The following is a 60948-nucleotide window of genomic DNA, read 5'->3' as shown; positions in this document are numbered from 1 at the left end:
CACATTTGTAGCCATTGTTAACCTTACACTCCTTCATTTAACAAAGATTGCGTGCCTAATATGAGCAAGAACTTTCCCAAGCCCTGGAGAGAGAACACCAAACAAGCCAGATCTCTTCCTGTGCTGTTGCAGCTTACAGACTAATGGTTTGAGGCTCAAGAATCCATGAAGCATTATTTTCTACAGCTACACATCAAAAAGCTAATATTTAGGAAGAATAAAAAGATCAAAAATTAATGTTTCTACAAATCTCTTTTGAAACAGTTCTATCAGCTATGCCCTAACTTTTAGCTTCAAAGTATCAATTCTGATTGAGGTTTATTCCTAAAGGGAGTAACAAAACTATGAGACAGCTCCAGCTCTAAGTTCAAAACTTTTAGTTCAGACAAACTAGTAGAGCTGGTAGAAAGCAGAACATTGGTTAATTAATTTTTGAATTGGATATTTCTGGTGATGTGCTTTACATATGTGTCATTACTGACTTAAATGTTAAAAAAGCTAATAAACATGTTTGGAAAAGGAACTTATAAACCCATACTCATGTCTGTGTGTGTGTGAGAAAGAGAGAGGGAGAGACAGAGAGATCATTTTATTACTGTTAATATATTTGGCTTAAAATGGATAATGTGGCTTCTGAGAATAATTATTTTAAGTAAATAACATCAATATAATTTAAATTGTTGGTTTCTTTTTTTAAAAAAAAAGTGGAAAAGTAAAGCTTCTGTAAAAGCTATTGATATAAAATGATTTTAAGTCAACCAAGTAATTTCTGTTTTTGTTGAGGAAGAGAAAGGAATGAAACGGAAAAAAAAAGGCTATTATACAATAGAAAAATCTTATCTGCACTCAAGATGTTCCTTAGAAATAGAAAATAAACTCTGATTCAGACTTGTTTTCACCCGTTTTTCTCTCTGCCTCCGGTTGCAAAACCAAACTCTTACTACTTCTTTCTCTAGATTCAGTTCTTCAGCCATCCGCATGATCTCTTGAGAAGAAGGTTTATTCTGTTCTCCAAAGTGTCTCTCCAGAGCATCTTTAGCAGCAATGCTGGGGTTGGGTGGACATAGGGGGTGAAATTATGTTGTTTTTAGTGAAGTTTTTTTTGGCAGATCAAAATTAAGGTAGGTTGAATTTCCTAAATATTAACATGAAAAGGAAACTTAAAAACTCTGAACACACTTGCAAGACACTTTAACAAGGACAAATGTATAATGTGTTAAATATGTAGATGTTTTGTCTTATGTAAGGTAGAGTTACACGAGTCACAGAAAGAATTAGGTAGGGGACCCAGGCTTTCTATGCTTATCCCACTTTGTGCCACCAGAGGGCACTGAGTTCTTGAAAAGAAAATGAACATTTTCCTAGACATTTCTAAATATCTCCCCAAAATCATTTAGGGCTGTTTACGATAAAGGAAATCTCTAGTAAACAACTGACCAACCAAAACAAAACCTGTCTTTTAGTATTTCCTAAGCATGTCTCACAGAAACTACAAAAAGATCAATGAACAATCTTTCTGGGTTAAAATGCAAGAGGTCATGTTGAACTTTAAGAGACCAGAACACTGATTACTAGTGTCACATTTTTAAATACTATAGACACCATGGAAACTACATTGCCAGAGCAATAAGCTATAGCTAAAAGGTGAGAAGATATGGCCACTCTCTTAGAAGTGATTGTTTTCTTTCTGTTTGTATTCAAAATTTTGGGACAAAAGTGTTCTTGAATCAAACAACACACAATTTTCCATCAAATGTTAAAAATTATTAGCTCTCCATTTCTCACAATTAAGTTATTACATTATTATTTATTATTATTATTATTATTATTATTATTATTATTGAGACGGAGTCTCGCTCTGTCGCCCAGGCTGGAGTGCAGGGGCGCAATCTCGGATCACTGCAACCCCCACCTCCCGGGTTCAAGCCATTCTCCTGCCTCAGCCTCCAGAGTAGCTAGGATTATAGGCACCCACCACCATGCCCGGCTAAATTTTATATTTTCAGTAAAGACAGAGTTTCACCATGTTGGCCAGACTGGTCTTGAACTCCTGACCTCAGGCCCGCCTTGGCCTCCCAATTCACTTACATTTATATGTTATGTTACACCTGCATTACACTCAAATGCTCATTCCATTTATAAAACACAAGTTTTGTCCTCTAGTAACTTTTAATATAAAGAATACCTTATAGTTGTTCTTCGTTTTCTTTTCCTTTCATTTGCTCCCACTTTTTCATTGTACAAAGCTATAATGTGGAAAAGAGAGATAATTACAAACACAAAGCAGACTTTTTATAAAAAACTATCTGATTTGGATTTCAAATTTTCTTCATAAAACAATGCAAAATAAAAATGCCAGACATTTTTGTCTTAAATTTTTGCAGTCTAAGTCATTTTCTATTACAGACCATAGGGAAAAATCTCAACACAGAAATAAATATTAACTTTGCAAAGACACTTTCTAAAAATAATATCTTCACTTTACTTTTGTTGGAATGCTTGCTGTAAATACTCTCAAACCTCACTCTTTATCAAGCCCTGACATTTGTATGGGTAGATAATTTTATCTCATTAAGTTGCATATCTAGCAATTGCTTGTATTATTTACTTGGAAGACTGGTGTGTGCAAATGTTTGTGTACACTAATATTAGGATACAAATGTGATTCATATATAATTTCTCTACTATAAAAGAGAGGAAAAAAATGGATGTGTAAAAAAATATTTTACCCCTTCTTGCTGATGCCAACCTACCTTGTAAGCTTTCCTTATGTAGGTTATTCTCTCCTCAATAAATTTATTTCCACACTTACATTGCCCTTCCTTTTTTGTTGTTGGTTTTAGTGTGACATAATAAAATGTTTATTTTTCATCTCAAAGAGAAAAGGAGGGAAAAAAACCCTCAAACCTCCTGCTTTAGCATTAATCCTACCTATTGAAGCCATTATTTTTAGGTTAAAACACAGCACAGCCTTCAGAGACACAGTTTAGTACCTCCTACTTGCTCAGCTTCCTCCAGCCATTTGGATAATATTGCTTTCAGTTTGCATGCATTTTTAAAGCTGAGCTGCAGATTTTCAAATCGGCAGATTGTTGTTTGACTGAATTCAGAGCCATGCACAGCTGCCAGGGCCTCCCCAACATTTGTCTGGGTGTATCCTGTGAAGGGACAATAAAGATCATCAGCTCCAACTTTCCAGGAAATGTTAATTTTGGTTCATTGTCACACAAATCTGTGTTATCTTTGTCAACTATTACATACTGTTTTTTAACTACATATTCTTGGCAAATCAGAATTTTTTAGTAAGATTCATTATACTTTGAAGTACTTGTCCGATACCTCAAAACATATTTCTTCTAGTTAATAAATTACTTTTATCTAGTCACCGAAAGAATTCAGATAGAAACATCTGCCATTCATAATATTTAGCCAGTGTTTAGGTGTATCCTAAATACTTTATAAGGCACTTGAAAATTGTGGCTTTTTTTAATCATTATTGTTAAGTATCAAATAATATATGCTCAAAAAATTTTAATATATTACCATAATGCATAAAATATATGGTTATATGTCATAAAATTTTTATTTCAACTCTAAAAGATTCAATGATATTGTTGAAGGGTACTAAATAAAACTAAGAATTATGCTACTTTCCCTAAAACCATATTTATTAAGAGGCTATGATTACACATTTCACGTATACCTCTGAGCCCATTTTATAGTTTTTGGTAATGCCTGTGTCTTCAGACTAATGATCCTTATTGTTTGTTGCAAACATTTTTAGAGTACAGCTGAAATAACATATAATTTGAAACATTCACAGTAATATAAATAGAAAACTGAAAATGAATTTCACAAAGATTCCTACTACTGTGCTTATTACATGTAATAGCTGCATATTATTTCAGGACCTAAGGCTATATACCTATATGTATAAAACGGTTGCATATGATGCCCATCAATAAATATTCTTATTACATTATCTATGGTTCATTCTGCAAGTGCAGAGGCTTGAACTATTATTTCAATCCATTAAAAAATATACACAATTGTATGCAATTTAACCAAAGTCAGTTGTTATAGTAGTTTTATTTTAAAAACACTTCAGTAGAAAGTGAGCAAAGCCTCTGAACAGATAGTTCACACAAAAGGAAATATAAATGATTGTCAAGCATATTAAATAATACACTTTACACTCATAATAAAAGAAATTTTAAATGAAATAACAGTGAGATGTCACTTTGACCTGTCTGATTTGCAAAGATCTAAAAGATTAACAGCATATTTTTCCTTCAACCACCATTTATTTATTTTGTGTTCTAGTTAGACTCTTCTAGATGCTGGAGATATCATTAAGGAGAAAATAAAAAGAAATAGATTTTGAAAACTTATGCCATTTTGGAGTTTATATAGCCTGAGGATGGTGAAAAAGATTCTCACGGTGGTAGTAAAATTTGGTACAACGTCTCTAGAGACCAGTTTGATAACATCTATCAAAATTACCAGTACACATACTTTTGATCAAGCAATTGTGCTTCTAACATTTTTCCTGCACATGTATTTATATGAGTGCAAAATAACATTTATAGGGTTAATCATCATGGTATTTTTTTTATCAGCCAAAGATCAGAAACCACCTGAATTTCATCAGTAGAGGACTGGTCAAATAAATTGCGGTATATTCATAAAGTGGAACTTGACAGCCCCACAAAGGAAAAGAAGCTCAAGAAAAATTACTACTGAAAACTTCAAATAATACATATGTTTGGCACAATATATATATTTCCATATATATTTACTTATATATCCATGAGATATCATTGGAGAGATACACAAGGAACTAACAACAATGATATACAGAAAGAGCAAGCAGAAGGGATACATGTCACTTATACTCTTTTGCACTTGGGAATCATATGAATGTGTGGCCTATTCAAAAATTCAAATAAAATATAGATAAAAACGGGCACTTCAAAACTAATGTTGAGGTAAGATTTGAAAGAGTATTATTTACTCTTTATTTAAATTTACAAATTTAAAAATTATGTATTTAGGCTCTTAAGAAATTATAAGAAAACAAATGTTTTTGGAGGATTTCCATAACAACTAACTACGTCCACAGTAGAGATGAAGAATGAGAATCATCTTGTACTTTTTAGCAACATATAAGAGATTTAACAGCAATAAAGATTTGCAGACCAAGTTCTTTTTCCTGTTGCCTTTAACAAGCACATACCTAACTTAATTCTTCTCACTTTAAATTCATTGGCAAACTTTTCAAGTTCTCTGATTTCTGGAGAATCCATGTCTATTGGCTCTTCCACCAGTTTACTTTTCCGCCTGAGTTCCTGCTTGAAATCAGCAGCTGTGGGGTCCTCTGCCAGGAGGGGCTGGTGTATAGGAGGAAATCCATGACTCAAGGTGTGGTCAGGAAATTTATAAAGACAAGGGGTTAAACTACCTGTGAGTAAACACAGAAATAAAATGAAAAAGACCATTTGTCATTCTCCTTATTTCTATATAAGAAAGGGTTTTGCCTGATTTAGCCCCTTATTCTGCTCTAGCCTGTCTCAGTACTTAAAAGGTTACCTCACGTTCAGTCTTCCGAAGAAGGAGTCAAAGTAGCCTAGTAGAATTGAGATTATTTGTCTTCTACCTTCTCCAGAGCAGCAAAACCAAAGATAGGGTTAAAGGGAAGAAGCAGAGGACTGCGAATAACTAAAATAGAAACAAACAACTTCTCTCAGAAGTATACATTTTCTATCATGTTTTTCTCTTAAATGACACCTATTCCTGGGAATCTGAGGTTGAACTCTAACCAGAATCTATGCATTGAACTCTGTTTTCTTAATTCATTGAATAAATAATGGGTGATGTTTGTTGTAATCACGGCACTAAACGCTTCGGCTAAGTGCTATGCTGAGAAGTTTTCTTGTGATTGGGAAATTGATTTCACAATATAAAAATGCCCCACTAGTTAATCAGTAAAAACTTGATTTTATTAAGAAATAATCACATCTTTTTTAATTAAATGAAGGCAGGCAGAAAGAGAATGATGAGAAGATAAAATACATTAATATGGCTAAATAGGCTTGAGGAGTGATTAAATAATAACAAAAGGTAACCTTAAAAGTTCTATTAAAATGTCACTAACAAGATTTCTTGAAAAGTATACAATACAGTAGAACAATTTCTTGATTATTATTTAAGGAAAAGCAAAGATAAGAAGCAAGAAAGGTTGCAACTTTATATATGATAAGTAATTACCGATAAATGATAAAGCATTGACTCTATTGAGTGGATATGTTAAATCACAAAAAATGTAAAAAGGTCTGAAATTATTACACAATTGCTTCCAGATTTCCTTTTTCATTGGAAGGGTCTATCTCAGTTGGGAAGTATAGGTGAGAGGACAGTATATAAGCCAAATTCCAACACATTTTGTTTCTTGTTTTCTTTATCAATACATTACAATTTTTATCGACAAAGATTCTACTTCAATTTATATTAAATGACATGTCTAGTGTGCCTTCCATATCCATGGGTTCTGCATTCATGGATTGATGCAACGGTGAATTAAATACACTTAAAAAATAAAGTAAAAAATAACAACACAAGAATAAAAATGATACAAATAAAAAACCCAATACAGTATAAAAATTATTTACATAGCATTTACATTGATTTAGAAATTATAAGTAATCTGGAGATGATTTAAGGTAGAGGATGTGCCTAAGTTATATGCAAATACTACACCATTTTATACCAGGGACTTGAGCATCCGAAGATTTTGGTATCCTTGGGGGTCCTGGAACCAATGTGCCACATAGAAGCATGATTGTATAAGCAAGACATTTTTATATAAAAATATTGAGTAATTAATCATTTTCTTATAAATATAAATATTTTAAAATACATTACTATGGAATACATGCAATAATTATTCCTAGAAACTTACTGGAAAAAAATGCATCAAGAGTTCATGCTACCTATAATTTCTCCACACATACATTTTCAAATCAAAGACATGAGTAATAATATATTTTCCAGAATACATAAATCTTACATTAATATATCAATATATAACGAGCAAAGAATACCATAACTCAGCAAATTGTTGGTTTATATTTTTTATATAAAAATATGTAATTATAAAGTGCACCCCATCTAATAGGGTATATATTTTTTTAAAACAAAGTAAACATACAAATGAGAGATTAAACAAATTAGCATAAAATAAATTTGTCTGCTCTAAAGCTGGGAAAAAGATGTGAAAGAAACTATTTTTGTCTTTAAAAAATTCCTACTACTTTTACAAACCAAAACTGTCCAGGTTTACTTTAGTAAAAGTCAGTTAACTATCCATTATATGCTTTATTGTGTGGCATCTTGATCAGACCAGAGAACATTTTTAAAAGTAATTTTACCAACTTTTCTTTTATTATATAGCTTTTCTTCAAAACGTTTATTGCCGTGGGGTTCATTTTTAGCTTTTTATTAATTTTAATTTTCTGCTAAATTAAAAGAAGGACTAATAGATGTAAAAGAAAACTGATGACATTTATGTTAGCATTTATTTAATCTGATATTTATCTGAAGACTTGTTTTGTGCTTATGCTTTCAGAATTGATTCTCACATATATTTATAAAACCTTCCCTTCTTTTATTATTTAGGTCCATCAGGTATCACTTCCTACATTTAACCATAAAATACCCTGAGAAAGAGTACAAAGAAAAGCCAGGCTACTGTTGGATTTTGTACATTTAACATATTTTAAGACACTTTAGATAACTCATTTAACCTATGTCAAATTATGTTTATTTTATATAAACAATTTGTGTGTTTTTTACATACACATATTATAAGGTCTAAATTTGTTATCAGATTTTATTATTATTTTCAATTTCTCTTGCTGATTATAATCATGTACTGCTACAAATCTTCTATGCAACACTTTGTGTTGTGTTAATTTCACATGTGTCATCATCTTTATCCTTATACAAAAAATGAGTCAGGAAAGATATATGTTTGCCCCATAATTTACAATGTAGGAAATTTAAGTAGAAAGAAATTAAATAACTTTCCTCCAGTGCCCAACGAATTATCTTTGCTGTTTAAATTAGAACTGAAGTCTAATAAGCATCGCAGTAAGCCACATCAAAAGAATTGCCCGGTTCATTTTCCAGGCAGTCTATAATCAGGTAAATTAAATAACTTCTCTTTAAAAGGTTTTCTCTGCATTTAAACGCCTTTGGCTATATTAAACAAACACTTTTCCACAAAAAATATTACAATAAAATATATATAAAGTGTGTCATCCCTGTTTCCATAAAATTGTTTATTTGTTTGTTTGCTTATTTATTCTTTATTTTTGGAGATGGGGTTTCACTCTGTCTCCTAGACTGGAGTGCAGTGGTAAAGTCACTCAAATTCCTGCCCCAAGCCATACTCCCACTTCAGCATCCTAAGCAGAATCTACAGGCATGCCCCGCCATCCTCATCTAATTTTTTAAATTTTTTGCACAGACGGGATCTCACTATGTTGCCCAGGCTGGTCTCAAAACTCCTGGCTTCAAGCAATCCTCCTGCCACAGCTTCCTAAAGTGCTAGGATTATAGGTATAAGCCACAGAACCCAGCCACAAAAATTGAAAGGTAGTTTATACATTGTAAGTACTCTGGGAAAGTGGACACATAGAAAACAAATTTGAATGGAATCCATGAAAAGTACACAGAAAATACCATGCTCCAAGGTTTGGCATCCAGAACAAGAAGGAAAATGTGATGTGATACATTTTTTTTTTTTTTCCCTTTCCCTTTTTTTTTTTTTTTTTTTTTTTTGAGACAGCGTCTTGCTCTTGTTCCCTAGGCCGGAGTGCAGTGGCACCATCTCGGCTCACTGAAACCTATGCCTCCTAGCTTCAAGCGATTCTCCTGCCTCAGCCTCCCGAGTAGCTGGGACTATAGGCGCCTGCCACCACACCCGGCTAATTTTTGTATTTTTTAATTTATTTTTTATTTATAATTTTTTATTTAGAGACAAGGTTTCACCATATTGGCCAGGCTAGTCTCAAACTCTTGACCTCAGGTAAGCTGCCTGCCTCAGTCTCCCAAAGTGCTGGGATTACAGTTGTGAGCCACTGCACCAGGCTTACTTTTATTTTCCATTATACGAAAGTATCTACAATCATCTGCAAGGTCACAGATTTCCTGGAACTAACTTCACACAGAATTTCATCACAACAATTTAAAAGAACAGCCAAACGAACTTCTGTTTCTAGCATCTGAGCCTGCATTTGGGGGAGTGTTGAGAGTGATTGGGATGATATGTATAGCAATATGTTTTTCAAATCTTTTTAAAACCTAGATTACTGCAAAAAGTAGGAATAAGATAAAAGATGTTGTGACTCATGTGCAACAGAGGTCTCATCAACATTTTCTGAAACATGGATAAAGAAAAATTTTCTTGAGGCCTGGACAGCACACACACACATAGCTCAGAAGTGTTTGCACACAGTAGTTCCAAATACATTTTCACATTGAAGATTAATTCACCAGAGCCTTTCTAAATTGCTATGTATGCATTTCTGTGTGACAGAGGAGGGAGAAAAACAGAGGTAAATCTTTTAAAGCAGGCAATGGGGGTCAGAGATAGGGCTGCCTTACTAGGCGCTGACTCAATGTACCATAGCATGGGGCAAACTGATCTTTGCAGCATGTGGTTAGCTGACAACATCATCTCAGGTTACTGGCTTGATGCCTTAAAAAAACAAACAGAGGAAGCAGAGGGACATAGTAAAATACGCCACCCTGCTGTGCTTGTAACGTGCACAGGAACATGTATCTGAATATTTCCGTATATTCCCCTGTGTTGCTTAGGCATAAAAATCCAAAGGAAATTATAAACTTCCACTGTGATCTTTTCACTTTTGTGTATTGGTAAATCCTATCTGTGTACAACAGGGGCCCATTGCCTGTGTTTGTAAATTAAGTTTAATTTGAAATGCCTATTTCTTTACACACGGCCTGTGACTGCTTTCCTGCTACAATGACAGATTTGAATAGTTGCAACAAAAACTAGAAAGGTGGAGATATTTACTGTCTCGTTCTTTACAGAAAAGGGTTGCCAACCCCTCGTCTGGAAGTGAAAATACATCATGTTACTGCTACCAAAAGACCTTTCATGATGCGGAAGCAAAAGATTTTCAGAATTGTTTCCTTAGAGTTGTTACAACCAGAACAACTTAGGGCCGAATAAAACAAAGAACCAAACAAAAGAAGTAAATTAAGAAAAAAAAATTTCAAATTTCAAAAAATGAAAAGCTGGGCTCCAAAATAGACTATTTCCCCCTGTAAATTGCCAGGCTGATTTCCGTTTTCTTCTGTGTTAGCCCAGGCAGCGAGAATATTTTCAGCCATAACAATCTTTTCTTTTAATATCCACTTCTCATCAAAAAGAATTGGATGCTCATCATCTTGTTTAAGTCCCAAACTCTTGGGACTTAAACAAGTTTGTTTGTTTTGTTTTGTTTTCCCCTTGAATTGAACTTTTAAAGCAAGGACATTCACACTACTTTTTGGTTTGGCCACTACATCATGTAAGGATGGTGGGTTTAACATTCGTTACGGTGAGGTTGATTTGCTGTTTCCACAGAACAGCAGAAAGGGTGAACCCCCATTGAGCTTGTTTCCTGAATTCTACTCTGCTTCAGATACTGGAGAACAGAAACAATCTCAGAAACCCAAGAGTCAGAGTTTTGAGAACTTTTTTTTTGATATTTTGTTTTGTTTTGTGTTTATCTAGGAGAGACTTTGAACAGCATCTGTAATTCTCGGTTTTCTATTATTTGTACTGTAAGGTGTTGATTTGAATTCTCTAAGTTCTCAGGAGTGAAAGGACAGAAGGAATTCAGCTGCAAGAATACGTGAAGAGAAGGTCAAAAGAGAAATCATTTTGAGCTGACACAAATTTGCTACTACTCAACCCCAACAGAGTTGTAGTACCCACCGCAACTTGGATATGAAGACATTGGAACTCAGAGGTGTTAATCACTTGAACAATGTTAGTAATTAGTTAATGGCATGGATAATTCATTACTCCCAATTAGTCATTCTCTTTCTTTTGCCCGCATCTGGACTATTAGGTACAGTGGATTCATCTGATCATTAAAATTCTACCTACCAACCTGACAAAATATTAGTTATAGCTCTTCTTTTCCTGTGAGTTATTAATTTAATGAAATGCTCAAACTAAATGTAAGCATCAGAGTATGGGTGATGAAATAACCATATGAAAATAAAGTAATTTCACGTATTTTAGAAATATAGTTCTTTCTGTAGCTTCACTTTTATATAGAGTATGTGACACCATGTCATTGTTGTTGTTAAGACACTTCTGTGGATTGTGTGCAAGTGGCTGATTTGATTAATGCCTTAAGACTTCTCAGAAAATTCAAATGACATAATCAGGTTTCTACTGTGTACTTTATACATTTGTCTCTTATTTACCTTTTCTCTCTTATTTCTGAAATGCTGTATTTTGTAACTCAATTTATGCAGCTTTACTGGGGATAAAGTCAGGAGAACTCAGATTCTCTAAGATCTAATCTCTCATGAAGCAAATGCTAATACTGAATTATGTCCCAATATAGACATTCTGACATTTAAAGCATATCACATTTTAACAAAATTTTTGAAAGGGATTTAATAATCCCTCTAAAAAATATTCAAATATCTTTGTGCTTGTGATGGTGAGTTTTTCTTTCAGTCACAGAATATATTTAATTTTAAGACCACAGTGATAGCGCCAAACCTTGGTGTAAGTCTTCTGCTCTTGATGTCACTAAGCCAGGGTTTTGAATCATTTTGAAAGGCCCTTCCAGGGGTCTTTTCATTTTAACTGAAATGAGGAAGAGGTTCATGGAAGAGGGTTTGTTGAGTTCGTGCTGGAGGAAACTTGTATCAGAAATACATGAGGTGCCAATGCTCTCAATGTGAACATTGGCATATTGGCTCCACTCCTGGAAGCAGGTGTTAGAATTCTGAGGCCAGCTGCAAACTCCCGAGGCCAGTGGTGGCCCTCTTTGATTTGGCGGGGTGGGAGTTGGTAGCAAAAATTATCTGAAGGTATTTGGGCAAGAGATTATTGGCCGCTGCTCTGTGACTGGTTTTAATCTTGGTGCCAACCTCAATCAACTGGAAGGGACTGCCTCTGTGCTGGGTTAAGAGAGAAACTAACAATGTACCTTGGTTCCTGGGAGTTCCTGTAAATGAACTGTAAGGTCTTCCCTCCAGGAAACAGCAGCATGTGTTTGTCATTTCCTGTCCTGTAATCAAAATGTTGTAAAGGCCACAGTAGCTAAACGCATTTATTTTACTATTTTATTTTATGATGACAGTAGTTCATCATTGAGTAGGGCTATTCTTATTAACCATGAATACTAATTAAGCATATTGATCATAAATAATCAATTTTCAGAGAGGAAGAAAACATATGACTTTATTTCTTAATTTTTTTAAAAAAGACGTCAGGATTTACAGGTCATTGTTAAGAACACCAGTCTTCATTTAACCATGAATGTTAGGATACTGGTTCATTCAGAATGTTGCTTGTTAGAATGTAGGAGAAGCTAATATTTTTCTGGATTATTATTTTAAAGTTTTAATGCTCTATTTAGTCTTACATGGACAAATTTTGAGACATCAAAGGTTAAAAAATTTAAAATTAAACTATTTGCTCCATTTTACTTGAAAATTATAGGAATAAATCAATATTTGTTTGGGTTTTTTTTTTTTTAACTGCTTATCTGGATCATAACAAAACACAAGCCAATTAGAAAAGATTTCCCTAATAAGCGATTCCTTTATCCACAGTTTCTCCCTCAGTATCACACACATACACACACACCATGCACACGCACACACACATTTACTCACACAGTTTTAGTTTGTCATCAATAAGAGTTCTTTTCCTGCTGTAGTAATAAATATAAAATATCAAAGAATTTCTTTAAAAATAAACCAACAAATGAAAAGTGCACAACAAAACTGTGCACTTTTTAAAAATAATTAAAATCTTATGTGGCCATGCCACGAAATTAAGCAAGAATTTTTGATGAATAGATCTCATAAGCCAGATTTGCCCATTCCTCAAAAACTGTGCTTCAGTGCCTTTATAGAAGGATCAATAAACAGGTAGCCATAACTGATACAGTCATACTTCACTTACCTATAGGAGAAAAGTATGTAACTTCAATGATTTCAATCTCAGTTAAGACTCACTCAGAAGAAATTCAGAAAGAACTGCTAAAGCCTGAAACAGCTATCACTAAAGCCCCTGCCAATCACTCTCAGCTTCAATCAATGTCTTATTTATGTTTATGGGCCAAATGTCCAGAAGAAATATAATGATGAGGGGGGTGTTCTGTAAACCTGTGCTGTCCGATATGGGAGTTGCTAGCCACATGTGGTTACTGAGCACTTGAAATGTAGCAAGTGCAACTGAGAAACTGAATTTGAAATCTTATTTTATTTTACTTAGTTTACATTTAAATTGAAATAGCCACATGAGTCTAGTAGCTACTATATTTTTAGTGAAGGTAAGCCTACAAATAGCATCATGTTACAACTAACAGTTTGACAACAGTGAATTTGAATAAAAACCATACAAAGCAAACTCAAGAAGCACAGCAGTTCAGGGATATGTAAGTAGGGAAATAGGTATAACCCCTGTGGTCTCTGTGGGTGTCACAGAGCAGGAAACAAGAAGTGGTGATTTTTAACAGTAATTTTCAAAGTTAAGAAATCAAACGTCACACTCTGATCACAATTCTTTCAGGCCCAGAAAATCCGTCTAAGTGTCCCCAAATTCAATAACATGTAAAAGACAACTTTTCTTACCTGTCATCACTCCATAGGTTGATGGCTGGTTTCCATAATGACAGGAAGGAACAGAATAGTGAAGTCCCGTTGCTGTGTTTCCCAACGTTGTCACCGAGAAATGTGTGCACAAACATTTAGGAGTTTGGATCAAAGACAAAATAGATGGGACTGGTAAGAAAATGTATGAGGATTCAAGACACATTCATTTTATTTCAAAAATACACATTTATGTGGTTCTTAAAGTTATATGCCAATTTTTTTTCTCATTTTGGGTGAGTTCTCTGCTCAGTAGGTTAAAACTAGGGGGGATCAAAGTTTGTCTCATATAACGAGATAATAAATCACCAAAACGGACTTCATTAATTATCCTGTGCTCTGTGCCATGGCTACGAGTGCCCCATGAAGGGGTGACTGACCAATTTAGACCTTGGCTCTTTGGGAGTTGCAGAATTCCTGTTGGTTCTGTTCAATGCAGACATTGCAACTCGCCGACTAGAAGAATAGTCCTTTAAAATTCTTGCGTTGCGTGGTATTATAAAGCAGTCTGTATGAATGAATACAGAAAATCACTCTTGAACAGTGTATTTTTGCTTATTTGTCTAACAAATTTGTTTCATCAAAGTGGAAATGGCAGAGCAACTAGCCTTTTATTAGATACAATCATAAAAATCTCACTGCATTCAGAGTACTGTTAAAAACCTGTAACAATACGTGATCTATTTATTTTGATGTTGAAACCATGAGGTTGTTAGTTGTCTGCATATACACAATTGATACAACCATTCTAATGATAAAGCTGGTCAAAAAATGAGTTCATTCATTGAGTGACTTAATATCCATAAAGCCGTACATAAACATAACCATTCATATATGGCTATATGCTTCAGGAGATCAATGTGTATTTTGGAAGTAAATTGGAATTATTAGACTTTTATCAAGTTTTAAACACAAATTATCAAGTTGACAGGGAACACAAAATATTGACAATAAAACCAATATTTACTTGTATATTTTATTTTCTCAATTTTTTCCTTCATATTCTGAATATATTGATTAATTTTCATAAATTAATCTTCTTGAATAAATGAGATATTATACAGTATAGTTAGAATCCTTTGAGAATACCAATATACAAACTAGTGGTTAAAGACATGCCTTCTCTTCATAAAGTAAAATATATTATTTTAAAATAGAGAAAAATCTTTAATTTTTAAAAATCTGTATACATTTTTATTTTATAAATAGTAAGTCAAAAGAACTAAAGTCATTTTGCAATATAATGATTACATATAATGCATTACTGTGCATTCCAAAATTAAACAAATTATCATTAAACACATTTAATACTCGAGTGTTCCCATTAAAGTCAGTGTTTCTATAATAGTTCCTTAGACAATTAGATGTATATGATTAAAATTTCATTAAAAAATTATAAATCAATACTATTATCATTTAAAACATTTGTAGGTCACTTTTATTAGTTATAATTCTTTTTTAATTTTAAGGCTTAAATAATTTTTGCTTTTCAGATTTTAGGAAGTTAAATACAGGACAGACTAATTTACTAAATAAATTGTTACTTATTTTACAGTAAATAAATGGCATTTTGAGCATAAAATTAGATTTTTCTAGATTATTACCTGGATTCTGAATTTTATTTTCATGCTGGCCAAATTATGTTCAAACACAGAAATATGTATTATTCTCATTTTTCTCAATCTATAGGATGACTACTATTTAAAATATATGATTAGCTATGTGGTAATTGCTTAGATATATTTATAGCATGTATTTTTGATAACAACTGTTTATTATCTTTTCCAAAAATTATGTTGGAGGATACTTCCTGTATTATCCTTTAAATTAAATTACAGAAATCTTTGGCAGATTCCCAAAATTTAATTTAAAAGGTAATATTGAAAAATCTCTACATTAAATGATTTTACCAAAGTCTAAATATCTGACCTCTAGATTCTTTAAAATCCAGCAGATTGGTGCCAAACTTACACATATATTTAGAAAGTGCTTAATAAAAATAAAAGATAGAGCTTAAATCCTTCAAATCAGAATAATGTATCAACTGAAATTTTGATTTCTAAATGTGTATAATTTCATTCCTAAATATGAGAAAAATTGCATTTAAAACAAATGGAAAGTGAATATTATATTGCTATTCAATGGAAGAAATTTACTCAATCCAAGTCTTTGTTCATTTGTAAATCAACTCTAAAACACTTTCTTACTGCATAAAGAATGAACACATTGGCAAAACATAAGTATTTGGCTGATTGTGTTGAGCCTTTGAATTCTTAAGTTTAATTTTTGTTTTAAAAAGTTATGTAAGATAAATGTTAAAACTTAGTTAGAAGTGAAGTAAGTGTCTTCAGAACACACTCTTAAGAAAATTTACCTTAGTTAATGGGCTTTAAATGTCATGTTATTTCTTGCTGTATTTTCTGTATCTTATGCTAAAAATATGTTGATTAAAACTCAATTATTTTATTCTATGAAATCCATTGTTGTTGATATTCAGAGTTTTCTGTTGTGTTTAATATAAGGTTTATAGCTGTTTTTAGGTAGTAGTAAATGTAATTTAACAACTGAATAAACCTTTAAGATAAAGAAGTAGCACCTTTTAAATATTATGTTATTTTATAATCATTTCATTTGCTCCTTATTCTATAATATTTCCATTAAAATGGTTTTTAGATTTAAAATGTCCAAGTTCATTCTTTTCTTATGCAGAAAACAGATTTTCTTCCTTACAACAAAGCCAACAGTGATTTAAATTACTACACTTACTAATATTTCTTTAAAAAATTGTTTGGCATGTTGGCTTTTTAGATATGCTTAATGTTTACTTCACTTAAGGCAAATTAAATTGGAGGGGTAAAATGAAAGATGCAAAGAGATTATTAACTATCAAGATTCAAAGCATTCATTCTGAAATCTTTAGGCCCGGTCATATGTAAACTGTCATAGGAGTCAGTACCTGTAGACATCACATTGGTGGCTTGGTTGGAGACTGGTAGACACTCGGCAGCACTGTGATGCATTATCAGAGGCAGAGTTGCAGAGGCGTCAGAATTCAGAGGTATAAAGGTATCAGCCGAAGTAAAAGCTTGGCAACTCATTCCTACAAGAGAGTAGAAAAATAAGGAGAACCGCTGCTCCCCAAATCAGAGTTTTATTATATTACTGTCTCAAAGGGCCGATTCAACTCTCACTACCTGCATATATACATCAGGAAGGCTCTGAGGCACCAGGAGGGTGCGCGCTAGTATTTATATTGCAAGGAAATCCCTTTATACATGTTAATAGTCTTTTCCCAGGAGTATTGCTTTATCAATCTGAACTGTCTTCCTTTTTTACCCCAAACATAATCCATGGCAGAGAAGGAAGCTGATTCTGGGGTATAGATGGAGGGGAAGGGAGAAATCTGAAACCCTATTTGACAACTTCAGTAGTTCAGACCTTTGAGAGAGGAATCAACAATTTTGAAAACACGTCCCTCAAAAAAATAATGCCACAATCAATTGAAAAATAGTAGGTATCTTTTTGCTACTAACAGAATTGCAAATGTATAAATATGAGTTTTTTTAAACAACTTCTCATTAAATCTGCGATAAAACATGAAACAAGAGAAATGCATACTATTATACATAAATTTAAGAAACAATATTTAAGATTATATTGAGAGAAGCATATAATACTAAATATGAGAAAATATGTTGTCAATTAATGATTCATACTCAACAATACACAGCTTTTAAAAACGATGACAACCAATATAAGTTTTACTATATTATAAGTGGAAAATGGAAAAAAAATTGGATAAAATGTAGTAATGATAGGTTGGTGCAAAAGTGAATGCATTAATGGCAAGAACCGCAATCACTATTGCACCAAAGTTAAATACAAATAAGATATGGGTAATTGTATCTTTACCTCGATTTCAATTCACTCATCAAGAACCCAATATTTAGTAAGCTGTTACTAGATGCTGACAGTATTCTAGGTACTTATACAGTTATGTCACGCAAATCTCACAACATCTATGTGAGTTATGTACCTTGCCATTCTCACTAAGCTAGACTCTGCCGGAGGCTGAGATCTTGGTGGTTCTGCCACAAAGCCAGAGATAACCATGGTAGTTGCTAACTAGATGCAAACTTCTCACACAAAATATATTGACTTTATATGACAATGAAAAAAATAATATGCTACAGCCAACTATTTCAAAGATAAATATCAGCAACAAAATTTTGCCATGATCATGATTTATGAGTATATAATGAGTAAATAAAATACTATTTATGTATTGTATATTAAGGTAATATAGCAAATAGAAGTAACCGAACAGGAATAGATATTACTGATGTGAGTAGACACTAATTTTGTACTATGGAATGTTTTAAGGTAATTTGGAATTGTTGCCTTGTATCAAATTTAATGTTAATATTGATAAGATATTTTCAAAAACTTGAACACTTTGTCAGTAAGCAGCTGATATTTTGAAGGAAAATATGTAAAAGCTTGCCTAAATCATTAGATATGGAATGAAAATATTTATTCTAAAAATGACATATTTTTTCATTCTGAATTCTATATCTTTGAAGCTCTATTAGTCTTTTCTAATGAGAGAAAGTTTCAAGTAATCAAAGGCATTATTATACCCTTGCAGAATTCTGATAATTTTCAGACTTCACATATACAAAAAGGTGATTTTCAGTATGTCTATTTGGAGTTTCTCTTAAGAAAATTAAAGAAAAGTATGTTTAATGGGTATCATGTATGTTAAAAATTAAGCTAAATGATATTTATAGAAAATATAATTTGAAAATGTCCCTTAATAATTTTACTATTGTTATATAGAGTCATTGGAATATGTTGGTAAAGTATGTGAAAAATATACTTTATGAAGTATACTGAAGATACTTTATGAAGTACCATAAAACCTGCCTAGCAAACAATACAAAATTTTCCCAGTTATTTACCATGATATCTAAAAAGTTTTAAATTGCAATCGTAGAATTTCTTCCATAATCATTTTTAAAAATTAAACACTTGTTCTGTTAAAATGTGGTAAAGCCAGGAAATAAGACTGTTTCCATTACAGTCTTCTACTGTATAATATATCCATAGGATTATCTGGAATGTACCCTTTTAAGATAGATTCGTAGAAGTAGAATTACTAAGCTTAAGTCTTACAAACTTTTAACATCTTGAAAACATTACTAACTGGCATTTTCAAATAATTAATTATATTATGATTTTGATGTAAAATATCAAGAGTAAGTCAAGCAAAAAAGAATTGTTTATTATCAGGAGACACGGGAGTTTCTTGGCACTCACAGAAAAGAAGGAAGTCAGGCCATAGAGAGAGACTGAATAGAAAATGAGGGCACACCTCTCTCGGACTCTCCTACCTGCTTTTTTTTTTTTTTTTTTTTTTTTTTTGTCTCACACTTTTTTCCTTCTCTATAGAACAGCCTAGGCTGATTCTCCATCAATGGTCACCTCAAAAATCTCCAGATCATGCCTTAAACTTTCAAGGAGGCAAAGAGACTATCTTGTAGCTTCTCAGTCGACATTTATGATAATTTTTTTTTTTTTTTAGAGTCTCACTCTGTCACCCAGGCTGGAGTGCAATGGCGTAATCTTGGCTCACTGCAACCTCTGCCTCCCATGTTCAAGAGATTCTTCTGCCTCAGCCTCCCAAGTAGCTGGGATTACAGGTGCTTGCCACCATACCTGGCTAATTTTTGTATTTTTCGTAGAGATGGGGTTTCACCATGTTGGCCAGGCTGGTCTCGAATTCCTGACCTCAAATGATCCACCCGCCTCAGCCTCCCAAAGTGCTGGGATTACAGATGTGAGCCATGCGCTGGGCTGAGAGAAATATTCTTATTGGCTATAACTTTTTGGTAAGTTCCAGAAGTATAAAGATGGTTCCCAGTGGTCCACACTTATGAATGGGTAGGATTGTCCTGGATACATTCAGATGTTTGTAGACAAGGAGGGATAGAACATTGTCTTGAAAGACACCCTTAAGATATGACTGATGCTCTTATACCATCTTACACTAGCATTAGTGGTGTAAAATTCACAATTGTCTGTCATTCTCATTGTTAGTAATAACGTGTAAATACATATGCCTTATTAATCTGATAGGATAATATTTTAATATTTTAATCTGCATTTTTGATTGCTAATATGCTCTGTTTTCATATTTATATTTGCTATCTGTATTTATCATTTTGTTAATTAACAGATTCTATATTTTATCCTTTTATTTAAAGGCCATTCAGTTTTATTATCCATTTGTGTCTTTTACAAATACACTGAAAATTTTAATTTTCATTGCTCTGATGATTGTATGATTAAAATTTTCTTAATGTCTCATCTTTTAAATTTATGTTGGACCTTGGTATACATAGTATTTTATGTAAGACCTAAACATGTGGTTCATTTTTTGAGTGCATTTTTAATGATTTCAGACTTGAAAACTTGACCTTATCCAAAGGCTTATTTATTTATTTTTACTTTTGTTTTGTTATTTTGGCACCTTAAGAAATTTTCTATTGACATTTAAGCTGCCATATTCTGTATGTTTCTAGAGCTCATTTACAATCACTTAGATAATGATGAAAATTGTAGCTCAATTTGAAAACTACCAGATAAATAAGAAGAAAATTCTACTTCAATCTAAGATGATAAAAAAAAATATGCAGAAAAGAAGTCTTCGCCAGGTGTTTTTGGCCTGATTTATTCACTGTATTTCCTCTTAAATTAAGGAAAGGATTGATTTTTTTAAATACTGTGAGTTTCAAAAAAAAATCATATTTTGAGAAAAATATATATAACCTCGGAAAAAATCCTATGTCATTCTAATATAAAGACACATGCACATGTATGTTTATTGCAGTACTTTTCACAATAGCAAAGACTTGGAACCAACCCAAATGCCCATCAATGATAGACTGGATTAAGAACATGTGGCACATATACACCATGGAATACTATCCAGCCATAAAAAAGAATGAGTTGATGTCCTTTGCAGGGATATGGATGAAGCTGGAAACCCATCGTTCTCAGCAAACTAACACAGGAACAGAAAACCAAAGACCGCATGCTCTCACTCCTAAGTGGGAGGTGAACAATGAGAACACATGGACACAGGGAGGGAAACCTCATATACCAGGGCCTGTCTGGGGGTGGGGGCTAGTGGAGGGATAGCATTAGGAGAAATATCTAATGTAGATGACGGGTTGATGGGTGCGGCAAACCACCAGAGCACGTGTATACCTATTTAACAAACCTGCACCTTCTGCACATGTATCCCAGAACTTAAAGTATAATTTAAAAAAAATAGCTGGGCGCGGTGGCTCATGCCTGTAATCCCAGCACTTTGGCAGACCGAGGAGGGCAGATCACCTGAGGTAAGGAGTTCGAGACCAGCCTGGCCAACATGGCAAAACCCCATCTCTACTAAAAATTCAAAAATTAGTCAGGCGTGGTGGCAGGCTGTAATTCCAGCTACTCGGGAGGCTGAGGCAGGCAGAATCACTTGAACTCGGGAGGCGGAGGTTGCAGTGAGCCAAGGTGGGGCCATTGCACTCCAGTCTGGGCGACAGAGCAAGACTCTGTCTCAAGAAAGAAAAGAAAAGAAAAGAAAACAGAAAAATATGTAACCCCAGAAAAAATTCTATTAAGAATTAATATTCAAATCTAATTATCTCTGGGTTATATATAAAATTAAAACCTCTTTTCCTCTTTTTTTCATCTTTATGTTTTCTAATTTTTCTACTTTTTTTTGTGAGTTCAGAAGCAGTATATATATTCAGCATGGAGATAGATTCTGTAATTAAACTGTCTGTCTATAAACCCAAGCTTTATACCTTAGTAGCTATACATTGATGGACAAGTAACTTTACCCTTTAGTGTTTTGGGTTATTTTATCTGTAATATGGAGATAATAGTAATATTAAACCCACTTACAACCATGCCTGGCATGTAATAAGCTTTCAATAAATGTTAGCAATTACTAATTGCAAAACTTTTTAACTATTATGCATAGTTAGTCTATGTGCTTTATATGTATTATCTCATTTTATTTTCACATTAACCTAGTGATATAGGCACTAGTTTACGGACTGGGAAACTGAGACACAGGATAAATTCTTACCAAAGGTCATTCAGTAAGTGGTGAAGCTGGTGTAGTAATATAAGCCACTTAAAGCCTGAGCAAGCTACCTAATACTGTCCTCTATTATATAAGGAAAATCTATATAGATATTGAGATTTGTCTAAGTCTAGTTCTGTATCTCATCTATATATCTTCATATGTAGACTTTTTGTTTGTCACATAGATTCAGAGAGAAAACATGGAAAGAAAACTGATTCTCAAAGATGTGATGATCTTTTCAACTGTATCTTAGTACCATCCTGTATTAGTATTGCGCTATAGTACATGAATGATATGGGCATTATTCCTTGCAGAGCAATGGACTGGAAATGCTGAATAACTTAACCCCATTCAATAATGTGTTCAATTGATGCTAATAATTGTTATCTCCACCAACTTGCAATTCAAATTACTTTGAACTGATTACAAGTTGTGGATAATTCATACACACACACATATGCACACGCACACATGTGATATAAAGACAAAGGAATCAAGATGGGGGCTTCCGTTACGATAAGAAAGTGAAAATGAATCTAAATTAATTTATTCAGTTAGCTTAAGTGGCAATAAAATGTCGTATTTCCACAACTCATAGCCTTTGAAAAGATGATAAGTTTTACTCAAAGTAGTTTATTAAGGAAAAGATTACTCAGCCATGGTTTAAAAAGGGACTCTGTCACACTGGAAGCAGACATTATTTAAGGCACATATCAGTCATGCATGCCGTGTTGGGCTCTTTATTTGATAGTGAAAACAACAGTGAATGTACACATTATGTAGATTGCCCTTGCTTAAATTATTTTATATACAGAAATCAAGGTTCTTTATTGCCCAAGGAAGAGATAATGTTGACGGTTTGCAACCTTGCTGAAGATGAATGCTCTCTTAATGCTGTCTAAAGGGTAAACTTGTAACTTATGGCAAATAAACGTCAAGGTGAGATGCTGACTTAGAAATGATGCTGGCCCATAAGGGCTATCTCCCTGTTGTACTATAGCTCAGGGGTAGATTTATCATTTGTCTCACTTAAATAGATCCAGCCTTGTCCAAACAATATACCACTGTGTCCGAGTTAATTTAGTTGGAAAATCTCTTTGCTCTGAGTTTTCTTAGACCACATTAATAGATAATGCATAGAGGTACATTTTAGAGTGTGTAAATCTGTCACAAGAGATATGTTTGCTATTGCACTTGAATAAGAAGTCAGATTTTCATTCCTTATGCCCATGATGTAAATAAAAGAAAAAATGATTAGCTCTTTAGTAGTCTTACTGGGTGACACAAGGATATCATATGGTGTAATAAGAAATGAATACAGAACATTGCAAATTAAATGACATTGTGCTGAGTGAGTCTGCCACCTTTTTTCATTTAGGCATCTCTAAAGATGAAAGAAGCAGAATGCTTTCTTAGTTACTGCAATAAGATTATTTAATTATAATCATCTGGCTATGGCTTAGTTCATGACACAAGATAATCTAATGTACGGATTGCAGAAGGGAGACGAGGTAAACAGGGGTACAAAGCGGGAAGAAGAAAGGTGTTTCATTTCCTCTGATGGAGATCAAAAGATATATTTGATTATTTGGGATTTCCCAGTGTTTTGTTTTGTTTTTGAGGGGGCCTGGACTATGTTAACTAAATTTCAGCCTGTCAGGATTGTTTAAGGAACACTTAGTCATGTCTCTATAATCCACAAAATTTGGTAAAACAATTTCATAAAAGTGAAGGTAGGCAAAACTTAGCCTAGATCACGATGAAGAATTAGAAGGCTTTCAGAAGACAGATTCATCCCATGTTCTGCTTTAAGATTATCTATTCTACCATAAATTGTTTATACTATTTCTGCCTATCCTTGTTTATTTTTTAACTACTATGTTTCAAAGTATAATTTATGCAGTCTTCTTTTTCCCTACCTAATATGCAGAAATGTAATGGGCAAATGAAGTGTTTATAAATTTTTGTTTCTTCCATCGAGAAACTGGGTATCCAATAAATTAAATTTTCATAAATCATTGTTATTCTGAATCACAAAGGAAAGTAGATGTGGCTGAATCTTGATTTATGATTAAAGCAGGAAAAAAGTGAGTGGTTTGACGGATGTGTGAGAAATAAATGGCAGCATAACTAAATGAATTGAAAAATCCCAGTGACTGGGGGACATTACGTAGTGCTTAAGGCTGTTCCTGGCATGTAGGCATAGGAATGTAGTACTCTTTTTGATTATTTAGTGATTAATTATTTAGTAATTAAGAATGCAGTACTCTTTAGTGAAAAGAAAATTGTTTCTTTTACAATAAGATTGTTCTTTCTGAATTCGAAATCAAAACCAGATTCAGTTAATGTTTATTGAACATCTACTTTGTGACATATTTGTACAATGCACTTTAAAATACATTGTTATTCTATCATATGCTATTTAAATTGTTATAATTTTAGTGCTTTCCGAGTCATCTGCTCATCTCTGTCCTATGGTTTCACAACACTGTTGGAGAGATTATTGTTTGTAAATTTGTCATTTACCTTTTTATTGGTTTAAAAACAACACATTCCTATATGTTTCTTATAGTGTTACTATCACAGAAATATTCAATATTGTGGTTTATATTCAATATTCTAGTTTATATTTAATTCAAAAATCATAATCTTCCCGCATACTTTTTTATCAAGTACTAGGATTCTTTCAGTGCAGGAACTGAACAATTATTGTGCAACTAAATGTAGTGATAAACTCAAGTTTAATTCTTAAGTGTCATGCTGAGCAAGTGAAATCTGCTGTCCTCTATGCAGGGGAAAATGGAGAGAACAGATTAAAGAAAATTTATATGAGAATACTTTTTCTTATGTCCCAAATAGCAATGAAATATGCATGTATATGTGTAGGTATGAATATATATGTGTATATATATGTGCATGCATGTGTGTGTATATATGTGTGTGTATATGATTAATTGCTGTCTAGATAATAAAGCTCTGAATAAAACAAATATAATTACATTACTTTTGACAGGAGCCTGGAAGTTTAATTAAGAAAAATTGAAAGATTCAATAACGGGTAAATAAAATTATAATTTCTCTCATTGAGACACCTGCCTTATACTACACTGATTCTGCAAATGAAAATTGCTATGTTGTGCCCTGCAGGAACTGTCTCTGCAGCTAAAGCTGTTCTTCTCACAGTTCTCAGAGAACGCGTAGGATGTAAACAAAGTGCTTTGACAGAATTTTTAAAAAACTAGGTTAGTTAAATTCTGAATTTTAAAGGATGATAAATAATCAATCTGAGTAAAACAGCTGACCTGAAAATGTTTGTAGACAATATATTTAAATGCATAAAATAAATTAAATCAATGACATTGATATTATTAAGATACTACAGATAAGCGAACATTAAAAAGTGAGTTTTCATGAAGTCAGGTAAGGAACTGTAAAGTCAGAACTGACTAGAATCTTCTAATTACTTCATCCTATGAAGTAAGATTATTTTTAAGTACATTACATGCTATAATAAATAGTTATTATTTTTCTAATGAAAAATTGAAAAACTGATTCAGAAGTTACAAATGATTAATAGTTAAAATGTTGATAATATTTACAAAATATAAAAACACATGACAGTGTTTTCTAAAATACATTCTCTCTTAATAAGCCTATGTATTGACTAGTTAATACACAGTGAAATAAACATGTACCTTAACTTGTCTTACTTTAACTCTATATACTTTCAAGGGATTAAATAGACTAGAGAGGGTGAGGGGAAAGAAAAGGATAAGGAAGAGAAGAGGGGGTCCAGGGGAGAAAGGTGCAGAGACTGAGAAAGATTGACCATATACCATAAATCTAAAAGACCCATGTGTGTGTCATGGTAGGTAGGAACATGCACATGTTACATATACAGGAGAAAATAGTGTTCATGTTTCATATGTGCCATAAGCAAAAGAAAAATATACCATATAGAAAATTCAGTTTATTGTAACAGAGATGGTACAAAGGAAAATATCATAAAGGATTTTGGTTTTGTATTCTTAAATTATTACTTGTAGTATCTGCTTTATTTGCGCTTGATATTCGTAATTTGGAGAGAAAAATTAGGGAGATGGGAAGGATGAAAATAAAATGCATAGAACAAGTTCTTAGGATTAGTCAATTACGCAAGTTTGTAAAGCTAACTACAAAATTCTAGTTTAAAAATGACTAGTAATGAGAACAAAAGTTCTTTAGAGTTCATGGGGGTTTTGTAATGTTTTAATTGCTTCTTTTGTGTTGAAGAACAAAGTACAAATCATAATGATGTTGAGAAACGATGACCAAATGGAGATTAACGTGAAAGCACTCAGAAAATCCTTTTCATTTTTATTCATACCTGAACTTTGGGCACATACTTCTGTTTAATGAATATTGATGCGATAGACAGAAAAACATCATCTGTTCAAACATAGTCGGTAGTTTAAGGTTTCATTTTTCTATCAAACATCTTGCAGACCAAGTGATTTCATCAACATATTCAAATCAAAGCCTAGCACTTATTAAAGGTCACTTGTAATACTTTGAAACACAAGACAGAGAAGACAAGATTTTAACCTAAAAACATTATAATGGAGTTTTTTCTAATAAAGTGGTAATTAATATTTCATGTTTATAATAATTCATTAAATTCTACTAATAATTTCAAAATCATTTATACAAATCTCATTGTAAACATTTAGTTTCTGATGTAAATGTTTTTAAAATGAGTAGGAAAAAATGTTATTTAATAAATGGTACTGTGACACCTGGCTTACATTGAAAAACATTTTGAGCTTCAGTTCTGACAATATATTATATAAACACACATAGACTAAAATGTATTTTATAAAAATGAAGTTACACAAGTAGAATTTATAGGAGATTATTTCATCTCATCTTGAAAATTGACCTGTAAAGAAAAAAATAAGGATTCGTTTTGGAAAAGTCATATAGATTTGTATATATATATAATATATATATATATTATATATATATAAATGTCTATACACTAAAATCACCATAAACATAATAATTTTAACACTTTCAGCTCTGAAAAAATAACAGTCTTATTAATGGAGAAAATGTTCTGCCACAAGTAGGAATGATGTATAAAATAAAGTTTTTAAATGTATAACTGAGCTCACATACACACACAAAAGAAACCACAAAGAAAAGGGGAAAAAAGAAGAAAAAAGAGAATGAGAAATCTTCAGATATCAGGGAAAAGGGGGGTAAATATGTTGGTGAATCTATGCCACACCTGGCTTACTGGTGTGGTAGAACAAATGCCTCGCTTAGCAATAGTTAGCGACTTGGGTTTTAGTCGCACATTTAATGAACAGGAAACAAAGGCATGGATCCATAAAAGGCAAACAATTGGATTCTAGACAGCTCAATTACTACATCATCTTCTAAAGCCTGCACTGTCGCTGGAAAAAAGAATTAGAGAAAAAGTATCTGCTAACAGAGAAAAAGAAAGATGACAAAAAAAAAAAAAACCCACCAAGAAAAAGCTTATCTCCGCCTGGGCTGCTGGTGAAAACAAACAAACAAAAAAAAACACAAAAGCTTCCCTTGATACTTTTTCTAGAAAAGAGGTATTTTTCACTCTAAGAAATAATCATAAAAACTATTCCTGTGAGAGTCATAGTCATGTTCTTTTGACAACTGCAAGGACTCACTCATAATGCTAAGTACCGGGGATTCACAAAGCTGCACAATCACCATCACTACTGAAAATAAAGCTCATGACTAAAAAGGAAAAATGACATGAGTAAGAAATCCACCATGAGCAAGAGTGTAAAACCAACAAAGACTGAGCAGCCCAAGAACTTGAGCTAATGTAAATATTATTCAAAATAAACTATAAAATAAATAAGGACTAAAAGAAAAACTGGAAGCTGTAAGAAAAGAATAGGCACTAAAGTAAAGAACACTACATTTAAAAACAAACCAACTTGAAAATATAGAAATGAAAATAAAATAAGTGAAATGAAAAACTCTGTAGACAGCATAAACAGATATAACTGAAGAAATAATGTAAAAAATTCTATTTATATTTGTGGGAATAATTTACAACAAAGTACAAAGAAATAAAGAAATTTGAAATAAGCTAGAAAATTTAAGAGATGGTATAACATGAGGTCTATTATATTATGAATAGGAATTCTAGAAAAAGAACATAAAATCTGGGAGGAGCAATATTCAAATAAGTGATGGCAAAGAAATTTCTAGATTTCCTGACAGATAATGTTCAGATTCAAGAACAGTAGGCCCCAAGCAAATCACAAAATACCCCAAAGAGCCAAAGCAATCTCAAGTAAAAAGAATAAAGCTGAAGGCATCAAACTATCTGACTTTAAAATATATCGCTAGGTCATAGTAACCAAAGCAGCATGGTATTAGCACAAAAACAGACATATAGACCAATAGAACATAATAGAGAATCTAGAAATAAATGCATGTATTTGCAGCTAATAGATACTTGACAAAGGTGCCAAGAACATCCAATGGGCAAAAGACAGTCTCTTCAATAAATAGTGCTGGAAAAATTGGATATCTATATGCAGATGAATAAAACAAGACCCCTATCTCTCACCATATGCAAAAATCAACTCAAGATGGATTAAATATTTAAACATAAGACCTGAAACTATAAAACTACTAGAAGAAAACAGGGAAAATACTTCAGAACAATGGTCTAGGCAAAGATTTTACAGCTATGACCTCAAAAGCACAAGCAACAAGAACAAAAATAGACAAATAGGACTATATGAAACATAAAAAGCTTCTGCATGCAAAAGAAACATTCAGTAGAGTGAATAGGTATCCTGCTGAATTTAAGAAAATGTTTGCAAATTATTTATCCAACATGGGACTAATATCCAGAATATACAAGGAATTTGAACAACTCAACAGTCAAAAAAGTGGACAAAGGGCATGAATAATTTCTCAAAAGAAAACATACAAATGGCCAACAAGTATGATATGTTTTGTCTGTGTCCCCACTGAAATCTCAATTCGATTTGTATCTCCCAGAATTCCCAAGTGTCGTGGGAGGGAACAAGGGGAGGTATTTGAATCATGGCGGCCGGTCTTTCCCATGCTATTCTGGTGATAGTGAATAAGTCTCACTAGATCTGATGTTTTACCAGGGGTTTCCGCTTTTGCTTCTTCCTCATTTTCTCTTGCCACTGCCATGTAAGATGAGCCTTTCACCTCCCCTCATCATTCTGAGGCCTCTGCAGCCATGTGGAACTGTAAGTCCAATTAAATCTTTTTTTGTGTTCCCAGTTTTGGGTATGTCTTTATCAGTAATGTGAAAATGAACTAATACAAGGTATATAAAAAAATGCTCAACATCACCAATCATCAGGGAAATGCAAATCAAAACCACAATGAGATATAATATTACCACAGTTATAATGGTTATTATTTAAAAGACAAAACAACAGATGCTGGCAAGGATGGAAAGAGAACTGTTTCATCATTGGTGGGAATGTAAATTTGTACAACCACTATGGAAAACAATATGAAGATTCCTCAAAAATCTAAAAATAGAACCACCATATGACCCAGCAATCCCATTACTGAGTATTTATTCAAAGGAAAAAAAAAAGTATATCAAAGGGATATCAGCACTTACATGTTTCTCGTAGCACTATTCACAATAACAACAATACAAAATCAATCCAAGTATCCATCAATGGGTGAATAAATAAAGAAAATGGGGTATATGTTCACAATGGATGACCATTTGACCACAAGAAGGACATCTTGTCATTTGCAGCAACATGAATGGAACTGAGGGTCATTATATTAAGTGAAAAAATTCAGGCACAGAAAGACAAATAATGCATGTTCTCATTCATATGTCGGAGCTAAAATAATTCATCTCATGGAGGTAGGGAATAGAATGATAGATACTAGAGGCTGTGAAGAGTGTGTGGGTAGAGGAGTGGATGAAGAGAGATTGGTCAGTGAATATAAAGTTAGATGATTTTTTTTTTTTTGAGACAGAGCTTCACACTGTTGCCCAAGCTGGAATGCAGTGGCACAATCTCAGCTCCACCTCCCAGGTTCAAGTGATTCTCATGCTTCAGTCTCCTGAGTAGCTGGGATTACAGGTGCCAACCACCATGCCCGGCTAATTTTTTCTGTTTTTAGTAGAGATGAGGTTTCATCAGGTTGGCCACGCTGATCTCAAACTCCTGGCCTCAAGTGATCTTCCTGCCTCGGCCTCCCAAAGTGGTGGGATTACCAGGCATGACCCACTGCACCCGGCCTCAAAGAAATAAGTTCTAATGTTCAATAGCAGAGTAGGGTGACTATGGTTGGCAACGATGTATTGTATATGAAAGTGGCTAGAAGAGAGACCTTGAAATGTTCCCATTACACAGAAACACTAAATACTCAAGGTGATGGTTACCTTAAATACCCTGACTTGATCATTATATTAATACATTATATTAATACATTCTAAGCATGTAACAAATACTCACATTTACCCATAAAAATGTAAAATATAATGGATCACTTAAAAAAGAAAAATCTGGGCTTGGCACAGTGGCTCATCCCTGTAATCCCAGTACTTTTGGAGGCTGATGTGGGTGGATCACTTCAGGTCAGGAGTTAGAGACCAGCCTGGCCAACATGGTGAAACCCCGTCTCGACTAAAAATACAAAAATTAGCCAGGTGTGGTGGCAAACATCTGTAGTCCCAGCTACTTCGGAGGCTTGGGCAGGAGAATGGCTTGAACTTGGGAGGCTGAGGTTGCAGTGAGCTGAGATCATGCCATCACACTCTAGTCTGGGCGACAGAGCAAAGCTCTGTCTCAAAAAAATAAATAAATAAATATAAAAAAGGAAAATCTAAGCAATAAACAAAGTCAACAACTATTAAATCTGGTGCTAAATATGTCAATGTCTGAGTTTTTTATACATTAGGAATACAATACAATTGAAAATAAATTAAGATATAAAATACAGTTAATAACAAATTAAAGTATGTTCATGTCCTACTATGTGTCAGGTAGTTTTAGGCCCTGGAGATATAACAAGGAAGGAAACCCTGACAAAGCATACACATAGTCATTAAACAATATAAACAATATTCTGTTATACTAATACTCAAAGGAATAAAAATTATAATAACAATAAGATATGATTGATCATATATTAAGATTGAAAGAATAAAAAAGATAACAAATTGAAAATGTTATTCTCATAACTCTGTGTAGAAATGTAATCTGTATTACATTTCTTATAAGTATCACATGCTAACTGTGATTGCACCACTGGAGCTACAAATTGGTATTACATATCTATACATCTATTTAGCATCATCATCAATATAATGATGAATCTCAAAGTGTTAATGTAGTGTTCTTGCCCATAGAAATGTATCATAAATATTTAGAGATGCCAACACATATTTCTGTGTAAGTGTTTTCATAAAATTATTATTTTCTTAATAAGAAATGAAAAAGTCAGATGATAGGGGAATGTTCAAATAAATAATAGTATTTACATATGAGGAATTCAATGCAGCAGTGGAAAAAATGTTTTAAAATAATATTTAATGGAATAGGCAGTAAATCTCATTATAGAAATATAAACAAAGCAAGATAAAGAAGAGCTTTCATAGAGATTTTTGACAAGTACTCTGAACCACGTTAATAGTTTAAAATTTTGTAAATAAACACTAGAATTCTTAGAAACTTTATTTTTTCTTTTCTAAAATGATGATAAAATAGATATGAAAATTCAACAATTATATCAATCAATCAACATAAAATAAAAATTTCAGTTTTCTGGTGAATCAGGATATTATTCTAGAAATTGCTATTCTCCACATCTTCTTCACCTGGAATGCAAAACAAACAAAACAAAATGAAACAACAAACAAAAGAAAACAACTCTAAGGAATTGACATTTTGGGATGACTTAATGGGTTGTTTCTTATTTGTTTGTCTGTTTTTTGTCATCTGGCTCTATTGTCTTTACCAAGTGAATTCAGTCTTAGTTGATCAAACAATCCACTTCATGTCACAGTATTGAGCATAAAGTAAATTACCTTATTTATCAGGTAATTTATCAATTTATCAATTTTGATTTTTTTATGGAAAACTTTTTAAAAGGGCTTTCTGATTTAAGGAGAAGTTTATGAATCGTTTAAGTAAGAATGTAAGATTCGAAGGGGAATACTTAGAATAGAGGAAAAGCATTGAGGGGAACCATAAATATCCAGATATGGTGTGATGATGGCCTGAACTGGGAGATGGAGGGCTGACAGTGGGCAACAGGAAAGGCAAATAATGGAACATATTTGTACTAGATCACACTATCCATACATTTAAGTTAAAACCCATATATAAAAAGAGATACAAACTAATGGCAATTGGAGAAGGCTTAGAATAAACAGTGTTTTATATGTCCTAGGAATTCCAGAATTTCATTCTTAAAATTGAAATATGCTAAAACACTCGTACAACATGCCTATATTTATTTACCAAACATTTTTGCAAGTGTATTCCAGAGGTATTTCAATTATACCTTTCAATAGATAAAATATCAGTTCTACAAAACTATTTCTTCCACAGAGAAATACTTTTGAAGAAATGAAAATAATTAAGTTTTTCAGTAATTAATTACTAAACACACACAACATACTATGTACATTCTTGGTTGGGAGAGAAGCAGAGATGCATAAGATATTGTCCCTGCTTGAGTTTAGGATGTTTTTTAACCATCAAGAAATACTATTTCCTTCATTGTTGCTGGAAAAGTTTATTTCATTGTTTTGGAGAAATTGAACTGGTCTAAAGAGACCTGGAATAAGAGTTCTTCCTCAGTGCTCATATAGCCAGTCTAATTTCGGCACTGTTACTCTTTCACAGCCAGATTCTCACATCTTCAATAGAATCGCTTAACACTGAGTTGAAAGACACCTTAGAGATCATGTAGTCCAACTTGCTAATCAGTTAATAAAATAACTTAAGAAGGCTTTATTGAGATCCAACCACATAAGACACTATAAGACAGTAGGGCTATACATACAGGCCCTACTAAGAAGAAGCTCATGATTTTGAGAGAGTCCTAACCTCAAAACTAAACAATGCAACAAGGCAAGACTATAATATAATTACATACATCACACCTAAGGATTACTGAGAAAAGAGTAATTCATTTGCATTTACAAGTGTGGTCAAGGAGGGTGTGAGCAAACTGTGGAAGATTTAATAACATACTAGGTAGGTGACATTTTAGCTAGATATTGAGATATTAATATACCAATAAAAGAAACAAAAAGAGCAGAGTAGTGTAAGGATGAAGACACAAGAAACAGCATGGTCATCTGCAGAACTGAGTTGTTTTCATTTGACTAGACTGAAGGAAAGAAGACTATCTTGATTGATATCTATATTCTATGAACAGATGCTATAGTTACCCAAAGAAATATTGAGGTTAAATTAAAGAAGAAAATAAAGACATTGGCCAGGAAAAATCAACAGCTATTCAATACAAAACTAAATTACTCAGTAATGAAGGGAAATCAGTAATTGGAGGCTAAAACTCAGACAGTTTTCTTAAAAAAGAAGTTTGAAGTAAAGATAGTGAGTGATAAATTCTGTGGGGTGGGATATTTCAAAGAAACAAACATTACAGAAACTGCTCTAGATGGGAGCCTATGAGTCTTTTGGCTGCCCCTATTCCACAGTTTCTTTCGACCTCTCTACCATATTACAAGGACCCAGCCTCATCCTGGGCCTTTTAGAAGCATCTGTGGTCTGAGAGATGCTTCCTGGCTGCATCCAGGAAGGGTAACAGTGCATTTGACATTGGGAGTGGGCATATACAAGCCCAAGGAAGTTATCTGAATAACAATCTCTAAATAACACAGAAATCTTTAATGAAGAGCTCCGAGTGTGGACTGAACCTTCTTCAGCACTTATGCTCATCCTTTCTGAAGTCCTTGAGTTCTGCTTAAGAGTTGCCTGCGTCTTCTCTTCTCCAAGTAGCCACACCACTGTTCTCTAAGTGGAATAAGATAATAAGTAAACTCATGATAATAGAAGCTTAAGCTGAAGTGTCACTGTGAAACAAGAATTTGAAGTAAAAATATCAGTCCACCAATGTGCTCATGATATCCTACAAATTGGCCCTGTAAATATAGTGCTTAAAATGAAGCATCTTCCAAAGCTTGTATTTAATCCCTTTCCATAAGCTAAGACCATCTTAGTATAGGCTATATAGCCCATCTACACATTTGCTTGAAATATTATTTGCAACTTCCTCTTAAATTGCAAATGTTGCTACAGCATTGTCATATGTCAACTGTAACCCAGGAAATACCCAATTTGTGGATACAGAAGATATCAGAGAGAAAGTATATTTATAGAATGGATAGTTACAGCACAAAAGAAAATCTATTAACATTGTCACATTAATACAGTTTGTATTATATCAAGATTTGTTTAAAGTATTAATAAGAAAATTGTTTAAATACTCCATTTCATAGTAAAAATGTTTTATACCATTCTTAATGTGCATATTTACCTAGGGTAACTGGCAATCTTAAACAACAAAAACCTTGATCAGAAAACACTTAAGTCATTTCAGAATTAAGGGTTGTTTACCACAACGTCATAAGTTGTTATAAGTTTGATGAAGTCTAATTTTAACTATAATGTCAATAGCAAGTACTGTAAGTATGTGTTAAAACTTTATATACTAAATATGTATACTAAAACTTCATATACTAAAATCAGGTTAGGTAGGCAAATGAACTGTGTTAGTCTGTTTGCATTTCTATAAAGGAATCGCTTTGTCAGATGTATAGATCGTGAAGATTTTCTCCCAATTTGTGGGTTGGCTCTTTACTCTGCTGACTGTTCCTGCATATCTGACAAAGGACTAATATCCAAAATCTACAATGAACTCAAACAAATCAGTAAGAAAAAAACAAACAATCCCATCAAAGAGTGGGCTAAAGACATGAATAGACAATTCTCAAAAGAAGATATACAAATGGCCACCAAACATGAAAAAATGCTAAACATCACTAATGATCAGGGAAATGCAAAACAAAACACGATGTGATACCACCTTACTCCTGCAAAAATGGCCATAATCAAAAAATCAAAAACCAGTAGACGTTGGCCTGGATGCAGCGATCAGGGAACACTTCTACACTGCTGGTGGAAATGTAAAGTAGTACAGCCACTGTGGAAAACAGTGTGGAGATTCTTTAAAGAACTAAAAGTAGAACTACCATTTGATCCAGCAATTCCCACTACTGTGTATCTACCCCAGAGGAAAAGAAGTCATTATTCGAAAAAGATACTTGCACACACATGTTTATAGCAGCACAATTCACAATTGCAAAATCGTGAAACCAATCCAAATGCCCATCAATCAACGAGTGGATAAAAAGACTGTGATTGATATATATATATATATAAAATCATATATCATATCATATATATATCACATATACAAATCATATATACATATCATATATATCATATCATATATATATCACATATATAAATCATATATACACACATCATATATATACACATCATATATATACACATCATATATATACATATATACACACATATATATATACACACATATATATACACACACACACACACACACACATATATATATATATGCTGGAATACTACTCAGCCATAAAAAGGAATGTATTAACAGCATTTGCAATGACCTGGATGAGATTGAAGACTATTATTCTAGGCAAAGTAACTCAGGAATGGAAAATCAAATATTGTATGTTCTCACTGATATGTGGCAGCTAAGCTATGAGGACACAAAGGCATAAGAATGTGACAATGGATACTGGGGACTTGGGAGGAAGAGTGGGAGGCGGACAAGGGATAAAAGACACATATATGGTGCAGTGTATACTGCTCGGGTGATGGGTGCACCAGGATCTCACAAATCACCACTAAAGAACTTACTCATGTAACCAAATACCACCTGTAACCCAATAACTTATGGAAAAATAAAAATTTTAAAAAGGCATACCTGAGACTGGGTAATTCATAAAGAAAAGAGGTTTATTTGGCTCATGGTTCTGCAGGCTGCACAGGAAGTGTGATACTGGCATCCATTTCTGGTAAGGGCCTCAGGAAGCTCACAATCATGGTGGAAGGCGAAGGGGGAGCAGGCATATCACATGGCAAGAGAGAGCAAGAGAGAGAAGGGAATAGGTGCCAGGTTCTTTAAAACAACTCAGTGCATGAAGTCATTCCCGCAGGGAGGACACCAAGCCATTCATGAGGGACCCACCCCCATGACCCACTTACCACCAGGCCCACCCCCAACATTGGGAAACGTTTCAACATAAAATTTGGAGGGGACAGATATCTGGACTATATCATGAGTTTACACTTTAATCTCTTTATTTCCTAGAACAAGTTCTTCATTACTTGAGAACTACCTATTGTATTTCCCATGGTTCCACATTTATGAAATTTGAATGTCATGGCATTTACTGGGCATTCACATTTACCACTACCATAGGCATGGCTGCATTTATGCAAATAACAGTCACGTCTTTGTCTTTGAATTAGTTTTTGACTAATGTTCATTTAATCAGAATGGACATTAATAAAACACTCACAGAAAATGTGTCACTATCTTTATAGCAGCAATAATCTATAGTATAAGCAAGCACTTTCTACTAAATTAGTATCCATTTCTACTAAATCTCATTCTACTAGCTTTCAGTTATTCATGCATCTTCAAAAATTACCCAATGCGGTACTCAAGAGTGGTTTATTTACTAAGAGGTTCTACATTGTAGGGTGTCAAGGATGGGCTAGGCAGTCCCCAAGTCTAAATTAAAAATTTTAAGCATGATGGTTTGAGTAACAGTTTTTCTATTCAGACTGAAACTATATCTTAAAACAGTTCTTTAGAGATAGGAAAAGCACTTTTAGCAAACATATACAGAGATAAATTGTTTCAGGAAATAAAAATAGGCTTTCTCAATGTTATGTCAACCAAATTCTCAAGAAATTATCATCGAATAGAATTAGACGCTTCTCCTGTTGCTCATTCAAGCAGATGGTCAGCATTGACCATCATTTAATGATAAAGCAACATAGAACAACAATATGAATTTTCTCTTCAAAAGAATATTAATACTTTGTTCAGTATAAAGTATTCTCTATATAGGTTAAGTAATGAGTGTCTAGATATGTCTCCACAGAGGTACATGATACTGTGGTTTTGGTGATAAGTTATGGTTTTTCTGTAGTTTAGTGGAATATATAAGCATTATGGGACATTACTTTTTTTGCTATGGAAATTACATTAAATTTGTTTTAGGTTAGCAAAGCCTACAAGAGTGTTGGAAATTGTTCACTTGTTTGTTTTTTGGTCTGGATGGCAAGTAGAAACTTCAATCAGAGTGGTCTTGGCAACTTCACTATTAAATTCCTGTAGGGTCAGCTATGATTAGGGAGCAAAAAAGCAATAAACAGATTGTGAACCTCCAGGTTCCCAAAGACTTTGCATCTTTCCCATAATTTGGCACTAATATACTAGGTAGATAAAATGCTCATATTCTTATTACTCCTTTCATTTTAAACAAAGTTTTGAAAACAACCAACCATACGAAACCTCAACCAGGAATTCTTTAAGTCACTGGTAAAACTGATCATTTTTCCCCAAAAAAAGGTCTTCAAGAGAATAAAACCTACAGTAGATTTTTTTATTGAGTATATTTATGCTTTGTACCCAGAATATTTTTTAAAAAATTTTTAAGTCACTTACAAAAAAAGTATTGAAAGCCAGAGAATTACAAATGAAGTAAGAAAAGAAATATCCAAGTTACGTAGCAGAAGGGATGCAGAGAGGGGTACTGTGGCCTTCGGTTCATGGCAGGCACATGGATGACTACATTAAGGGAGAGCAAATATTCCAAGTACTAAATGTTTTCATGGCAGCACTGTGCAACTAGAGCACAGCATAAAGACATGAGCATTTCTAGAATCCCCTCTGACAAACGCTCAGAAAAGTGACTTTATAAACTTTGCCTGTTACACAATTTCACCTTCAGGGTGCATCCGCTTTGCCATTTCTCCCCTACTTTATTTTTCTGCCCCAGGAAAAGAACAGTAAACTGTTATCCAAAATATGTTTGGAAGGATGGGTTAAACAAAATTAAGAGCCAATTGCTGAGAGTTAATCCAGAGTGGTAAAACTTTTATTTCATTTATTCAATAAAAACAAACTTTCTAAGCAGAGATCTGTCATTCCTGGCCTCTCGCCATACAAACACTCTAGAGTTAAATTATAAGCCTTTTGTAAGCTGGCACCGATACTTCCATTCTAATTATTTTTATTTTAAATGCAGTTTTACATTTCTGTTCATTGTTTAGGTGATTTCCACGAATAAAAGAAGTTAGAAAGAGAACTTGAGAGGGGAAGAGAGAGGCCTGTGTTGTGGGCTACTCTGACTATAGCATGCAGTGGTCATTCACCCACAGACTCAGGAAATATAATGGAAAATTGATTAAAGGCATGTTTATTATTGATGAGTGTGCATCGCACAAATTGCATTCAAATAGTCGTAAAAATTCTTAAAATTTTTTTATATAAAAAATTTAGAACAATTTCAACAAAAAGTTGAATTAAAAGCAATTCTTGTACCTAAAGTCAAATCCTCATTAGAAACTTTTGCTATTACAAACGTTTTCCAGGTCTTGGGTGGACACTTTTACTGCATTTTTAAATGAATTTTTAAAAAGTAAAATTCAAATTAGCTAAAGTAACTTTGCGTACTTTGCATAGGGTATATTAAGTTTCTAGATTCTCACAGTCCACTTTCATGCTATGCCCACTGTTTGCTTTTTCCTCCATTATACTGACAATTTCTTTAATTACACCAGCAGGTGGCACTATGATACACTGAACCAGGGAAAACAAAATGAACTGTTAAAATTTAGCTGGGACGATTGATTAAGGAAAATCAACTTCTAAAGTCAAGTCATATTTTAGCATTTTTCTTTATTAAAACCTGCAAATAAAAAGTCAAAGCTTTATTTCTGGGTAATTTTATGAATTATACAGAGATGATGAAAGGTATATATCTGTTTCTTCAGAAAATTTGGAGCTATACAAAAGAGAAGCACCCAGAATACAGACTGAGTGTGTTTCTAGGGCAAATCTGCCTAAGATAAAGGCAGATATTTATGAAAAGCTTTAAAGTGGAATTTGCTTAGAAGGTTCCAAGTGTACTTATTTATTAATACAAAAATTATATTCCATAATGAAACTGTTTAAAATCAACTCTGAATCATCAGTAGATGATAACTATTTGTTTCAATTTTCAAGAAAAATGTAACAACCATTTATTTTATTGTTTTATCTAATCTTACCACTGAAACCATCAATACATGAAAGATTATAATATTTTTAAAACAAAGTTATAGTGTACTGCAAAGTATTTCCAAAATTTGCAGTACCAAAGATCACATTATATATCTTTGCTAGCATAAATTTTGCTGAATATCAGAAGGTGTTTAAGGAAAATCTACTCTACTGAAGGAATATTGCCTTATTTACTTTATAAACTTGTGTCTCTACGTACAATTGAAATAAGATATATGTTTTTAGTTTAATACATTCTCACCAACACTCTAGAACAACACACTAGCAAAACTCTTTAGGCAGCCAAATCTAGGCCACCACTCATTTTGTAAATAAAGTTTTATTGGAACATAGCTATGTATGTTCATTTGTTTGTGTATTGTCTATGAATGTTTCACACCAACAGCTGAGTTGAACAACTGTGTTAGAGATGGGCTGGCCCACACAATCCAAAATACTTATCTGCCCTTTACAAAACGGTTTGCCAACCTAATTCTTTGTTTGTTTGTTTGTTTTTGAGACGGAGTCTCGCTCTGTCGCCCAAGCTGGAGTGCAGTGGCGAGATCTCGGCCCACTGCAAGCTCCGCCTCCCGGGTTCACGCCATTCTCCTGCCTCAGCCTCCCAATTGCTTTTGTATTTTTAGTAGAGACGGGGTTTCACCGTGTTAGCCAGGATGGTTTCCATCTCCTGACCTCGTGATCTGCCGAGGCAGTGCTGGGATTAAAGGCGTGAGCCCCCGCGCCCGGCTTGCCAACCTAATTCTAAAATACAAGTTTGATTTCTTTTTTTCCTTTCAAATTACGTAAAGAAATTGCATGAATGAAAAGTACAATGATAATCTAATATATGCTTGTGATTGCTCTCTGCCAATTATTATACAAATAATTAAATGAAACATCAAAATTGATGAATTCTTTAGACTTCAAATAATTTTGGATGGATATCCCGTGAGACAAAGGGGATACAAATAGTTATAACACTCTGTTACTCATCTGCAGGAGCTTATAGTGTTTTTGTAGAGATAATATACTTAAAAAAGAGAATTCCTAATACAAACCAAGTTAAGCTAAGTTCCAAAGATTAGATATAGTGAATAAATGCTGTAGGAATTCAGGAAAAGGATAGATCATTGTTTAAGGTAACTAAATTTGAAGGCTGTATTATCAATAATAATTTTAAAGATGGAGAGTTTGCTTAATCATAAGAAGTAGGATTCAGAACTTTGGTTAGCAAGGGTAAGAAAGAACATTCTAGACCAAAAGAATAGGATGATTCATTTTGATGTAGGTACATGTATTCCAAATATTTATAACATTTTATAATTTATTTTATTAATACTATGTTACTATGTTCTTGAGTTTTTGATGGTTTTGTCATTTAACTTAAAATGGAAATATGTATCTAATTTGTAAAGGATAATTCCTACCAGAAATATATTGTATAGAGAAGTAATGACTACATGATGACTATAAAAAACTACAGTTTATGTGGTGCCTAAATTTGTTTCCTCTCAGTCTCCAAAAAAGAGTAATTTTTAAATTCAGTTAAGTGTAATTAGAACAGTATTAGTAGAGCTTACTATACAATTGATCCTGGTTTTTAAGTACCTAGGCATACAAATATTTTATCTGAGTATGTCAAGAGAGACAGTTCAAGGGAATAGAGTTTGTTAATACATAAGAGAGAATAATACTATGTATTTTATCTTCAACTTAATCCGTGTGCTTTCATTTCAAGGGCCTGCAAGTATTAAGATAATTCAAGAGGTTAGTAAAAATGTATAATGAATTATTATTGGAGTGAAACAGGTATTCAATGTTTTTAAACACGGAGTTTTGCTTCATATTCAGAGGAAAAGAAACATGTTAAAAAGCATATTAAATGTTGTTTCAGTATGACTGTTCTGTCTTCAGCGGAAATACTGGGCAGTTTTGATTGCTTATTCTTTGCTTATTTTAAAATACATTGTCTAGAATTTTCTTAGGTAAATTTGAAATTAAGAAAAGAAAATAAATCTTCTTAGGATTTACTTCTGCTACAATTTAGAGTGTGAATATAGAGAAAGACCTAAACAATATGACTTTGGAGTATAGGAATTATAGCATTAAATAGGATATTGGAAGAGCAGGAAATTCTAATTAACTACAGTAACATGTCAGTTTTTTGGCACTGTTCAATAGAAATAATAGGATGTGAATTTCTATTAAACACATCCTATTACAATTATTAATGTACAACATTACATGTTATACATTACAAATAACATGCTAAATAACACTGTAATAGGATGTGTTCAATAGAAATTTTCATCTGTGAAACTAGAGACAATCCTTTTCAGTGTTAAAACATTTTAAAAAATATTTTAGTATCTTAAATAACTAAGATTCTTGAAGATTATATAATATTTATTAGTTGATGCAAGATCATCATCAATATCAGTCATTCTCATCTTATTAGGCATCAGTAGTCATATTTGCCACTCTAATTAGAAGGGCAAACAGATTTGGACAAAACTAATTGTGGCCTGTGGGAATATTGTTTCCCATTCTTTAATTCCTTCCTCTGCCATATGACCTTGAAGTGCACTAGAGCCTGTGAAATGCATTGCTCTGCTCCATCCATGTTGGGCTTAGTCAAATGATTTTTTTAGGCAAATGCAATATGGATAGGTCTTAAGAAACATTGTGTATTTCTACTTGCTTTCTTATGCTCATGTTAAATGTCAAAAGAAGAGTATGCCCTGGATAGCTGCTGGTCCCAGAAAGAGACCTGTGGAGCTCCCTGGAACCCAACCCATACTCTGGAGCCCCACCCAGCTGACCCACAGCCTGAAGCAGAACCGCCCCATATAGAGTTTTGAACAAGAAGAATAAATGTTGCTGCTTTTCTGAGACATTGGATTTAAGTAATAGCTCTGTACTATACAAGATATTCTGCATAAACCAAAGACTTTATTTTTGGTGACTTCGGCTTATATTAATCCATAAATCATGAATAAAGCATAAGGCTTGTTTTTGAAAATTGATGGTGGAAACCTCACTTAGCTTTTTATACATGCATAATGCGAGTTAAGCTGTAGAAATTTCTGAATCTTTTCTAGATGTGCGATCAGTTTTACCTGTATCTGAAATAGATGGTTCATGGAAGCACCTATAGCCACAAATGAATTTTCGTACTTATTTGATAAAGTTTAGAATTTCTTCAACAGGGTAGGGAGATGTGTTTTATTTTACAATTACATAAATAATTTCAAATGAATAAAATAATGGGAGAGAGTAATTTTTTGGTAGATTGTCTCCAAAAATGGCAACCAGCAATTCCTCCCATTCCTATTCTATGTATGCTTCTCCTTTATCAAAAGATGGGGTCTATGACTCCTCTCTTTTAATCTGTATTGGCCTTGTGACTTGCTTTGTCCCTATATCAGTTTTGGGTGTAGAGCTTAAGAGATCTGACAGTTTCCACTTTTGCTGTTTTGAAAGCCAAGCACCAAGTAAGAAGTTGAATCTTGTTGGAGAGAGAGGACCAGCCAGTCTCTGGCTGTTCCATCCACCCTAGCTGAGGTATCAGCCATGTAACTGAGGCCAACTTGATGGTGCAGCTATAGTCCAACTTCCAGCTAAATATATTTGCATAAATTACCTCAAGTAATGCTCTCTGGAACTAAGGGTGATCCAGCTGACCCAAGACAATCTGAAAAACATCATGAAATCTAATAAACCCTTTTCATGCCACTAATTTTTGCAAGCCAACAGACATTATGTAATTATAATTTCATAACTTTTTTTGGAATGTTAATTAAACTAAATTAGAATTGGAAAGAGAAGAAAAGTATAACTAAGGCAGGGAACAAACCAAGAATTCTGATCCTGCTATGTCTAAAGTTGAAATTTACTTTCTTCTTAGTTTGTTTTGGTATTTTGTTGAAATTTCCTATGAAGAGAGACTGACTTGGCGCCTGTCAGCATTTGAATTTCTGCGCCTTATTTCATGAATTTCAGATATTTCTAACCCTTGTGTTTTGATAGAGCACATTTAGTGTTTTGTATTTAAATTGCTAAGTGATATGAAAACTACAAAGAAAAAGGATCCCAACTTTCTTTTACTTGGCCAGCATCCCGCTTGAAATACTGTGGAGAAAATTTTGAGTTGAATAGCAGAAACACTAGACTCAAAGTGCCTCAGTTTTCCAAAGCTGTCATCTTCCTGTAGGTTTCTTATGCAGAATAACTTGTTCTATATTCAGGAGGTAAGTATCAATGGTTTTTTACGTGGATATCAATATAGGATTTGACATGCCTGTTACCTTATTCTCAATAAGATTATGAGAATGTACGCATTAACTGTTTCTGTTTTCTTGGCTTTGAGGACTACAACTGTAAGTCAACCATATATAAAAGCACATTAGAAAGTGTAAAAGAAACAATACTTTAAAAAGAATAGATCAGATATTTATAGTGGACTTGCTTCTAACTTACTAAGAACCAAATCAAATAACATATTTTCTCACAGCAATTCAGTGTCTTGGGAATTTGCAAGTGTTTAAACAAGTTCTAAATGTGTTGCTCATCCAATTCTCAGAGAAGTTTAAATTTGAAATATAAAAAGACTTTTGCATTCTTCTTGTTGCAAGCATCCAGATTTGAAACCATCTACATTTTCCCTGTAAAAACAGAAATTGGTGAGAAAAAAAAATTTAGATTTAGGTGGGCATTTTAACAATGCATGAAAAGATTTGGTACGGATCTCAAAAAATGGCAATGACACAGCAAACAGTTATTTAAAAGTTAAAAGACTTGTAACCAACCCAAATGCCCATCAGTGATAGACTGGATAAAGAAAATGTGGCACATATACACCATGGAATACTATGCAGCCATAAAAAAAAAGAATGAGTTCATGTCCTTTGCAGGGACATGGATGTAGGGAAGACAGCAAACTAACACAGAAATAGAAAACCAAACACCACATATTCTCACTCATAAATGGGAGTTGAACAATGAGAACACATGGACACAGGGAGGGGAACATCATACACTGGTGCCTAATGGGTTATGGGGGGCAAGGGGAGGGACAGCATTGGGAGAGCATTAGGACGAATACCTAATGCATGCGGGGCTTAAAACCTAGATGACGGGTTGATAGGGGCAGCAAATCGCAATGGCACAGGTATACCTGTAACACACCTGAACATTCAGCACATGTATCCCAGAACTTAAAGTAAAATAATAAAAAAAGTTAAAAAGGATCTTCCCTGCATTAAGAATACCCAGCCACTATTCACTCCACCATAGTAGTACTGGAAAAGGGGGAAAGCTAATGCACTTAACACTCTTAACAAAGAGTGATTTAATCATATTTTATACTAAGAGCAATGGATGTTAACAGGGACTTTTAGAAAAGAGACATAAACTTATGTATGTTTTAGAAAGATCATTCTGAATATAGTGTAGAAAATGGGTCAGAGACAAGCACACTTGGAAGGAGGACTTCGGCACTGGTCCAGTACTTCAACTCTGGTGGCAGAGATGGAACCTCTCAGGCAACCTCCGCCTGGGATCCCCTTTCCTGCATTTCTAAATGACTCAGCTCTTCATTTCTTATCTGTCTCAGCTCAAAAGTTGTCTTATCAGAAAGACTTTCCCCAAGCACCCTATAAAATAGCTCAACTACCACTCTCTACCCTCACTTCATATTATACCCCTCTGCTTTATTTGTTTCATAGTATTTCTTTTCCTCTGACATTTGTTTATTTTCTGTCTTTCTTCATTAGAATGTAAGCTGCTTGAGGAAAGAAATTTTGGATCACTGGCATCCATGGCTCTGAAAAGATTTCAAACAACTTGCTACTCCAAGTGTAATCTGTGGACCAGCAGTATTGCTATCACCTGGGAACTTATTAAAAATGCAGAATTTCATACCCCATTCTAGAACTACGGAATTAGTAGCTTATTCAGTTTGACAAGATCAAAAGTAATTCATGTATGCATTAAAGCCTGTGGAGCACTAGCCCAGCACACTTTATTTTTTTAAATTTTTTTTATTTTACTTTAAGTTCTGGGTTACATGTGCAGAACATGCAGGTTTGTTACATAAGTATACACATGCCACGGTGGTTTGCTGAACCCATCAACCCGTGACCTACATTAGGTATTTCTCCTAATGTTATCCCTCCCCTAGCCCCCCACCCCCCACAGGCCCTGGCGTGTGATGTTCCCCTCCCTGTGTCCATGTGTTCTCATTGTTCAACTCCCACTTATGAGTGAGAACACGCAGTGTTTGGTTTTCTATTCTTGAGTTAGTTTGCTGAGAATGATGGTTTCCAGCCATCCATGTCCCTGCAAAGGACATGAACTCATCCTTTTTTATGGCTGCATAGTATTCTATGGTGTATATGTGTCACATTTTCTTAATCCAGTCTATCATTGATGGACATTTGGGTTGGTTCCAAGTCTTTGCTATTGTGAATAGTTAGCCCAGCACACTTTAGATCCTCAGTAAATTCTAGATGACCGCATAATATTAGAATAAGTAGAAGATGGCCATTGGATGAATGTATAGACAGAGCTACAGGAAAAAGTCAAGGATGATAACTGAGTTTTGGGGCTTCTCGCTTCTGCAATTAGGAAAGTAGTGAAGCAACTCAACGAGATAGGAAACCCAAGTTTATGTCTTGGGTTTAGATGAAAATTTAGTTTTTTTGAAAGGTGAAAATTTAGTTTTGGCTATTTTGAATGTGAGTATCCTATGAACAGCCAGTAGATAATTAAATATGGAAACCTGAAATTCAAAGGGAGATCAAGATTAGGCATACAAATCTTCTGTAAATATAGATGGAACAATTCAGAGACTTAGACTTTGATAGACCTCCCAATTAGACCATGGCCAGATGCAGACAAACTGGAGCATTCACAAAAACATTTCTATTTCAATGTTGAACTAAAAGAAAGTGGTTTTAGCTGTTTCTCATTTACTTAATTTTGCCCCAGTCAGATGCACTTCATGATTTAGAAGGAGTACAAACTTCCTGCTACTTATTACCCAAGAAGTTTAATCCTTTTAACCTATAGTTCATATTATTACTCAATATTGGCTGATACTAATTATATGTTGTGGTCATTATTAACTGCTTATACTAAGATTTAGGGATACCAATCTGCTAAAGACTTTCTTTCTAAAACTTCTGCCTTAGCTATGTATACATTATATAATCTTGGCAGGTAATCAGAAGAAATATTTAGGGAGCATTTTTTTCAGTTTCACTGACGCATTTAACTAATTTATTACACTTGGCTTTTACAAATAATGAGGACTCCCTGGTTGTAAATTGCTCAGATGGCTATTCACATGGATGATGATATAATTAAACAGTAATTTCTGTTTCAAATGATAACATACACAAACAATGGGTATCTTCCATTTGCTTGGGGATAAAATAATTTAGAAAAATTACAGACTATCACTATTTAAAAGCAGCAAGTGTAAAAGAGTTTTTCTGGTGAGTTTTTTCACTATTAAATCAGAGAATTCTCTAAAAAGATAATGCTAGTTGTACTGAAGGCAAACTAGTGTGTTTATTGACTTCTATGAGCACCTTTAAGAGGTTCACTTTGCAAGGGTATATCAAACAAGGTGCACTTTTTCATAACTTTGCTTTAGTATTCTACTTCTCAGAATCTCTCTTAAATAAATACTTTAAAATAATTCCCAAAAAAACCACACAACTATCTTCAACTGGTTATTTTGCCATTATAAATGAATAAAAAAATTATTTTAACTGTCTCTTCTCTCTCAGAAGTGTGACCAGATTTTGGAATCTTTCTTCTGGGATTCCTCACATAAGGGAGAGCAAGTTGAATAAAGAGAAATATCCAGGCTTTTGGAGAAAACAGGCAACAGGATGCTACTGAAGTTGGCCATTCAATAGTTGCTTCAGGAAAGTGGAGGCCCTGTGCTTTCAAAAGACTAAGACAGAGATAGGAATAAGTGAAGTGTCTGCATGTTATGGGGGACTCAGACTGAAGTTAACACAGAATGACTGGGGGCCACTGGAGGGGCACATCCCACCCATCAGGATTCCTGAGGCCACGGGCTATGCTACTGTGATGCTCTGAGTCCCAAAGCCCATCCTCAGCTGCCTGGATTACTTATCTCCAGGGCTCTTAAAAATTCCCAAGGAAGGCCACACCCTCCCTGTGTCCCTTAAAAGATGATTAGAATTGTTAAAAAATCTTCAATATCTAGTGGTGATGGTGAGGCGGCGGGGTCTATTAAAGAAACCATCATTACTTGGCTTGCTGCTTAATATCTTGAATCTATTAAACATATTTGATCAAATTCTCCTAAATATTCATTTGAAACAACACGACTAATATATCAGGTTCTCTTAAGTGTTTGAAACCTATAAAGTTACACAAATAAAACATAAATGATCACTATAAGACCTTATTTCTATCTACACACATACACATATATAAACTGGTCACAGAATATTACAATTGCATGCTTATCTTAGCATCCTCCAAAAGCAGATCCTGAAACAAAGGCTTTCAGGCAGGTGGTTCATTGGGAAATGATTCCAGGGAATGTCAGCAAAAAATCCTGAGCAGAGTGAAGAGAGGAGGAAAAGCCAATAAGGGATGCCTTATGAAGTTGATCATCACTCTTGACACCTAGTGGTAAGTTCTAAATTAATTTATGAATGCATCTGAGAACTGTTAGCAAGGAAACAAAAGCTCTGCCATCTTCGTTGGTCAAGGGAAGCCACACCAGTGTTAACTATCTTGAAGTTTCAAGGTGCACATTTGTGGGCTCCCAAGTAGGTTCTCTTGAGGACAGGAAGTGAGAGTTATGTGACTTGAGCCCTAGTTACAAATCCTGTGTGGATCTGGTCATTATGGTAATGTCTAGAGGAACAGATGAAACCAAAAAGTTTCAAAATTATCCCTAATAATTTGCCGTCATCAATAGAACATTATATTGTACTCACTCTTTCACCATATGAGTTCCTGGCTGACTGCCACTTTATACAATATTACTCCTGTCATAATTCTTATAGATTTCTATATCCAGGTAATGATTGACTCTAGGATACTGGCCATTCAGTGTCTTGATCTCCCCTCCATTCTACCTTCACCACAAGTGGGCATATATTAGACTATGTTATTACTAATAATGGTAACATCTCTACTATCTCTATGAAACATCCAGTTTTCCATACCTCACCTACTATAGTTTTGATAACTCCACTCATCATTGCTTATGCCTCACAAGCACCTATAATCAATCAATACTTTGGACTGTTCCTCCATTTCTTGTGTTCTCATTCCCCTTCTTACCCAAATGAACTTCCTTACGAAGTGTTCTAATTAGTCTCTGATATATGTCTTCAACTGTCTGTCCTTTCTCACAGTTTGATGAAATCACACAGATAAAGCCACTCTTCCTGATCGGTGACAGGACCAGGCTGAGTGGTCTCACTTTAAACTCACCACCACCACCCTCAAGTGGGCTCTAAGAAATCAAACATTTCCCTATCTCATTTACTCTCCCACTCTGGCAATGATTTCCTGTCATTTCCTCACTCCTCAAACTTCTAACACCTTTCTTATCTTCATTCTCTGCTAACCATCTTGCCTCCCATTTCACTAACAAAACACAAGCAATCGAAAAACTTCTAGGAGCCCCCACTACCTCTTCTACTCTCTTCCCTGTATATTTTCCTGTGTACTCCACCATCTCTCCAATTTCAGAGAACAAACTCCTCTTCTTGTAGTCTAAATTTTATTACTTTTAACCTCTCAAAGTCAACTTGCAAACAGTACATTCAGGTTTTGTGGGGCCTGAGCTTATAAATTTTGGAGGCCTTCTTTAGGAAACAGTATAAAATTATACATATAAAATTAGGTACAAATGTGAATATTTATTTAAGATAAATCTCCACATGCTTGAAATATTAAAAAATTGGAAAATTCTATAAGAATCTTTAAATTAACAAAAATATATTTTCATTAATAGCCTAATATGTTTCTATAATGCTTTTTTTCTTCTATATTTTGTTGCATACTTGTTGATTGCCTTTGCATATGACAAGAATAAATTTTAGAATAATTTAAATAGATTAGAGTGCAATACAATGGTAATCCAGTCATTCTTTTAGTATTATTGATTTTGAATTTATTGTTAAAATTTTAGAGAATTTTATTTCAACTTGAATATTGGTAATGTCATGTGTATTTTTAAAGACTGTTGTCAAATTGGGACAATATTAGTTTTTTTCACATATGAGTTATAAAATCTTAGTCTTGTGAGCGGCAACTTTTAAACACCTGTATTCTTTTAGTAGATGACAGTAACCAACTTGTTATGATATCACTATATTATAACTTGCATATTTCTTTATCAATGTCTTTATTTTGTGGTAAACTATCAAGAAACAAATGTTTTCAATGTGTTCATATGATTGATTTCTTCTTATAAATTTGACTATCAAGTAAGCTGAGTCTATTCATTAATTCCATTAGAAAGTGTATACTTTCTTAATTATTCATTTTTATAAGATTAAAAATATTAAAGCAATTTGGCTTCTTTAATGTCAGAAATAACTTGCCTTAATAGAGGAATATATAAAAAATGATTTTATTGGTACAATCATAATTTTACAGACTGTATTGTCATGTATATCCCAGACAGAATACTTGTGTTGTGACTAGTTATCAATGAAAAGCAAATTCTCTACCTCCAATTTTTGATATTTGATCATTTGAAGAATTTCCCGAAGACTAGCTTCTGATTCCACACATTGCAAACTTTTTCCTCATCCATTACTAACATAATTCAGGTACTGGGCACGGCAGGTCACTTTCATATTGAGATGTGGCCTCTGATCCTACCAGGACGCCAGGTGAGTTAGCTCTGTGGTAAGAGATAGGATTGCTGGAAGACATTGTACATGGCATCAGGCAGCAGTGACTGTCAACGACGAAAACATATCTTGCTAAACTCAAATCAAATGTATTCCCTAATTATATCTACCCCTAGCCTGATCTGCCAAAATGCCGGTGACCACTCTGACCCCACCTAACATGAGTGGATGGGAAGCTGAAGTGGGAAGAAACACTAGTCCTAATCATTTTGAGGCAGGACAGGTACTCAAGGAAGTAACCGTGTTCTCAGGATGCAGCAACCATGGTGACCATACAGCCAACACAATAATGCCTAAGCATTTGCATTATAATTGAGCTCTTTCAAGCTCCCTGTCTTCAGTAGGGAATTTCCCCTGTAGAGAGCATATGCACTTTGATTTTACCTGTCCTCAAAGTGACCCTTTTCTCTTTTAATGGTAAAAAACAACCCTGGGTGAAGATTTAAAATGCTAATCAGACATGTGATGTATGAACAAGCATGTACAGCTACTACACATGTGTACCCAGAGGACCACCCAGAACATGCTTATTATAATACCTCTTTCCACCCGCTTATGGATAATCGTGTAAGACTCCCGTAAAGGTTGTCTCCTGGCCAGGCATAGTGGCTCACACCTGTAATGCCAGCACTTTGGGAGGCTGAAGTGGGAGGATCACAAGGTCAGAGTTCAAGACCAGCCTGGTCAATATAGTGAAACCACGTGTCTACTAAAAATACAAAAATTAGCTGGGCGTGGTGGCATGCACCTGTAGTCCCAGCTACTCGGGGGGCTGAGGCAGAAGAATTGCTTGAAGCCTGGAGGCGGAGGTTGCAGTGAGCTGAGATCGCGCCACTGCACTCCAGCCTGGTGACAGAGTGACACTCGGTCTCAAAAAAAAAAAAAAAAACAAAAAACGAAAGGCTGTCTTCCTCATGCCCGTCTTTGCTGTCTCACCTTTATGAGCAGCTTGCCCTGAATTCCTTCTCTCTGGGTACACAGGGTATATTGTCTATTCTGCACTTACTTACTTTAAAAATATTTGTTTCCTTTCTAATAAATTACTCTATCTTGCACTTCTTTTGCTGTGTGTCTCTTGTTTAAATTCTTTTAAATTAAGAAGACAAGGACTGAGGTTTCACATCAGCCATCAAAAATTTGTGTTTAAAATTTCCTTGCATTTGTTGCAAGAGAACATACGACAATGTCATCCTATTGCTCGGGTACCTTTTATGGCCTTGGGAGTAGCCTGTGAAAGTGAGGGCCCCTGAAACTTAAACCTCATTAGCTTTGTAGCACATCTGCCTATAATTACCAAGAATTTTGTTTCCAACAAAAATATTTCCCTACCTGAGGTTTTTCTCATCAGTAAACAAATATTCTTTTACATATATCATGAATAAAATGTCTTGACAATTCTTTGCTCTCAAACTATTACCTCATTATTTTTCTTTCCTTTACAGTAAAACTATTTTTTAAACAGCAAAACTGTGTTGGATAAATTCACTCTAATTCTTCCCCTCCTAGGTTCTTCAAATTTGCTACAGGCTTCCTTAGTCTTTACCTCTCCTTTCAAACTGTTTTTGTCAATGTCACCAGTGAAGTAACCTCAAAATCCCACATTCACCCACTCTTGCCTGCAGCTCCTGAAAACTTTCTCATCTCAGTTAATAGCGACTTCATGCTTCCGCTTACTCAGGCCAAAATACTAGAGTCAACTCTGATTCCTCATTGCTCTCATAAAATTGTCAGAAAATCCTGTAGGTTCTCCCTTCCAGTACCTCTTGGTATAAGTCATCATCCTCTCTCACATAGAGTAATGCTACAGTCTCCTAACTGGTCAGTCTCTCTTCACTCTATTCTCAACAGGGCTGTTGGAGAGTTTGAAACTATAAGCCAGACCCATCCACTGCTCAAAACACTTCCATAGCTTATACTTTTACTTGGAATATAAGCTGAAGTCTTTACAACGGCTCAAAAAGCTCTTCCCAATCTGTCCATGGCCTTCCTGCCCTCATCTCTACTCCTCCTTTGCTCACTCAGGCTTCCTTGTTAGTCCTTGAACATCTGGGTGGGCTCCCAGGCAGGGCAGTTCCTCTACCTGCAGTGCTCTGGCTTGGACTATCCATGCTGCTGGGCCCTTCTTGCTTTCAGTCTTTACTCAAATTTTATCTTCTCAGTCATGCTTCCCTGATCATTTAAATTTAAATGATTTGTTTAGTTAAAATTTAATTAAAATTAAAATTTAAAATTTAAAATTGCACTCTCTACAATTTTTCTATGGACTTCTGCTTTAGAAGTCTGTAGAACTAATAGCACTAATCTCTACTCATATTCTATAGATCATGATTATTCTGTTTATTATCTGTTGATCCCCTTGACCCAAACCCCCACTTTCTAAGAATAGAAGCTCCAAGAAGGCAGGGTACTGCTGGAATGAAGAATGTTCGCCAGTACACACTAAAAAAGGCGCTCAGTAAAAATGTATTTGTTGAATACATGAAAGAACAAATGAAGGACTAAAACTGTCTCTTATATTTCTGATGTACCTCTCATCAGTAACATACAACTGGAATATTCTTCAACTCAGTATTAATTACTTATCTTTTTTTTTTTTTTTTTTTTGAGAAGGAGTCTTGCTCTTTTGCCCAGGCTGGAGTGCAAGGGCGTAATCTCGGCTCACTGCAATCTCTACCTCCGGGATTCAAGTGATTCTTTTGCCTCGGCCTCTGGAGGAGCTGGGATTACAGGCATGTGCCCCCATGCCTGGCTAATTTTTATATTTTTAGTAGGGACAGGGTTTCACCATGTTGGCCAGGCTGGTTTCGAACTCCTGACCTTAGGCGATCCGTGTGCCTTAGCCTCCCAAAGTGCTGGGATTACAGGTGTGAGCCACCACACCCAGCTGACTTACTTATCTTTTAACTATCATGTTTTATTCATTTATAGTAATAGTAATTGATGGTATATTTTCGATTTTTTCTCCCATCTTAGTATTTTTGAAAATGTTGCTATTTCTATACATCTTTCACTTTTCTCCTTTCTTGTTTTCAATTGGATTGCTGAAGAATTTTTTCTCATTTCCAATTTTCCTCTCTACTGACTTGGAAACTATTGTCAACCAGCCTTAGAAGCATGGACTCTCTATTGATAGTTTAATTTGCTAGTTTAATAAATGGATCTTTTTTTATAGCTAAAGAAAGCACTAAGCTTCACCATTTACCATTCTTCCTTGTCCATTTGTAAAGTTCAGAGGTATAATGACAAATTTTTTAAGTGCAACTTTTAAAACTAAACAAAATATTATACTCAAACATATCTCAAGCACAAATGGAAACTTGAAAGGTGAAGCCCCCTAATTATATAGTTAGAGAAAATGCCTACTGTTGACAAAAAGAGTCAAACACTGTAAAATATTTGAAGATATTTATTCTGAGCCAAAGCCTGATTAATGGACCATGACACAGCCCTCAGGAGATCCTGAGAACATGTGCCCAAGGTGGTTGGGTCGCAACTTGGTTTTCTACATATTAGGGAGACATATGGCAACAATAAATACATGTAAGATGTACATTGGTTTGGTCCAGAAAGCCAGGACAACTGGAAGCCAGGGCTTCCAAGTCATAGGCAGATTCAAAAATTTTCTGATTGGCAATTGATTGAAAGAGTTATTATCAATAGAAAGGAATGTCTAGGTTACCATAAGGGATTAGGGAGACCAAGGTTTTGTCATACAGATGAAGCCTCCCGGTAGCAGGATTCAGAGAGAATAGATTGTAAGTGTTTATTATCAGACTTAAAGAGTCTGTTCTATCAGCAATTCCAAAAGAGAAGAGGGTATAATGAGGTATGTCCAGCTTCCTCTTCCCATCACAGCCTGAACTAATTTTTCAGGTTAACTTTGGAATGCCCTTAGCTGAGAGGAGGGGTCCAGTCTGTTAAGATGGTTGAGGGGTGGGCAGTAACACTTTATTTTTGGTTTACACTACCTTAAGACAATCTGACTGTACTGTAGCATTACTTCAAAAACGTTAAACAACACTGATGCCTGGGCCTCATTTCCACCCAGTGAAATCATAACCCTCAGTGAGGAACAGACAGCAGGTATCTCCAATGATTCTAATGTGTAGTCAGAGCTGAGTGTCGCTGCCATGAATCATTCATATGCCTGAGCTGGCAACACCTGGCATTTTATATTCCAAATATCTTTACATACTATTCTCAATCTCTAACTTTCTATTTATAGCAGATAAAAATTCACAGATTCATATTTTCCACAAAGTTTTTCTTCTCACTATTTGAAATTCTTACTTATTAGAAATTATGTTGAATTGACAAACATTTTGTAAGTCAGATATCATCTAGAAAGGTACAAGCAGTGGTGTGTTGGTATTTAAACACTGATTTTCTCAAGGGGAAGAAGACTGATTTGTAGCATTTGCCAATTTCCCTGGTGTAAATACTTCCACAATGACCAGTGTTAAGCTATCAACTAGCTGTCACTAAAATTGGAATTAGGAAGAGAGGTGCAGTTAGCTTTCATGAGCCTGTGAGCCTGCTCCAGGACACGATTGAGTGTAAGGTTTTCAATCACATTACAGAATGATGGATTCACCACCTCATTTCACAAATGAAGGATCCAACATGCAGAGGGTTTAAGTCACTTGTTCTAAAGGAAACATTTACTTATGAGAATATTGCTAATTAATATTGAAGCAGAATGTGAGATGAAACTCTAAAATTATGTGAAAACACACACACATACATATTAATAAGAATCCCAACTAACCTAACATTACGTATTGACTGACTTTCTTTTTTTTGCTAAGGTGTGATGTCTCTTCATTACTTAGTAAGTGCTTATACATAATAGGCATGTTCCTGGTTTACGTATTATGCTCCATTTTCTCTATTACTCTTCTTTAGATTAAAATTTGTTTTCACATTTACCAGGACATTCTGCCTCAACTCTCCTCTTTTGAAACTATGGCTTGGCTCTTTCTTACATATTTTTCCAGATAATCTTTAAAATATTTTAAATTATTTTCAAATAAATTATTTACAATTTTGTTTAGAATTAACCAATTAAATATGTAATTAAGGAGAATTAATAGTTATTAAACATTAAGAATTTCCATCAGAAGAATTTTAATGCATTTATTATTTTTGTTGTTATTAGGAGTCAGTTTTCTTTCTTCATTTAAAAGTAAATAAAAATTTTCATAGAAAAATTATTAAGTCTGTTTCTTGGCCAATTAACTTATATTTTCAAGATATGAAAACATATACATACAATAAACTATGCCATATATATGTACACAACCATACAAATACATATATATACACATTTGAGCCTCATTCTCAAGTTGCATATTTGTGAATTTGCATGCTCACTAAAATTTATTTGTAACCCCACAATCAATACTCCGGGTGCTTTAATGGTCATTCAATGTCAATTGTGACTATGTACAGAGCAGCAAAAACTTTGAGTCACCCAACTAATGCACATTCCCAGCTGAGGTCAAACAACGTGATGCTTCGCCTTCTTGTTTCAACTGTTTACCTTAAGAAGTGCCCTTTTCTGTGGTCCATTTAGTGCTGTTCTTTAACGATTTTTTGTGCTTTTTGTTTGTGATTTTTGGTTTAAAATGGCTTCTAAGTATAGGGCTGTGGCCTAGTGTCCCTAAGCACAAGAAGGCTTAATGTGTCGTAAGGAGGAGAAAATATGTGTGTTAGATAAGCTTCGTTTGGGTGTGTGTTATAGTGCTGTTGACCTTGCATTCAATGTCGATGAATCAACAATACGGTATATCCAGGAAAGGGGAGAGGAAATTCATTGATTTATATTTGAAGCTACTCTCAAAAGTGCTAAAGTGACACCTATAGTGCTTGATGAAGCTACAGAAAAAAATAGAAAATGCGTAAATTTGTGTCATCATGAGATGACAATCAATAAAAAGGTATATTAAACATCACTATTATGAGGCTAAAAGCCAAAGATATTTACAGTCACATAACCAGAGTCAGTAAAATGATAAACCCTTTGTGGCTAGTGTTTTATAATGAAGAAATACTGCAGATAATTATTTGTAAGAAATATATATTAAATACTGTCTTTAAATAGAAATACACATAAAGCAGGGTTATATATTGATTGGTTTATGAAAATGTTATGACCAGAGGCTTATAGGAAGCTAATCCTGTATTTCACCCAGGAGCAGTAGCACAGTATTTAGTAATTCAGTGTTGGAGGCGATTTTATAGAAGAACATAATTACCATGAATGACAGGAATCAACTCTATATGATTACATGTATTTGTGTGTTTTATGTGAGTGTGCATATGTGTGTGTGTGGGTGTGTGCAGATATGCTAAAGGAAAGAAACATTACCTAGAATTCTGTAACCATTATACAAACAAGAGGAATTTTTGTATATTCATTTGAACACATATTTTACAGAGTTTAGGTAGCTGATTTTTATGTACTTCGGATGTTGTATGTGTGTGTACATATAGATTACTATACACATGAATTTTCTATCCAAACATTTAAGTATTTTCTCATATTATTATAAATTCTTTCTCATCATTACTTTTAATGAATACTTAAGGTTTTTTGTGGAAAAATATACTTATGTCACCATTGCCCCTTTGTTTAAGGAGTCATGTTCAAGTTTCTAATGTCTAATATAGAACTAAATGTATTTTATTATCCACATACAGGATTATTTCTTAATAATAAATTGTAGGAGCCCTTTTCTGCTTTACTTCGATCCTTTTCAGTAAGAATAACCTGGATAATGGATACCTGATTTTTATTTTAAGTGTTTAGTGTTTATTACTGTTTTTAGCAGACCTTTTTCCAATTAATCATTAACATGAACTCTATCTTTGCATCTTTTTTTCTTCTTTTTTGAGATTAAGTCTTGCTCTGTCACTAGGCCACAGTGCAGTGGTGTGATCTTGGCTTACTATAACCTCTGCCTCACAGGTTCAAGCGATTCTCCTGCCTCAGCCTCCTGAGTAGCTGGGACTACAGGCACGTGCCACCATGCCCAGCTAATTTTTGTATTTTTAGTAGAGATGGGGTTTCACCATGTTGGCCAAGATGGTCTCAATTTCTCGACCTCGTGATCCACCCTCCTCGGCCTCCCAAAGTGTTGGGATTACAGGCGTGAGCCACTGCATCTGGCCTGCATCCTGAACCTAGATGATTTACAACTTGAGGATATATGATTGGGCACTGATTTTTTTTCTTTTAAGGTTTTATAGATACCGCTTTATTTTCTTATATCGTTTGGTGTTATAAGATACATTTTGAGGTCAGTTTGATATTTGTACCATTATACATATGCTGTTTATGTTGCTTTTATTGTTCAAATCATTGGATCAAATTACTGAAGATGTTGGTATGTCATCTTGTATATTCAAATATATTTTCCCCAAGTTCTAAGACTTAAGTTTTTAACATTCTAAAATCATATGTATATTAATTTTTAAAACCATATTATTTCAATTAAAAACAGTTTGGTTGATGAAACATTACAGAACAGTTATGTCTGTTTGAGTTTCATTGCTACAGTATAATCTCTATAATTTGTTTTTGCTTAGAAGTGTGGACAGAGCAAGATAATGTATTATGAGATATTTTAAACTATTAGCATAAACTACATACGTGATTGGAAGATTTTTATATTAATGTAATTATCTCCATTATTTCTTTGAAGATTATATTTTCTTTACCAAAATAAAATATATTCGTTGTAACCAAAATATATTAAATTAATTATAATATAATATCTTCTAGAATATGTTCGACTTCCTTTAAGAAGCTGGTATTCAATTGACTGATAGTATTATTTATTCCTTTGGACCATTTTGGGTTCTTTTAAAACATATGTCTTCAGCTTACATGATCTAAATTGGAGGTCAAACATTAACTAAGATGCAATCCTATGCATTTTACGGTTGATCATAATCTTATGGTTATGCTTATCAATGTGTACTGATGACTGTTTTAAGAAAGTGCAATGTGGAGTTACAGTGCAGGCAAACTAGGGTTTATCATACCATTAAGTAGCATTTAGCTTACCACAACTTGTTTTTCTCTCAGGAGAAAATAACACTCAATGCAACTTATGATTTTCTTTCTCTATCAGAATCTCCTTAGCCACCATGCAACATTAAAACTACAGGCAAATGACGTCCGTTAAAGGTGGGTGTGATCCTTACAATGAGGTATGCAGTGTCTTTTCGAGTATAGACCTTGGTCTATTGTAGGTCTATTGTAGGTCTATTGTAGGTCTAAAAGACCTACAATGAGGTCTTTTAGAGTGTAGACCTTGTGGACATGTGCAGAAAAACAGTTAATATTTCCTCCTCATTAACTCCTTAGCGTTTGAGATTTGGCCATGAGCCATAGTTTCTTTCAACCACCATTCATGCGTTGTTATTTACTTCTGCTCAGACTGTAGTATTTTTTATGGTATTCTTTATAAAACAATGTGTAGCAATGCCTCATAAGCTATTGTTGCCATCTGTTTTTTCCACTAATTCCTGGAACATTCACCTGCCCTGAACATTCATAAAATTTGCATTTTAATACCCAGTGTGACAATTTTTCTAGGAGTTTTTGATGTCTCTCTAGTACTATATTTTCTACCTGCTTTGCCAGCCATTTCAATTTATAACATTTCTCCAGAATGCCAAATAAAGGCAGAGACTAAATTAGAGTAAAAAAATAGCTTACAAAAAGGCACTACATTTGGGAAGCTCCACAATGCTTTCTTTATTTTGGCAGAGAACATAAGCCATTACTCATTCTCTTTTGTTAACAGGCAATAAAAAAATGCTTATTAACTACAGTCTTCAATATAATTCTATAATATTTTGGCAATGAACTAAACTTTGATAAATTAATGCTGTTCTACAGCAACAATAAACATGTTTAGCCAACATTTAAACCCTTTGCAATGTAACTTCAACCTGTCTTTCCAGGTTTTTTTCTTTTCCTTTAAGCAGGAGGTAATATATCGTCATCACTGGTATGCTGGTGAATGTTTAACAACCAACTATTTGAAAAAATATTCTGATTTTTAGTGTTTGCAAATCTCTGAGGTGTGAATACTTCAACCATGGTTGATTTCAAACATGCTCCTTTGAGAAGAGATCTGCATAATCAGCACTCAATATTTTATACAAGCCAGCCCAGAACGCCCCTGGGTGTGCTAAAATCAGTTTGGAATTCTGTTTTACTATTTATGAGTTATGTGATTGAGGTCAAGCTGCCAAATCTTCTTCTTTCTTTATATTCTCACCTCTGAGGTAAAACTTAACATGTAGGGGTTTATAAAAATAGAGATGCTACATGCAAAGCAATGTGCATGTTAGCAAATAATAGGTTCACTGAGTAGTAGGTATTGTTATCGTTATTACATCCTCCTACATTTCTGTCTTAGTCAGCTCAGGCTGACATAACCAAATACCACAGACTGGTTGGGTTAAATAGCAGATATAATTTTTTTTTTGTACATTTGGAGGCAAGACGTTTAAGATTGAGGTGTCCCTGGAATAGGTTTCTACTGAGACCTCTCATCCAGCTTGCAGATAGCTACCTTCTCATGGTTGTCTCACAAGGCCTTTTTCCTCTGTCTGTTCCTGGAGAAAGCTCTCTTGTGTCTCTTCCTCTCCTTGTAAAGACAGCAGTCCTATTAGATTAGAACCCCACTCTTATGACCTTATTTAACCTTGATTATTTCCTTAAAGGTCCTATCTCTAAATACAGCTTCCATATGAATTTTGGGGAAACACATTTCAGTCCCTAACAATCCCTGCGCATCCTCTAGGTTTTTCCCTGTGTACTTGCTATTTCCCAGGCATGCTTTGTTCTTGCTATTTTCTCTAATGATATGTCATGTTGATAGATGAGTTCAGATTGTCAAATCCAAATTTATCAAAGTCCACCATAGCTACCACTATCTTCAGAAATACCTTCCTGATCACCCTGACAAAAATAATCTTTCTCATTTTGGCACTCAAAAAGCTTTGGTTGTATCTTTCCTATGATGCCTATCTTTCTCTGACAAGTGTTATGCCATATTTCATCAATTCTAACATACAGATTTTTCTCCACTTTAACATCCCTGAGATGTTTTGCTGTGATCTTAAGACAGAATAAAGATGAGGACTGCCTTATCAATTAAAAATACTTTAATAACACCTCACATCATTGGCCAGCATTAGTAATATGATATAGAAATATTTCTTCAAATGCTCATTTTGCCAATGCTTTCATATATATATGCACTTAACAAAATTAAAAGTAAAATTACATCTATGAATATAAAATTTTCTTCACATGTGAAAAGTTCAGTTTTTGTATTCCTTTAATCTGTAAAAATATATTATTTAGCATATATTTTAGTTCATTTGGCAACTTGCAAATAAGATCCCTGCTCATGTGGACAAATTTAAAACAGGGAGAAATGAGTAACTTTCTATGTGTTGTGATTTTAAATTCTAAGTTAAAGAAGCCTAATTTAAATTACCTAAATAAAA

General features: G+C 34.0%; 1 protein-coding gene across 2 annotated transcripts; it reads right to left on the bottom strand.

Annotated features, from left to right (window-relative positions):
- Positions 1–343: 343 nt before the first annotated feature.
- Positions 344–17137, bottom strand: POU1F1 (POU class 1 homeobox 1). Of its 2 annotated transcripts, none has more exons than XM_054482471.1 (6): positions 16874–17137; positions 13900–14049; positions 5237–5461; positions 2994–3158; positions 2186–2246; positions 344–1047 (listed from the first exon to the last, which is right to left on the bottom strand). In XM_054482471.1, the coding sequence occupies exons 1-6, from the start codon at positions 17013–17015 to the stop codon at positions 837–839; spliced, it is 954 nt and encodes a 317-aa protein (XP_054338446.1). In that variant the 5' UTR covers positions 17016–17137; the 3' UTR covers positions 344–836. The 2 variants fall into 2 exon arrangements, with proteins under 2 accessions (XP_054338446.1, XP_054338447.1); XM_054482472.1 differs by having other exon boundaries at positions 13900–13971.
- Positions 17138–60948: the final 43811 nt, after the last annotated feature.

The sequence above is a fragment of the Pongo pygmaeus genome, chromosome 2 (assembly GCF_028885625.2).
Source record: "Pongo pygmaeus isolate AG05252 chromosome 2, NHGRI_mPonPyg2-v2.0_pri, whole genome shotgun sequence".
In the NCBI taxonomy this organism is placed as follows: Eukaryota; Metazoa; Chordata; class Mammalia; order Primates; family Hominidae; genus Pongo; species Pongo pygmaeus.
This window is presented reverse-complemented; position numbering and strand designations above follow the sequence as displayed.

Bases quoted from the DNA above. Each gene is read 5' to 3' on its own strand.
- POU1F1 (XM_054482471.1), bottom strand. From the start codon at position 17,015: ATGAGTTGCCAAGCTTTTACTTCGGCTGATACCTTTATACCTCTGAAT. The intron at 14,050-16,873 runs GTACTGACTCCT...TTTTCTTACCAG, and splicing joins CACCAATGTGATGTCTACAG to TCCCATCTATTTTGTCTTTG. The intron at 5,462-13,899 runs GTAAGAAAAGTT...GTTTACTCACAG, and splicing joins AACCTATGGAGTGATGACAG to GTAGTTTAACCCCTTGTCTT.